Source organism: Felis catus, chromosome B2, assembly GCF_018350175.1.
Source record: "Felis catus isolate Fca126 chromosome B2, F.catus_Fca126_mat1.0, whole genome shotgun sequence".
Lineage (NCBI taxonomy): Eukaryota > Metazoa > Chordata > Mammalia > Carnivora > Felidae > Felis > Felis catus.
In genome coordinates this window covers 29064290-29127500 of record NC_058372.1, presented here as the reverse complement: position 1 = coordinate 29127500, position 63211 = coordinate 29064290, and the positions used below count along the sequence as shown (strand labels likewise).

The window sequence follows — 63211 nt, the reverse complement described above, 5'->3', positions numbered from 1 at the left end:
GCCCAGTGGTGTAAGGTGGTTAGGGTAAAGTCAAGGGCCTGCATCTGCTGTCTTAGGGTTAAATTGCCTATCTCATTTAATTTCCCCCTTATGCCCTTGATAATGGGGTGGGGAGGGCACACATAAAGGATTTTATAAAGGGAGAACCCCACCTGCCTCTTTAGCCTCCCACATGCAGCTGCAGTTTGCCTCCGCGAAGGTCCCTTATCTCTCCCTGCCTAATGTCAACCCTTTCCCTATTTATATCTTCCCTGGAATAGGGCCTGTAACTGCTGTTAGGGTGCAGGGATGATGACTGTTCTGACTTCTTCAAGCCAGGTGTAGGGGTATAGCAAGGGACAGTGTAGGGGTATAGCAGTTAGAGTCTACCAAGGGTTGGTTGAGTGGCCCACAGTATGGTTTTACATGAAGGCTAGCAGGGATGAGGCAGGATAAACGTTAGCAGACACAAAGAGAAAAACACACTGATGGAGGAGCAGGAGCAGTTAAGTAATCAATGGTGGCTCTATTTCCAAGAGTTTGGCCCTAATTTAATTAAAAAAATTAAAAGCATCTAATGCTTGTGAGGTGTTAGAGTTTTGCTGAGTATAAGCAGACAGTCTGCTTTATTTTGAGGTGTAAAACTTTTTCCAGAGCCTGGAGTTTTACTAGAGAAAGAGTCAAAGCAGCCATTTACTATTATTAATTTGCAAAATTTTAGGTAAGCCAAACCTGGGTATTATTTTATAAAGCAGAACTTTTATTACTTTTTGTGCCTTTTTTGTCTTTCAGGAGAAGGCCTTTACTCAATTAGTAAAAGTATCAATCCATACCAACAGATGTTGGGATTCCTGTGACCTTGGCATATGAGTGAAACCTAATTGTTAGTCTTTCCTGGATAGCCTCCAGTTCCTTGATTGCCTGGGAGAGCAAGTTTGTGGTTGAAAGGACTGTTTTTTAAGACATACTTCACAGGCTGATACTACTTGCAGAACTGTCCTTGACAAATTTTTTTTCCAGCAAGCATCCTTTGGGCCATTTCATAAGTTTTGTCCCTCCCTAAATGAAAGGCCTGATGCTTTTAATGATCTTTTAGTTCTACGAGCTTGGTAATAACAATTGCCCTGCTCTGTTTGTAACCATTCCAAGGGCTGGAGACAGTGTCTATGAGTTAGGCCCAAGTTTATTTATTTATTTTTTTGGGGTGGGGGGAGAGTAGGTGGGATTGAGTCTCCTTTAATAATTGATATAGCAGGCAAACAGTTTTCCTGAACTCTGGTATCTACAGCCTACAATATCTAGTAATTTCCACAACTCATAATTGTTTATCTGTCCTGGAGTTAGTAGCAACAGAGTCTCTAATTTAGTTATAATGTCCCTTTTAGCAAGGGAGTAAGGCTCTCTGGCATTATCAGGAAAGAATGAGAAAAAATTAGGTTTTCCTGTATACATCCCAGGGGCTGAGAGGAAAATTTAGTTAGAAGTTTTCCGGAGATGTCTCTAGTCACCATGCTGTGTTTGGATAGTTGGCCTGGAGTGGAAAGGAGGACAGAAAAGTTCGCTCTGGTGTTAAGAAAGAAATCAACCAGTTTTCCTTATATATTTAGAGCTACCCGCGGGTCTGGGTTTCTGATAGATAGTTGGTTTGGGGAGCCACCGTGAAGAGCCCTGGGCCCTAGTCCCTTCCAGGACGTTGGTTATCTGAGCCCTCACAGATAGAGATCCTGAGGGCATTGAGATCTCCAGTGATTGTCTCCACATAAGGAGTATGGCTTATGGGGTTTTCATTTTGGTTGTCCCCTCTGAAGATGTTCTCATTTTAGTGCTCTGAACCACCATATAAATGGCACTTGGTGCCAGGACCTCAGGAAGTCTGGTCTGACATAGTATGTAAGGCCACAACTAAGTCCTCAGACTTTTTTAAGCCTCCTTTTCTAAAATTTTTTTTAAATGTTTATTTATTTTTGAGAGAGACAGAGACCAAATGAGAGTGGGTTAGGGGCAGAGAGAGAGGGAGATACAGGATTCAAAGCAGGCTCCAGGCTCCGAGCTGTCAGCACAGAGCCCGACACGGGGCTTGAACTCACAAGTTGTGAGATCATGACCTGAGCTGAAGTCAGACGCTCAACTGACTGAGCCACCCAGCCGCCCCTAAACGTATTTTGTTGAGTGATTTTATCATGGATGGATATTGTATTTTGTCAAATGCTTTTTCTGTGTCTATGGAAATGATCATATGCTTCTTATCCTTTCTCTTATTAATGTGATGTATCACACTGATTGATTTTTGAATATCAAACTACACTTGCAACCCAGGAATAAATCTTGTTTGATCATGGTGAATGGTTTTTTTAATGTATTGTTGAATTCATTTTACTAGTATTTTGTTGAGGATTTTTGCATCTATATTCATCTAGGATATCAGCCTGTAGTTCTCTTTTTCAGTCGTGTCTTTATCTGGTTTTGGTATCAGGGTAATGCTGGCCTCATAGAATGAATTTGGATGTTTTTCTTCCTTTTGTATTTTTTTCGAATAGTTTGAGAAGAATAGGTATTAACTCTTCTTTAAATATTTGGTAGAATTTGCCTGTGAAGCCATCTGGCCCTGGACTTTTATTAGTTGGGAGTCTTTTGATTACTGATTCAATTTCTTTGCTGGTTATTGGCTTGTTCAAATTTTCTATTTCATCCTGTTTCAATTTGGGTAGTTTATATGTTTCTAGGAAGTTACCCATTTCTTCTAGGCTGTCCAATTTATTGGCATATAGTTTTTCATAGTATTCTCTTATAATTGTTTGTATTTCTGTAGGATTAGTTTTTATTTCTCCTCTTTCATTTGTAACTTTATTTATTTGAGTTGCTTTTCTTTTTTTCTTGATTAGTGTGGCTAGAGGTTTATCAATTTTATTATTATTATTTTTAAAGAACCAGATCCTGGTTTCATTGATCTGTTCTGTTTTTGTTTTTTAAGTTTCTATGTGACTTATTTCTCCTCTAATCTTAAAAAATTTTTATTTATTTATTTTGAGCAAGTGAGAGAGAGCACGAGGTGGGGAGGGACAGAGAGAGAAGGAGAGAATCCCAAGCAAGCTGTGCATTGTCAGCCCCGATGCTGGTCCCATGAACTATGAGATCATGACTAGAGTTGAAATCAAGAGTCAGATGCTCAACTGTCTGAGCCACCCAGGTGCCCCTCTTTTCTAATCTTTATTATTTCCCTCCTGCTGTTTTTAGGTTTTGTTTGCTGTTCTTTTTCTAGGTCCTTTAGGTGTAAGGTTAGGTTTTTCATTTGCGTGTTTTCTTGCTTCTTGAGGTGGACCTAAATTGCTATATACTTTCCTCTTAGGACAGCTTTAGCTGCATCCCAAGGGTTCAAATGATTGTGTTTTCATTTTCATTTGTTTTCATGTTCTTTTCTACTTCTTTTACTTCCTGGTTGACCCACTCATTGTTTAGTAGCATGTTATTTACCCTCTATGTATTTGTGGTCTTTCTAGGCTTTATCTTATGGTTGATAGCGTTGTTGTTTGAAAGAATGCATGGCATAACTTCAATCTTCTTGGGTTTGTTGAGGCTTGTTTGTGGCCTAATATGTGATTTATTCTGGAAAATGTCCCATGTGCACTTGAAAAGAATGTGTATTGTGCAGTTTTAGGATGGAACGGTTTAAGTATATCAGTAAATCCATCTGTTCCAGTATGTCATTCAAAGCTACTGTTTCTTTGTTGATTTTGTTTAGATGATCTGTTCATTGATGTGAGGTGTTCAAGTCCCCTACTATTATTGTATAATTATCAATGAGTTCCTTTATATTTGTTTTAACTGTTTAATGTACTTGGGTGCTTCTATGCTGTGTGTACAAATATTTACAATTGTTATAACTTCTTGTTGTATCGTCCCCTTTATTATGATATAATGTCCTTCTTTGTCTCTTGTTACTGTCTTTGTTTAAAGTCTAATTTGTCCAAAAGAAGTATTGCTATTCTGGCTTTCTTTTGACATACATTTACATGACTGATGTTTCTCCATCCCCTCACTTTCAATCTGCAGGTGTCTTTCTTTTTTTTGTATTTTATTTATTTTTATATTAAAAAAATTTTTTTTAACGTTTATTTATTTTTGGGACAGAGAGAGACAGAGCATAAACGGGGGAGGGGCAGAGAGAGAGGGAGACACAGAATCGGAAACAGGCTCCAGGCTCTGAGCCATCAGCCCAGAGCCTGACACGGGGCTCGAACTCCCGGACCACGAGATCGTGACCTGGCTGAAGTCGGACGCTCAACCGACTGCGCCACCCAGGCGCCCCTATTTTTATATTTTAGTCAACATACAGTGCAATATTGGTTTCTGAAGTAGCATTCAATGATTCATCACTTACATGCAATACCCAGTGCTCATCACAACAGGTGCCCTCCTTAATACCCATCATCCATCTAGCCCATCTCCCGCCCACCTCCCTCCATCAACCCTTAGTTTGTTCTCTGTCATTAAGAGTCTCTTGTGGTTTGTTTTCCTTTCTTCTCTTCCTCCTTATTTCCCATTTGTTCATCTGTTCCACATATGAGTGAAATCATATATTTGTTTTTCTCTGATTGACTTATTTCTCGGCAGTTGTCTTTGGGTCTAAAATGAATCTGTTTGTAAGCAGCATATGGGTAGGTCTTTTTTTTTTTTTTTTTTAATCCATGCTGTCACTCTATGTCTTTTGATTGGAGAGTTTAGTACATTTATGTTCAAAGTAATTATTGATAGATATGTATTTCTTGTCATTTTATTATTTGCTTTGTATTTGTTTCTGAAGATTTTGTCTGATCCTTTATTTTCTTTTTCTCATGGTTTGCTGATTTTCTTAGTGATATATTTGGATTTATTTCTTTTTATTCTTTGCATATTTATTAATGGCTTTTGATATGTGGTTACTGCTAGGTTTTATATAATCTCTTCTGCATATAACAGTCTGTATTAGGTTGATGGTCATTTAAATTTGAGCCCATTCTTTACTCCTTCCCAAGTTTTAGATATATGTCATTATATTTTACATTCCTTTGTTTTATGAGTTCTTTCACTGATTTTTTACAGAAATATTTATTTTCACTGACTTTGTGTTTCCTTTCCTTTATACTCTCAGTTTTGGTCTCTTTTTCCCAAAGAGTCCTCTTTAATATTTCTTGCAGGGCTGGCTTAATGGTCATGAGCTCCTTTAGGTTTTGTTTGTCTGAGAAACAATTGCTCCTTCTATTCTGAATGATAGCCTTCCTTGCTGGACAGAATATTATTGGCTGCAGATTTTTCCTAATCAGCATTTTGAATATATCATGCCATTCCCTTCTGGCCTGCAATGTTTCTGCTGAAAAATCTCCTGATACACTTAAGGGATTTCCATTGTAAGTTCCTGCCTTCTTTTGTCTTGCTGCTTTTAGAACTTTTTTTTTTTTTTTTGGTCACTATATTTTGACAATTTTTTTGTTAAAAAATGTTTTATTTATTTTTGAGAGAGTGCAAGTGGGGTAGGGGCACAGAGAGAGGGAGACAGAGGATCTAAAGCAGGCTCTGTGCTGACAGCAGTGAGCCCAATACAGGGCTAACTCACAAACCATGAGATCACGACCTAAGTCAAAGTTGGACACTCAACTGACTGAACCACCCAGGTGCCCCTATATTTTGCCAATTTAGTTACAATATGTTTGGTGTAGCTCTGCTTTGTTGATTTTGATGAGGGTTCTCTGTGCTTCCTGGGTTTGGATGTCTGTTTTCTTTCCTAGATTAGGAAAGTTTTTAGCTACTATTTCTTCAAATAGTTTTTCTGCCCTCTTTTCCCTCTCTTCTTCTTTTGGGACTCCTATAATGTGAATGTTGTTATGTATGATTGAGTCGCTCATTTCCTTAAATCTATTCTCATTTTGCATAATCTTGTTTTCTTTTGTTCAGCTTGATTACTTTCCATTTCTAGGTCATGAATTAATTCCTCTGTTTCTTTCAGCCTGCTGTTCATTCCATCAAGTGTTCTTCTCATTTAATTTAATGAGTCTTATACCTCTATGTTATTCCTTATCTCTATGTTAAGGGTCTCATTCATGTCTTTCACTCTTTTCTTAAGTCCAATGAGTATCCTCATGATCAAGGCTTTAAATTCTCCATTATGCATGTTACTAATATCTCTTTTGCTTAGATCTCTGGCCATGGTCTTGTCCTGTTATTTCATTTGGGATACATTTCTCTGTCCTGTCATTTTGTCTAAGTTTCTGTGCCTGTTTCTCTGTGTTAGGAAAGTCAGCTGTGTCTCTTGTTCTTGGGGGTAATGGCCTTATGAAGAAGAGTTCTGTAGTGCTCTATAGTGTAGTGTCCCCTCTTCCCCAGAGCTTGGCACTTCCAGGAGTGTCTCCAATGTTGTTGTGTGTGCTCTGCTGTTTTGTCCTGGCTGCTTAATCCTTCAGGCCAGTCATCTGCAGAGCCTTTCTTTGCCTATTGTGGGCAATTTTTTGCCCCTGGCCTGAATATGGCACATTTTAACTAGGTATGCTCTGGCCTCTTTGTGAAATGAGATCTGTCACCACTGCCACAGGAACCAAGGCTCCAGAAAATTCACATGTGGGGAGATGTGGTCTGAGCAGGGCCAGTGTTCTGAGGTGGGGGGTGGGGGGGGTGTCACTGTGCTGGGACTGATACAAGTGTGACTGGGAAGGGTAGTTCCACTGGAGCTAGGGGACAAGGCTAGATGTAAGCAAGTTAGATAGCAAGTGTTGGTGCTGCACTGGTTCCCGCAGGTGGCCCTTGCTTATGCTAGGGTGTGTGGGGGGGGGCGGGGGGGGGGAGGATGGCATTGGCAGTTCCTTTGTTCCCAGAGGGATCTCCCTGTGAATGCTCTCTGGGATGTGCTCGTTGAGCAAATACCTCCCCACTGTGTATTCCAGACACCTTTCAGATCACTGTTTCCACACTGTATGTCTGAGGGCTGTTTGCCCTGCCTTTTCTCCAAGGGCAGCACAATGTCTTCTGGGCCTATCCCAGCAAGCCTGCTGACCTTTAAAACTCCAGGTTTTAAGCTCCTTTCATTGCAAAAACTCATGAAATTCAGCCTCTCTCAGTTTCCAAACCACCTGCTTGGGTATTCGTTTTCCCTGTGTGCTGGTCTGTTTCTCACCCTTCTCCATGACTGTGGCCACAGGCAGTTCTCTCCAAAACTGCATCTCTGCACTTCCTACCTTCTTCAATGTAGCCTCTTCTCTACCTTTAGTTGTAGAGTTTGTGCTGCCAGTCTTGAGGTCAATTTCTGGGGTATTTAGGATGATTTGTTAGTTATCTAGTTGTATTCATGGGATGAGATGAGCCTAAGGTCCTCCTACTCTGCTGCCATCTTTAATAGCTATGTTTTAAATTAGAGATACACAGCTATTTATTTATGGTTGAATTTGGATTTGCATAACAAATACTGTGGTAGTGAGATGCCTCCTATGGTCCCTGCCTCCTGAGATTCATGCCCTTTTGTAATCCTTTCCTCTAGAGTATGGGCCAGACTTAATCATGCAATTCTGGTGAACAGAATATGACAAAAGTGATGGCATATTGCAAAAGACTGTGAACCCATGGTGAGCATCCTCTGTTGACCCTCCCTCTATCTCCAATGAAAGCCAATTGCCATGTTGTAAATTGTCATATGGGGAGGCCCACATGCCAAGGAACTAATGTGACCTGTCAATAGCCAGGAGGGACCTGAGGCTTCCTAACAGCCATATGGATGATCTTGAAACCATATCCTCCCCTAGTGAATCCCTTAGACGGCTGTAGCCCCAGCTGATATCTTGATTACAGACTTCTGAGGGACTCTGAGCCAGAAGATCCAGCTGAGCTATGCCCAGATTCCTGTTCCTTAGAAATTGATATAAAATTGACTTCAGAAGATGGCAGCGTAGGAGGACGCTGGATTCACTGCGTCCTGCTGATCACTTAGATTCCACCTACACCTGCCTAAATAACCCAGAAAACCGCCAGAAGACTAGCAGAACAGATTCTCCGGAGCCAAGCGCAGATGAGAGGCCCACGGAAGAGGGTAGGAAGGGCGGAGAGGCGGTGCGCACTACACGGACTGGCGGGAGGGAGCCGGGGTGAAGGGGCGGCCTGCCAGCCAAGCAGAGCCCCCGAGTCTGACTTGCAAAAGCAGAGGGGCTGGACGGAGTGTGTTTGGACAGCCAGCGGGACTTAACATCTGGAAGGTTATAAGTTAGCAGCTCTGCTCGGAGAGCGGGAAGGCTGGAGGACAACAGGAGGGAGAGTTGCTAAGCCCCGGGATGACAGAACTCAGTTAGGCAGGGAACAAAGGGGCTCGCCAGTGCCATCTCCCTTGCCCATCCCCCAGCCAAAATCCCAAAGGGAACCACTTCCTGCCAGGGAACTTACTTGCACCGCCCAAACACCCAACACTGTGCTTCTGTGGAGCCACCCCTCCGGTGGCAGGTCTGACTCCCTCCCACTGCTGCAGGGCCCCTCCCGAAGCAGTTCACCAAAGGAGAAGCAGGAGAAGCGAGCTGAGCCTGCCCCTCCCGCCCCCGTGCACCTTGCCTATCCACCCCAGCTAATACGCCAGATCCCCAGCACCACAAGCCTGGAAGTGTGCAAGTAGCCCAGATGGGCTACGCCACCCCACAGTGAATCCCGCCCCTAGGAGAGGGAAAGAGAAGGCACACACCAGTCTGACTATGGCCCCAGCGGTGGGCTGGGGGAAGACATCAGGTCTGACTGCGGCCCCACCCACCAACGCAAGTTATTCAAGACAGCACAGGGGAAGTGCCCTGCAGTTCCACACCACTCCAGGAACTATCCAAAATGACCAAACGGAAGAATTCCCCTCAAAAGAATCTCCAGGAAATAACAACAGCTAATGAATTGATCAAAAAGGATTTAAACAATATAACAGAAAGTGAATTTAGAATAATAGTCATAAAATTAATCGCTGGGCTTGAAAACAGCATAGAGGACAGCAGAGAATCTATTGCTACAGAGATGAAGGGACTAAGGAACAGTCAGGAGGAGCTAAAAAATGTGATAAACGAGATGCAAAATAAAATGGAAATGACCACGGCTCGGATTGAAGAGGCAGAGGAGAGAATAGGTGAACTAGAAGATAATATTATGGAAAAAGAAGCTGAGAAAAAGAGAGATTAAAAAATCCAGTGGTATGAGGGGAAAATTAGAGAACTAAGTGATGCACTAAAGAGAAATAATCTACACATAATTGGTATTCCAGAGGAGGAAGAGAGAGGGAAAGGTGCTGAAGGTGTACTTGAAGAAATAATAGCTGAGAACTTCCCTGATCTGGGGAAGGAAAAAGGCATTGAAATCCAAGAGGCACAGAGAACTCCCTTCAGATGTAACTTGAATCGATCTTCTGCACGACATATCATAGTGAAACTGGCAAAATGCAAGGATAAAGAGAAAATTCTGAAAGCAGTGAGGGATAAACGTGCTCTAACTTATAAAGGGAGACCTATAAGACTTGTGACCGATCTCTCTTCTGAAGCTTGGCAGGTCAGAAAGGAATGGCAGGAGATCTTCAATGTGATGAACAGGAAAATACGCAGCCGAGAATCCTTTATCCAGCAAGTCCGTCATTTAGAATAGAAGGAGATAAAGGTCCTCCCAAACAAAGAAAAACTGAAGGAATTCGTCACCACAAACCAGCCCTACAAGAGATCCTGAGGGGGATCCTGTGAGACAAAGTACCAGAGACATTGCTACAAGCATAAAACATACAGACATCACAATGACTCTAAACCCGTATCTTTCTTTCTTTCTTTTTTTTTTTTTATAAATTTTTAAACGTTTATTTATTTTTGAGAGACAGAGAGAGACACAGCATGAGCAGGGGAGGGGCAGAGAGCAGAGAGAGAGGGAGACACAGAATCTAAAGCAGGCTCCAAGCTCTGAGATGTCAGCACAGAGCCCGACGTGGGGCTCAAACTCATGGACCGTGAGATCATGACCAGAGCCGCAGTCGAATGCTCAACCGACTGAGCCACCCCGGTGCCCCTAAACCCATATCTTTCTATAACACTGAATGTAAATGGACTAAATGCGCCAACCAAAAGACATAGGGTATCAGAATGGATAAAAAACAAGACCCATCTATTTGCTGTCTACAAGAGACTCATTTTAGACTTGAGGACACCTTCAGATGGAGAGTGAGGGGATAAAGAACTATTTATTATGCTACTGGAAGTCAAAAGAAAGCTGGAGTAGCAATACTTATATCAGACAAACTAGACTTTAAATTAAAGGTTGTAACAAGAGATGAAGAAGGGCATTATATAATAATTACAGGGTCTATCCATCAGGAAGAGCTAACAATTATAAATGTCTATGTGCTGAATACGGGAGCCCCCAAATATATAAAACAATTACTCACAAACATAAGCAACCTTATTGATAAGAATGTGGTAATTGCAGGGGACTTTAACACTCCACTCACAGAAATGGATAGATCATCTAGACACACGGTCAATAAAGAAACAAGGGCCCTGAATGATACATTGGATCAGATGGACTTGACAGATATATTTAGAACTCTGCATCCCAAAGCAACAGAATAGACTTTCTTCTCTAGTGCACATGGAACATTCTCCAAGATAGATCACGTACTGGGTCACAAAACAGCCCTTCATAAGTATACAAGAATTGAGATCATACCATGCATGCTTTCAGACCACAATGCTATGAAGCTTGAAATCAACCACAGGAAAAAGTCAGGAAAACCTCCAAAGGAATGGGGGTTAAAGAACACCCTACTAAAGAATGAGTGGGTCAACCAGACAATTAGAGAAGAAATTAAAATATATATGCAAACAAACGAAAATGAAAATACAAATATCCAAACGCTTTGGGATGCAGCGAAGGCAGTCCTGAGAGGAAAATACATTGCAATCCAGGCCCATCTCAAGAAACAAGAAAAATCCCAAATACAAAATCTAACAGCACACCTAAAGGAAATAGAAGCAGAACAGCAAAGACAGCCTAAACCCAGCAGAAGAAGAGAAATAATAAAGATCAGAGAAGAAATAAACAATATAGAATCTAAAATAACTGTAGAACAGATCAACAAAACCAAGAGTTGGTTTTTTGAAAAAATAAACAAAATTGATAAACCTCTAGCCAGGCTTCTCAAAAAGAAAAGGGAGATGACCCAAATAGATAAAATCATGAATGAAAATGGAATTATTACAACCAATCCCTCAGAGATACAAGCAATTATCAGCGAATACTATGAAAAATTATATGCCAACAAACTGGACAACCTGGAAGAAATGTACAAATTCCTAAACACACACACCCTTCCAAAACTCAATCAGGAGGAAATAGAAAGCTTGAACAGACCCATAACCAGCGAAGAAATTGAATCAGTTATCAAAAACCTCCCAACAAATAAGAGTCCAGGAGCAGATGGCTTCCCAGGGCAGTTCTACCAGACGTTTAAAGCAGAAATAATACCTATCCTTCTCAAGCTATTCCAAGAAATGGAAAGGGAAGGAAAACTTCCAGACTCATTCTATGAAGCCAGTATGACTTTGATTCCTAAACCAGACAGAGACCCAGTAAAAAAAGAGAACTACAGGCCAATATCCCTGATGAATATGGATGCAAAAATTCTCAAGAAGATACTAGCAAATCGAATTCAACAGCATATAAAAAGAATTATTGACCAGGATCAAGTGGGGTTCATTCCTGGGATGCAGGGCTGGTTCAACATTCGCAAATCAATCAACGTGATACATCACATTAATAAAAGAAAAGATAAGAACCATATGATCCTGTCAATCAATGCAGAAAAGGCATTTGACAAAATTCAGCAACATTTCTTAATAAAAACCCTCCAGAAAGTCGGGATAGAAGGAACATACTTAAAGATCATAAAAGCCATTTATGAAAAGCCCACAGCTAACATCATCCTCAATGAGGAAAAACTGAGAGCTTTTTCCCTGATCAGGAACACGACAGGGATGTCCACTCTCATTGCTGTTGTTTACCATAGTGTTGGAAGTGCTAGCATCAGCAATCAGACAACAAAAGGAAATCAAAGGCATCAAAATTGGCAAAAATGAAGTCAAACTTTCACTTTTTGCAGATGACATGATATTATACATGGAAAATCCGATAAACTCCCCCAAAAGTCTGCTAGAACTGATACATTAATTCAGCAAAGTTTCAGGATACAAAATCAATGTACAGAAATCAGTTGCATTCTTATACACTAACAATGAAGCAACAGAAAGACAAATAAAGAAACTGATCCCATTCACAATTGCACCAAGAAGCATAAAATACCTGGGGATAAATCTAACCAAAGATGTAAAAGATCTGTATGCTGAAAACTATGGAAAGCTTATGAAGGAAATTGAAGAAGATATAAAGAAATGGAAAAACATTCCATGCTCATGGATTAGAAGAATAAATATTGTCAAAATGTCAATACTACCCAAAGCTATCTACACATTTAATGCAATCCCAATCAGAACTGCACCAGCATTCTTCTCGAAACTAGAACAAGCAATCCTAAAATTCATATGGAACCACAAAAGGCCCTGAATAGCCAAAGTAATTTTGAAGAAGAAGACCAAAGCAGGAGGCATCACAATCCCAGACTTTAGCCTCTACTACAAAGCTGTCATCATCAAGACAGCATGGTATTGGCACAAAAACAGACACATAGACCAATGGAATAGAATAGAAACCCCAGAACTAGACCCACAAACGTATGGCCAACTCATCTTTGACAAAGCAGGAAAGAACATCCAATGGAAAAAAGACAGTCTCTTTAACAAATGGTGCTGGGAGAACTGGACAGCAACATGCAGAAGATTGAAACTAGACCACTTTCTTACACCATTCACAAAAATAAACTCAAAATGGATAAAGGACCTGAATGTGAGACAGGAAACCATCAAAACGCTAGAGGAGAAAGCAGGAAAAGACCTCTCTGACCTCAGTCATAGCAATTTCTTATTTGACACATCCCCAAAGGCAAGGGGATTAAAAGCAAAAATGAACTACTGGGACCTTATGAAGATAAAAAGCTTCTGCACAGCAAAGGAAACAACCAACAAAACTAAAAGGCAACCGATGGAATGGGAAAAGATATTTGCAAATGACATATCGAACAAAGGGCTAGTATCCAAAATCTATAAAGAACTCACCAAACTCCACACCCGAAAATCAAATAACCCAGTGAAGAAATGGGCAGAAAGCATGAATAGACACTTCTCTAAAGAAGACATCTGGATGGCCAACAGGCACATGAAAAGATGCTCAACATCGCTCCTCATCAGGGAAATACAAATCAAACCCACACTCAGATACCACCTCATGCCAGTCAGAGTGGTGAAAATGAACAAATCAGGAGACTATAGATGCTGGCGAGGATGTGGAGAAACGGGAACCCTCTTGCACTGTTGGTGGGAATGCAAATTGGTGCAGCCACTCTGGAAAACAGTGTGGAGGTTCCTCAGAAAATTAAAAATAGACCTCCCCTATGACCCAGCAGTAGCACTGCTAGGAATTTACCCAAGGGATACAGGAGTACTGATGCATAGGGGCACTTGTACCCCAATGTTTATAGCAGCACTCTCAACAATAGCCAAATTATGGAAAGAGCCTAAATGTCCATCAACTGATGAATGGATAAAGAAATTGTGGTTTATATACACAATGGAGTACTACGTGGCAATGAGAAAGAATGAAATATGGCCCTTTGTAGCAACGTGGATGGAACTGGAGAGTGTTATGCTAAGTGAAATAAGCCATACAGAGAAAGACAGATACCATATGTTTTCACTCTTATGTGGATCCTGAGAAACTTAACAGAAACCCATGGGGGAGGGAGAGAAAAAAAAAAAGAGGTTAGAGTAGGAGAGAGCCAAAGCATAAGAGACTGTTAAAAACTGAGAACAAACTGAGGGTTGATGGGGGGGGGGGGGGAAGGGAGGGGAGTGGGGGTGATGGGTAGTGAGGAGGGCACCTTTTGGGATGAGCACTGAGTGTTGTATGGAAACCAATTTGACAATAAATTTCATATATTGAAAAAAAAAACTGACTTCAGTGAGCAAAACAGCACCCCCAAGTGAGGGCCAGAGACACACCAACCCCTGCCTCTGGGTCCACCGCCGCACTCCCCCCCCCCAACCCCCCCCACACCCTGCAGGTGCATCTCCACTAGGGCAAGTCCACCTGAGAATCAGTGCAGTCCGCCCACCTCCCAGCAAACCAGCACAATATCTTTAACTACAACAAAGAGTGCTACAAAGCTTCAGCTCTACGGTGAATAGGATCTAGCTTCCCCCACCCAACCCCACCACCCCCAGGATACAGAACAAGCAATTTATATTTTTATTTATTTTAAAAGAAGTTTAGTTATTTATTTTTGGATCTAGCTTCTTTTGACAAACAGACAAGACCACAAAACACAGCCTCCCCCCCAACCCTTTTTTGAATTTACAACATGATAAGATGGAGAAATTCACCCCAAAAGAAAAAACAGGAAGAAGGAATGGTCAGAGGTTTAATCAATACAGATATAAGTAAGATGTCTGAACTAGAATTTAAAACAATTATAGGGGGCCTGGGTGGCTCAGTCAGTTAAGTGTCCAATTCAATTTTGGCTCAGGTCATAATCTTAAGGTTTATGGGTTCAAGCCCAGTGTTGGGCTTTACACTGTCAGTGTGAAGCCTGCTTGGGATTCTCCTGCTCTCCTTCCCTCTCTGCCCCTCCTCCACTTGTGTTTATGCATGCTCTCTCTCAAAAATAAATAAATAAACTGAAAAAAAAAATAAAACAACAATTATAAGGATACTAGCCGGGTTTGAAAAAAGCATAGAAGTCACAAAAGACTCCCTTACTGCAGGGATAAAATAACTAAAGCTGAAATAAAATGCTGTAACTGTGAGCAAACCAAAACCAAAAATAAAAGGTCCAAATCATCAAGAAAGAAGTCACACTTTCACTATTTGCAGACAACATGATACTCTACGTAGAAAACCTGAAAGATTCTGCCAAAAAATTGCTATAACTAATACATGAATTCAGCAAAATTGCAGGATAAAAAATCAATGTACACAAATCGGTTGCATTTCTATACACCAATAACGAAGCAGCAGAAAGAGAAATCAAGGAATTGATCCCATTTACAACTGCACCAAAAACCAGAAGATACTTAGGAATAAACCTAATCAAAGAGGTAAAAGATCTGGACCCTAAAAAGTACAGAAAACATATGAAGAAAATTGAAGAGGACACAAAGAAATGGAAAACATTCCATGCTCATGGACTGGAAGAACAAACATTATTAAAATGTCTGTAATACCCAGGGGCGCCTGGGTGGCTCAGTTGGTTGAGCGTCTGACTCTTGATTTTGGCTTGGGTCATGATCCTAGGGTCGTAGGATCCCATGAGCTCAGCATGGAGCCTGCGTGGGATTCTCTCTCTCTCTCTCTCTCTCTCTCTCTCTCTCTCTCTCTCTCTCTCTTTCCCCCAACCCTGTCTGTAAAAAAAAAAAAAAAAAAAAAAAAAAAAAGTCTCTACTACCCAAAGCAATCTACACACTTTTTTAAAATAATTTTTTGGAAGTCTATTTATTTTTGAAAGAGAGAGAGAGAGAGAGAGCAAGCGAGGGAGGGGTAGAGAGAGAGGGAGACACAGGATCCAAAGCAGGCTCCAAGCTCTGAGCTGTCAGCACAGAGCCTGACGCAGGGCTCGAACTCACGAACCGTGAGATCATGACCTGAGCTGAAGTCAATGCTCAACCGACTGAGCCACCCAGGTGCCCCACAATCTACACATTTAATGCAATCACTATCAAAATGACACCAGCATTCTTCACAGAGCTAGAACAAACAATCCTAAAATTTGCATGGAAACACAAAAGGCCCCAAATAGCCAAAGCAATCCTGAAAAAGAAAAGCAATGCTGAAAGCATCATAATTCCAGACTTCAAGCTATATTACAAAGCTGTAGTCATCAAGGCAGTATGGGTCAAAAACAGACACATGGATCAATGGAACAGAATAGAAAACCCAGAAATAGACCCACAACTATATGGTCGACTCATATTCAACTAAGCAGAAAAGAATATCCAATGGCATAAAGACTGTCTCTTCAAAATGGTGGTGGAAAAACTGGATTGCAAAATGCAGATGAAACTGAACCACTTTCTTACACCATACACAAAAATAAATTCAAAATGGATGAAAGACCTAATCATGAGATGGAAACCATCAAAATCCTAGAGGAGAACACAGGCAGCAACTTCTTCAAACTTGGCCATTGCAACTTCTTACTTGACACGTTGCCAGAGACAAGGGACACAAAAGCAAACATGAACTATTGGGACTTCATCAAGATAAAAAGCTGCACAGCAAAGGAAACAATCAACAAAACTAAAAGGCAACTTACAGAATGGAAGATCTTTGCAAAAGACCTATCTCATAAAGGGTTAGCCTCCAAAATCTATAAAGAACTTACTAAACACCCAAAAAACAAACAATCCAGTTAAGAAATGGGCAGAAGACATGAATAGACATTTTTCCAAAGTAGACATCCATATGGCCAGTAGACACATGAAAAGATGCTCAACATCACTCATCACTAGAGAAATACAAATCAAAACCACGATGAGATACCACATCACACCTGTCAGAATGGCTAAAAGTAACAACACAAGAAACAACAGGTGTTGGTGAGGATGTAGAGAAAGGGGAACCCTCTTGCACTTGGAATCCCTCTTGGTGGGAATGCAAACTGGTGCAGCCACTCTGGAGAACAGTATGTAGGCTTCCCAAAAAGTTAAAAATAGAACTACCCTACAATCCAGCAATTGCACTACTCAGTATTTACCAAAAGGATACAAAAATCCTGATTTGAAGGAGTACATGTACCCTGATGTTTATAGCAGCATTATCAACAATAGCCAAAAAAGAGCCCAAATGTCCATTTGATGAATGGATAAAGATGTGAGATACACACACACACACACACACACACACACACACACACAGCTGTCAAAAGAAATGAAATCTTGACATTTGCAATGATGTGGATGGAGCTACAGTGTATTATGATAAGTGAAATAAGTCCGTCAGAGAAAGATATCATTTGATTTCATTCATGTGGAATTTAAGAAACAAAACAGACAAACATATGGGAAGGGATTAAAAAAGAGAGGGACACAAACCATTAGAAACTCTGTCAAAAATTTTTTTTTAACGTTTATTTTTGAGAGACTGAGCACAAGTGGGGGAAGGACAGAGAGAGAGGGAGACACAGAATCTGAAGCAGGCTCCAGGCTCTGAACTGTCAGCACACAGCCTGATGCAGGGCTTGAACTCACAAACTGTGAGATCATGACCTGGGTTGAAGTTGGACACTTAATTGATTGAGCCACCCAAGCCACCCATAGAGACTTTTAATGATAGAGAACTGATGGCTGATGGAGGGAGTTGGGTTGGGGATGGGTAAATGTGTGATGGGTATTAAAGAGGGCACTTGTTATGATGAACCCTGGGTGTTGTATGTAAGTAATGAATCATTGAATTCTACTCCTGAAACCAATATTACACTATGTGTTAAGCAACTAGAATTTAAATTAAAAAAAATTAGTAAACATGAAAAAGGACACAGTTTTGGAAGGAGGAATAGGACCATGACCTCTAGTTAGAGGAATCTATTCTGATGAAAACACAAAACAGATGAACAAACCACAAACACCTAAGTGAACCATATTCCACATGGTTTCATCTATTTCCCAACTGGAACATGATTTCCACAGTCTCCCCACACGAGGGATATCACTTAATGAACTTAGCCATAAAATCAAAACTCAAAGTTCCCTCATTATCCCACTATGGGCATGTTCAGTCATGTGCAATCAACAAAACACTCCAAACAAACTTAGCCAAAAATCAGACCCAGTGTAGAAGAATGAATAAGATCAGATATGAGACTCACGGATGCAGCCAAGGAACAAGAACTGAAGATGAAAAGCGCCCAGGTCTACAGGAGGTGCATTTTCAGGCTACATGTTTATGTTGGTTGTTACAGTTGACCCAGGTAGACACTATCTCCAGAAATAAACTGTTACAAAGTAACTGAGAAAGTTACTTGCACACTATTTACTATTTTTCATGCAAGTAACCTATTGACATACGGAGTCAATGGGAAAACTGAGTCAAGGATGAAGGCAAAATAAAGATGTGGTAGATTGCTACACTGGTGGTCCCAGGGAACAAATGAACCTTCTGGTATGCATGCTCCTTCCCTGTTGAATCTGGGCTTGGTTACTTGCTTTGTCAAGGGGACATCAATCAGCAAGTGTGATGAGAACAGAGGCTTGATAAGTACTTGCACCTTGGAGCTTGACCTCTTAACTGCTTTCGGTGGAAGCCAGAGGGCATGTAAGAGGTCCAACCTCCTTGAGAGACCTATGCTGTGAGAACATCAAAACCAGCTATGTAATAGGCCACACAGAAAAGCAAGGAGGTGGCAGACATGCATATGAATCTTCTGGGGTCTTCTAGACCAGGTACCACAGACAGCAGCTAAATGCAGCTGAGTCACTCCAGCTGATGCCATATGGAATAGAAGAAACTAGCCAGTTAAGCTCTCAGAAAGCACAGTCCACAAAATCATTGTTTGAAGCCACATCATGCAGTGAATTTTATGCAGCAATAAATAAGTACAACACAGGATTTATAAGAGCAAGAGAAGAAAGAAAATTGTATTCTGGGAATCGTGAATTTTGTTTGTATATGTTTGAGGGAAATTGATTAGCTGGCACCCAGCAAGAGGTCAGTCTGAAATTCTGTCTTTGAGTAAGTTCCCTAGGGACATCAAATAAAACAATTTTTGTTGTTTACTCATTCTCAAGAAAATCCTGAGGGTTTATCTATGGGGCACAGTTGTGTACTGTCCACCAATGTCCTTTCGTTATCACCTTTGACCTTGTTCAGGTTTGTACCACTTCTCATATTAGAATTTTATAGAAGAAAACCAAGAGATTGGGAAAGATCAGCTTGGAGTGAGCCTGGAGGATCTGAAGCCATTCGGACCCCCTAAACTTTTTTTCCTTGTCTAAAAACGACATCAGTGGCATCAGCAGTCTGTTTAGCCCTTTAGTCAACAGTGAGGGCTACCTAAATAAAAAATATTCTATGAAGGCTCAAGCTCTTGCCAACAACCCTGGATCCTGAGTTCCAAATGTGGCATTGCACTAAGGAAGCAGGGATGAAGGAGCACTGGGGTCAGTATCCTGGAAATGGAAGCTGCTCAGTGGGCAAGTGGTTTATAGAAATCAGGATCTCCCCAAATTGTAGGAATATGAACATGGTAAAGACAGAGAGGTTAGCCAGTGACAGAGAAATACAAACTGAAACAGAGGAAAATAGAATGAAGAGCTGAAATACTCACAGAATCACACAAAGTGAGACACCAATATACTTTATTTATTTTGAAGATAAGATGAATCCATCACTGGTGGCTGGAGCTCTCATGCTGCACTTTCTCCTCACAGAGGTGGGCTAGAATGGGGTGGGCTGTGTTTGGCAGGGTTTGTGGAGATTTGGGATCTGTGTAGATGAGAATTTGGGTTTTATAAGACTGTGGCACCTCTCCCAGCAACGTAGAATCCACCTGTGTAACCTCATCAGATCTATGCCCCCCATCACTCCTATCTTCCTGGAGTATCCTCAGTTTTCCTCTACAAACCTCTCACCTGCATGGCTCCCCAGCTGGGCCTCAGGCCGGTCTCCCCAGAGCAGATGATCAGGATCATTGAGGAAACGTTGGCTGCGCTGGCATGTTAGGCAGGTCTGTACTGTCCAGCGCTGTCCCCTGCATCCTGGGGTTTAAGCAGGGGTGGGGTGGGGAAAGAGTGCCCAGATTTAGGAGAAGAAAAGCTCTCCTTCATCCAATTTTGCCTCCACTGTTTTTCGGTACGAATTCCAACCCTCCCCAACTTTGAATACAAATTTGAGATGTCTTACCCCTGCTTAAAGTCCATCAATTTTTTTGTATCCTTTAAGATAAAGTCCAAAGTCCTTAGAAGTCTCTTTAAGATCTGCCCTGTTTCCTTCTCCAGCCTCATGCTTTAACCTTGCCCACCTCAAACTCCAGGCTCCTAAACTCTGGTCTCCTTGACAGCACCACAAGCTCTCTTGTCTCAGAGTCCTCACACATGCCTAGACTTTCCATCTCTTCACTCCTTTTGCTTATCATGAACCTCATCATTACTGGTATAAGTAATGTTACCTCCCCAATTAAAGCATTTTTCTACACTATTTTAATTGTTTCTTAGTCTATTCTATCAGACTATAATTTCAATGAGAATAATGTATCTCATACAATACTTGATACACCTTAGAAAGAAAAATCAATATTTGTTGAATGAATGAATGAATGAATGAAAACAGTGATGTGAATCCTGTCCTCCACAATGCAAAATAACACCTCTATTATTATGTATGGGTGGGTTACCTCTTATAGCAACATCATTTCCCTATTGTCCAGATCTTAGTTTGTCCCAGAGGAGTTACCAATTTAACCCGAAGCTGGAAAATGTCGGCTGCTGCAAATCCCACGCTAGACGCCCATCTAAAGCGAGGAAGGGGATCCCCTCCCCAACCCAACTGCACCTCAATCACCCCACGTTAGTAGGAGCACTCACGTCTCTGACGCTGGGTGCAGGTGAGGCCAGGGATAAGAAGGGAAGAGCAGCCACGACAGAGGGTCCTCTTCACTGAGGGGTCCCTGTGGGCGGAGGGGGATGGTGATCCGAGCGCCTGCGCTCATTCTCCCCATTCTTCCCACGTCCCGCCCGCCACTAGGCTCTCGGAGCGTCTCACCGCCGCAAGACCAGCCGCTTTGCGATGGTCCTCTCCGTGTGGCAGTAAAACCTCGCCAGCGCCTGGTTCTTGGGGTCCTGCGCAAGGACACAGTGGGCGGCCTAGGGGAGGGAAACCGTCACTCGGTGGCCGGCCAAACCCAGTCGCCTCCCCAAACGCCCCGACGGACTTGCCTGGTACAGGAAGTTTAGCCTCTGGAAGGCCTCTCGGTCCTTTACTGGGCCAGCCATCGACGCTGCACTAGCGCCTCACAAGCAAGCGTCCGCAGGTCCTGCCCCTCCGATTGCTCCGTCTCGGGCGCCTGCACAAGGCCTCCTGGGAAGTGTAGTTCCTGGGCCTCTCTCAGGGAGATCCTTACTCTGGCGCCACCCTGTGGCCTCACAGACCCAGCTGTTTGTAAACCCATACTCATCCATGCAATCCAAGCCCAGGGCGCCTTTCTGAGTTTTGGCTTTCTTCTAGTCTCCTCAAGCCCACGATCAACTGTACTAGGTAGGAAAGGCTAGTGGAACAGGAGATTATCTTAAACTAGGAAATATTTTCAGGACAGAATACTGGTCTCTTTATGTAGATAGGCTGGGGAGATGGTTATATGCAATTTATACCTGCTAGAACTTCTTCCCTACTCTCCACAAGCCAAAGGTAGATAGATGCCTGGAAGATCTACAGACTGAAGAAACAGAAGTTATACATTCAAAAAAAGCACTGGTACTGGTGGGAGTGAAATTGGAAAGGATCATGAGAGTGGTGGAGGGAGGGAAGTACAGCTTATTCCCATTCCTTTCCACTTACCCAAAAAACACTTCGTGTTATGCAGTGCTAGACACATAGTAGGTGATCCTAGCTAACTCCTAGTCTTAGATACTGGAGCACAGAAATTTTGACAGCATCTCCTGTCTCTGAAACTCTCCTCTCCCCCAGACTCCTATCCAAGGCATATATTTAACATCCCTTACTCTGACCTCAGTCTCCTGTTTGTTCTGTTTGACATCCTGTGTTTACCTTTGTCTCATAGATAATGACCAACATTTCCTGAAGTCAAGAGTAGAGGAATGTGGGGTGGAAGGGCATAACATGAATGAACCCTGAGACAGGGAGAGGGCAGAATTAAGTAAGGAGAGAATGAGGCCCCTCTCTCCCTTCTCAAACCCCATCGGGCCAGGCAGAGAACCAGCCCTTCAGCTCAGAAGAAATGGCCCAAACTTCCTCTGGGACTAATTTCCCAAAGTTCCCTAAATTCAAATGAGGAGTATGTTTAAAATGTAGAGGCCCAGCCCTACCCCAGACTTTGATCAATCACTGAGGATAGCCCCAAGAACATGCACTTTTAACATCAGTGATTCTTACATAACACAAGGCCATTGTCAAATTACCACACAACACAGAGATCACTTCAGTGGATCCTTTGTTCCATGTTATGTTTTACCAACCAAAGCATCTTGCCACAAAGAACCACAGTCAAGGCACAAAGGTAAGAGGAGAGTCTGGACAAAGTCCTGTTGAGGTGGTAGGAGGAAGTGAAACACTCTCAATAAACTGCAGTTTCTTGTCCCAATCTTCTGTGAATCCCTGATCACCCAAGTAGCAGATATTCCAAATCATTTTAGTTTGGTTTGGCATGCATCGCTTTAACCTTTTTTGACAACATATGTACCCTACAAGTTGTTTATTTTGGCCTAATGTTAAAATGATTTACATTCTCTGATAGGGGAAATGGCAAAAGGTGAAGGATGGCAACAAATATGCAAGAGACTGGCTCTTGTGAACACTAGTTCCAGGCCATATGAACATAGGCTAAAGGAGGTTGCCTATGTGACACTTTGCTCTACATACCCTGTCTTCTACCCTGTCCTCAGGGTGAGGAAGACTCCATTTTCCTTCTCCCTTTTTGGCTTGGACACCTTAGCCAAGTAACAAGGCTGACAACTTGGGAGCAGATACTTAGTAACATTCTTTAAGGCCAGGGCTTTGGATAGAAATACCTTTCTCTTTCCTCTAATACTTGACTGTCCTTTCCAGGTCCCCTTGGGAAAGCAGTGAAAAGGTAGACATGTCTTGAGGGGTCTCTGGCACCTCACCTCTGCAGGAGAAAGGTGACTGACCGATTCTTGGAGACAACCAACTCTAAGGAGACAGGCAATAAGCCAGCTTTGCTGAAGGCTGAGGCAGGGACTTGGGTTCTCCTCTCATTTCTTCTCACCCTCTCCTCCCCACATTCCTACCTCTGGCCAATCCTACTCATAATGGCAACTTACTCTGGGAGTAGAAGACCAAAGAAACCCTGTTAGGAATCTGTTCCTTTAGCCCCTTTCCCAACTTCCTTTCTAATCTTCTTGATGCCCAATCTCTGCTCTCAAAAACAAAAAACAAACAAACAAAAAAACTCCTTAACTTCTAGACCCACAAGAGCAACTATCATTCATCTTTATTTTAGTCTAGAGGTACACAGACCCCTCTGATCTTTCTCAACAAATAAGAACCCCTTAAAAGAACGTACAGGGGTTTCTGTTTCCTCTTCTGGTTTTGAGCAAGTCAGACCCTCTCACAGACTTTTTGTTTCTGGAAAAGCCTCTCCTTCCTTCCTAACCTATCCATGTGCAATAGAAAACCTGATGGACTTCAGGGGAGATAACCCCTGGGAACTAATTCCCCACCCTGACGGTTAGGAGAGAGACAGCTGTGTGCTCATCCCAGACCAGTCCTACATACTCCTCCATATAAACCATTCTAGAAACCAAGGTGCTTCTCCTAAACAGTGCAGGACTGGAACCAGGCAGACACGAAGACGTTCCAGCAGGTCACAGGAAGGAAGGCCCATAGCTCTTGACCCTGACTCACCCCAATTATTCCCACATCCCTACCTGTCACTCCCAATCTGTTGGGGGCCTGATTGTAAGTGGTGCAGCATTCTTCCGACCAGCACGGATGCCTGGATAGAAGAGGGGCCAAAGTTTCTCAGTAAAAGTATCAGTAAAGGTGTAGATATGAGAGCGGTCTGTGACATTGTAAAAAGACAGTGTGCCGGCCTCATAGTCTAGGAATATGCCTACCCGTTTGGGTTTCACCTTGATGTGCAAAGGGGTAAAAGGCGTGGTGGTGGCTGCATATTTGTCCCCGTTCCACAGCCGCACCCGCCAGTAGCCAGTCTCAGGGAGTGGAGTCAGCTCGCCCTTTCGGCTTACGGAGTCCCGGCACACGCCCACTGCCCAGTGGGTCTTATCACCCACCTCCACCTCCCAGTAGTGTCGGCCTGAGGTGAAGCCCTCAGTAGCCAGGACACAAGGATAGAAGGTGAATCGCCGTGGTGTGTCAGGGAGATCCCGGAGTCTTGTCTCCACAAACTTGACGCTCTTACGATCTTCGGACAGGACTAGGTTAGGGTGAGCAGTCTCTGGGTCCAGGGTCACATCCGCTGGCGGGAGAAGCCAGAGTGGGGAGCTAGATGAGGATGGGAATAGCTAAATGCCCCTGCCTCACTCTCCCAGCCTGCCTTTACAAACTTGTTTCCTTAAAGGTCCCCAGAACACCATGGTTTGATTAACTTTCTCAATCCATGCTGTCACCTAAGGGAGAGGAGGGAACAACAGCTTCCCTTCTTACCCTGGCCCTAAAGTAAACAGATAATAATCTCAATTCTGCAAGGGCTGATGCTTTAGGCTCCTGCCTTATCCCTTTTTCATCCCCCTGTGACATCATCTCACTGAGTGATGAAGCACAAGTCACAGTCCAAGGGCCAGAAAGGACAGAAAATGTTAAGAAAGATACACAGCAAGACAGCAGTATGGTCCAGGGATAGGGTGACCATGTATCTGGTTTCCTGGAACAGTCCTGGTTTGTGACTATTTTCTCTGATTAATGGCACTCCCTCTCGTTCTCAAAAAGGGACAAGTTTAGGCATATTATTTAACTTCTATGGGTCCCTATTTAGAAAAGTGTGGGCCTAAGAGTAGATGACACCTAAGCTCTGTCACTCACAGTGAGATTGAAAGCCAGGTAAAGGGCTGGGTGTGGCCATGGGCACAAAATGACAGATGGTACAACTGAAGCCCAGATAAAGTGGGACTTAAAGACTTTCTTCTCTGCTGATTTCCTCTGCTAGTTTATTTTTGGGAACAACTCACCAATTAGCTGTTTAAGGATTTTCCTTAGGGCAAAGTACTGTCGGGGGAAATTGCTGAAGTTCTTTTCCAGCTCTATGGACACTGAAGTCACCTCCATGGTCTTCACCTTCTCACATCTAGGAGGGATAGGGAGATAGGGGAAGAAAGGGCAGGGTCAGGGGAAGCTCCAGCTGAGTGAGTATGCAGATATTGTCATATTTAGGGAGAAACTAAAATTCTCCATCCTCCCATTTTCTCCCTCCTCCCTGAAGACAAGTACTTACTGCTTTCTTTTGCCAATCTATGGAGAGCCATAGGGTCCCCTGGACAGAGTCTTATTTTAAGAATGAGTCTCAGAACTTTCTGGGGGTATTGCTATATTTCATGCAAATGGGTAATCACCCTCCCCACTCTCCCAAACCCTTCCTTTGTCTGTCTTGTTTGGACACATTTCCACCCATGGACAAAGGTAGCATCTGGTTCTACATTACCTTGGTTTCTTCCTTACCAAGTTAGTCCTGATGCTCAATGGGGAAATGGTGATGTACTCTTACTCCCAATGATTTGCTCTCTAACAGCCTTCATGGACGCAATGAACCTTCTCCCACATCCTATCCAGACACTGTGTGACTTTCCCATCATTCTCCCCTACTCCTTACTGTACCCTTGGTTTCTAAGCCAAGACCTAACTCACTCAAAGAGATGCAAGAATCACTTACTTTTCCAGGGTACTTTTGACATCCTAGAGGGAAGGAGAAAAGAAAGCAATATTGGTCCTGGTAGTCAAGGGTCCTAAAGGCAAAAGGTTCCCCCTCCTCCCCAAAATTCTAGATCTATAAAATAGGAATAGGGCAATCTGAGGGTCAAAATGCAAAGGGAAGAGCTCCAGAGGGATCAGAGTACATCTTTCCCAATCTGATCTCTGTTTTCAACTTTTGGATAGCATCAAGCTTGGTAATTTATATCACTTCCAAATGGTTTCTTGTGTGTTTGTCTTGCTCCTCAAGGACACTGGGAGCTCAATGCAAGGGACAGGGATTGTGTCTGCTCTATACTCTGTCCCCCAAGTACCAACCACACACCTGTCTCCTTGAGGATCAGTACAGACTGGTGGCATTGGAATGAATCACTTTCCTGTTGTTGTTGTTGTTATCCCCATCTGGTACTGGTTAATAAACATTGATAATTGTGTGCCAATCCTGATTTTTGAATACTTGGGGTCCAGAAGACAAAGAAGACAAATCTTTGCCCCCCAAGGATTTCCCAGTTTAATGTGGAAGGCAGAACACACATACATGAAAGGACACAAGAATAAGTACCAAGCAATACATAACATGCAGATAAATGTACAATGAAGCCTCACTGATTCAAATGCTGGTAATCTCATCTCTAAAAAGAGATATGTTTCCTACAACCTTGCTAACACCATTCATCTGCTTAAAAGAACAAATTATTTCAAACATTTTAGAGTCATTATTTACATAGCAAAAGTTAATATATTATTTATACATAATTTCAAGTGTCCTTCAAACTAGGTTTCTATTTTTTTGTTTGTTTGTTTTTAGCACTAGGTAAATCAAGTTCCAGGACCTAAAAGTAATGGCAACTGCATTCACATAATTTTTAATGTATAGTTTTTTCACTGATTCAGACTAGATTTCCCTCCTTTCAAAGGAGTGAATTTTTTCTTTGGTACAAATTAAGCACATATTGTTCACAAGACATAAGAACACAGAAATGATTAGAAGGGGATGGGAGAAATCAGAAGAAGACTTTCTGTAGAAAAAGATCCTTTGAGTATGTCTGGAAGAAAGAACTGGATTAGAGAAGCAGAGCAGGAGGGTGAGCATCCCAGGTTGACAGAATGGCCTGTGCAAAGCTATACTGCACTTGACCTGAGAGGCTATACAGGGGCAAAGGTCGAACCTTAAGCATCTCGAAGCCCGACTGTAAGCACTTGCCCTCCACCTCAGCAGCCAAGTGGGCCAGGTCCCGGCGCCTGTCTCCAAGGTGAGCAGCATTTTCTCGGAGGCGCTGTAGAATGTCCTGTTCCTCCTCCTCCAGGCGTGAAAGCAACATCTGCTGTTCTTCATCCAGCCGCCTATGAAGCTCTTCAAATTCCTTTAAGATCTGTTGTCGGCGACACTCCACTAGTCTCTAAGAAAATAGGGAAAGCATTATACTTAACAGGGCCAGTGGGGCATAAGGGAGCCTTTCCCTACCCACCATGTGTATGAATTAAAAGATTTCCAGTGTCATTGCAAATACTCTAACAGAACACTCATGTTTCTCTCCATTGAAATCTCCTCTAAGTAATGGCTCCATCCCCATTATCACCCCTACTGGTGACTTGGGAGTGAAGACTACTGGGGAGATTAAAAAAAAATCAGTGTTTAAAAAAATTTTAATTTTAGGGGTGCCTGAGTGGCTCAGTTAAGCGTCCAACTCTTGACTTCAGCTCAGGTCATGATCTCATGGTTCATGAGTTCAAGCCCCACATAAGGCTCTGTGGCGGCAACACAGAGCCTGCTTGGGATTCTGTCCCCTGCTCTCTGTCCCTCCCCTGCTTGCTCTCTTTCTCTCAAATAAAAATAAACTTTAAAAAAATTATTTGAAAAAATATTTAATTTTCTTTATTAAATTAACTTCTAAAAAAGCTATACTTCTGGTTTGGTGAAAAAAATGCAAGATATAAGAACTCAATAATATAGAGACATCTATTATTATGGATACAAGATATTTTTGCTAGTTCCAATGCTAAAGTTATAGCTAATGAAATGTATCAAGAAAAGGAAAATAATAAATACTGGGAAGTTGGAGACCAGATGATCATCATTTGTATATTGCTAGACATCTACCCACTAAAAACCAGAGACCAACTGGAAAAGTATCAGAATCAGTAAGATTTTAGTTATGAGTTGTTACCAAATATATACAGTTGACTGTTGAACAACATGAGTTTGAACTGTGAGAGTCCACTTATACACAGAATTTTTTGGTTCAATATGGTATAGTACCATAAAGGTATTTTCTTTTCCTTACGATTTTCTCAGTAAGTTTCCTTTCTCTAGCTCACTTTATTGTGAGAATATAGTATACAATACAAACATATAAAATAGGTATTAATCACTTTTTATGTCATCACTAATGCTTCTGGTCAACAGTAGGCTATTAAGAATTAAGTTTTTGGGGAGTTGAAAGTTATATGCTGATTTTTGACTGGACTGGGGTTGGCACCCCTAACTTTGTTGTTCAAGGGTCAACTGTATATAGATTTCAGGGAATAACATGTTAATAGTTTCAAGTCACTTCAGACAACTGACAGTTCCCATCTCAGGAATAGGTTCCAGAAATTTGTTAGTGAATTATATATTGAAATTTGACGTTTTTCTCTCAGCTACCACACAGACTTAAACCTTTAACATTCCTGAAATTTGATAATATGGGACTAAAACACCAGCCATAATACTTTCTGAGGGTTATTAGCAAGCACATCCTTCCTTCTCTACCTCCACTGCAACAAGTGATCTGCTCAGACGTATTCTCCAAGTGTCATATGACTGATGGGGAGAAATAAACCCAACAGGGAAGCAAGAGAGAAGCAGAGATTGGGACTCTGGAAGTAAAATGCAGATAGAAACTGAAAGGTACGGCTGAGGGTGAATACAGAGGGGCTGCAAAGCCTTACAAGCCTGGTGTTTCTGGATTTCAAGCTAATTCTCAGCAGAGGCTGGCTAGCTCCAGTTCTAGAGTTGCTGCTTCCCATTCTACTGCTGCCTTCTCAGGTACACACTGGAACAAAATATATTCTTAACACATTTACTCTGTGAAAATTAATAAAAGGAAACCTGGCTAAAATGGTCAGGTTGCCAGCAGGGGGAGCACTCATGCCCCACCACTGGTCAATTGTTATCCCAACAGGTAGAGATGTACCTTATAGGTCCATACTACCTTACTACACCAGCAGGAAGAAGAAAGGTTTTCTTTTTGCAGTCAACAAGCCCAGCCAATGATAGACTGTCACAACCTAGCCAATAAAAAGTCACTATACTCTAAACTCCGAGTTTACTCCAAGGATTTTCTTCCCAATCCCTGCCTTTCCTATATAAAACAGTAGTCCTCTCCTTTGTTCTCTGGACTTGCCTATGGTTTTGCCTTAACTTGCTTGTCCTGAATTGCAGTTCTCTGCTATTCCTGAATAAACTCAATTATGCTGATAAAATAACTGAATTTTATTTCTAAGGTTACCAACCCTTGAAATACAACCTTTTTTCCTGTGTGTGTGTGTGTGTGTCTGTGTGTGTGTCGTGTCTGTGTGTCTACATGTGTGTCTATGTTGAGAGGTGATGTATGGGTAGAATTTAGGATTAATAACTATATTTAATAGGAAGCCAAAGGGGTCTCTCTTATATAATCCCATCATTCTTCTCTTTTTTTTTCCCACTCTATAGTTGTATGGCAGTGGTTCTTAATGAAGGTGTTACTTCCCACTAGGGATATTTTAGAAACAAGGGGCATCTTTTTGTTTGCCATAATAGGGGGTACTCTGGTGGGCTGCTAGCACTTCAATGTGTGAGATGACCCTGCAACATGCACAGTCCTGCATCATTTTCTATGTTCCGCTGGATATTCAAAAACATAGGCCTAGACTTAAATGCCATTTTATACATAAACAGAGTAATTCTTACCCAATTTTAATATACCTTTTTCAGAAACAGCTGAATAAAACTAAGACTGTATTTTGTTTTTGTTAGAACTTTATCAAAAGTTACTTATCATTTTGAAAAATTATGTCACTAAGAGCTAAGCTGCTTGTGGTGCTTGTCAACATTACTACGCAATTACCTGAGTCTGAATTTGTATTTGTTGCATTGTTGATGGTGTCACAGAGAGATGCAAGGATAAAACTATATTGTGGTGTCTTTCAGGATAGTAATGCCCAAATATTTACATACCAGATTTTATTATAAATCACTTTCCTCTATGTTGTGTGTGTGTGTGTGTGTGTGTGTGTGTGTGTGTGTGTTTGGGCATAATAATCTCTTTTTAAAATTATGCAGATAAGTTATTTTATCTATAATTTCCACTTCAGCATGGTTAATTACAAATTATTTATTTTTAAAAGGGGCATTGGGTCTGATTCTGGAAATAGGGATGAGGGAGAGGTTTCGGAGAATTCAAATGGTTACAAAAGGAATGTTGGTGGTAGTTTCAGAGACCACTGAATTTTTAAAAATACCACAGTTCTGTTCAAGCATTTAAAAGGTTTTTAAAAATTTTTATTCCCCTCTTTATCCTTTACCTTTAAGAAGGTGATCAACAGGAACAGGAAAGTTAATGACTGGGAATAAGCTTCGTTTTCACATATTTTAAGTTTCTCAGGAGCCCTCCAAAAGAACAAAGAACTTTTTTTTAAAGTTCACCTTTGCAATCAAAATTAATTAATATTTTAAAAGTTCAAAATCTTGTTTTATTCAAATATATAAAGGACTAAGGTAATACTTAGTAATACTTAATAATACTTGCTTTCTGTCAAAATGTTGTCATTGTTAAAAAATTAGTGTTCCTACTATTTTCAAAGTTGTGTTTAATCTTTGGTGATCCCTAAATCTCAACTCCAAAAGCGAATTATTTCTTCTGGAAGATTTTAATGAGGTCAAATTTCTATGTTGTCTTCTTATGAATTTGCAACTGTGCTTTTTGTGCCATGTCATTATCTGTTTTCTCTACTTGACTGTAAGCTTAAGCAGGACAGGGACTGTGTGTTTGCTCATCATTGTTCCCCAGTGTCAAACACAGAATTTGGCCTATGCTGGAAACTTAATACATATTTATAGATTCATGCAGAGCTAATATCCCTGATTTTGTCCCATACTGGCTATGTGATCTTGGACTAGAACTTATCCAAGTAGTTTCCTCCTGTGATAACTAGGGGTAATAATACTCACTTTACAAGAGATCTAAGTTCACCCTTGCTAAAGATGACCTTCAGGACTTCCTTCCCTTTGTCTGACAGCTCATCTAGGTCCCACTAAAACTTAACACAACCCTGTACATTTGGAATGTCATGGACACCCAATGAATTAACACACAGGACTCAATAAACAGTTATTACTGCCACTATTAGGAATTGTTCACTGTCCAATAAAATAAGACAGTTACCAAAATATCATGCTACAACTATGGTAATACATGAAAGAGAAGTAAAATTATATGAAAATTAAGAAAATCAATTTCTGAAGGGTCAAGAAAGGCTACATAGGAAGTGGCTTTTATCCTGCCTGAAGGACAGATAGGATCCTACAGATGTAGGGTAGACAGGGGAACAGTCTAGGAATGAACCAACATCATCTAGCATACCTGAGCTTACTTAAGAGAATGTAGTCCTAAAAGTCACTGGGCATTTTTGTGAACTCTTGGTCAGTTGCTTCTTTCTTCCACCCCAGTGAGCCTTCCAAATTCTCCTCTCCTCAATCCCTCTAAGAAACTCCTATCCCTGCTCTCTCCCTGCCTCTCTTCCTGTTTTACAAGAAAAAAGACCAATGCGCATGAACTCCCTCAACTTGTCAGATGTAAAATATTCTGTCCATCCTTCCTTCACCTCTTACATCCTTCTCTACAATACTTAATTCATGACAAATACTTTAATGCAATGTTTAATGACAAAGAAGCCTAACAAAATACCATTGTTTTTAAGAGAAAAGCAGTTTTCCAATGAATCAGAACTGGTGGATTAAATAATGTATGGTTAATTGCCTGCAAAGCAGCCCAAATGGAATCACCTGCCTTTACCTTGAGCTCTCCAGGCTTCTTCTCCTCAGAGGACTTGCAGCGGGTGATCTCCTGCAATTTCTGCTCCAGGGGCTCCAGGCACTTCTGCAGTTTTTCCTGAGGGTGGGAAGTGGGAGAGGTGGGATTTTGGGGTGGCTGGCATATCCTACATTCAGAGGTTAACCCATTAGTTTGAAACCATTTGTTTGCTTCCTGTCTATCTCACCACCTCTTGATCCCACTTCTTTCTCTGTCATTTGGGGTGTCAACTTTTGGTCCCTCCTCCTGCAACCAGTCTGTCCCCATCATCTCCCTTGCTCACCAAGAACTTTCCTCTCACTGAATCTCACAGTTGTCCAGCTGTCACCAACTCCGTGTCCTTCCCCAATCCTGTCATTTTGTTACTCAAGTGACTGCCTATTATGGTCAAAGTGACTTTCTGTATTCTGATAGTCTTCTTTAAACTTGTCCTCTCATCCAACTCTAACCACCTGCAAATAAATCCGTATTACTTACACTGTAGACTACTTTAAATCTTGCTTCCAAGATTTTATTAACATAATTAAGCAAAATACTTGATACAGTGCTAACATATTAAAATCTTTAGTTCCTATTACTTGAACATTTACCCTGTGTCCCAGCAGTACTTAGATCAGATGCCACATTATCCATTATCTGGGAAGATGCAAACATCTTAGTCTGGTGGGGATCAGTGTAAACTGATGTTATCTATTCCCAATACCAATGGGAAAATAAGGAACATTTTGAGCAGGGGGATAGAATGCAACCAGACTAGGGGCACCTGGGTGGCTCAGTTGGTTGAGTGTCCAACTTCGGCTCAGGTCATGCTCTCATGGTCTGTGGGTTTGAGCCCTGCATCAGGCTCTGTGCTGACAGCTCAGAGCCTGGAGCCTGCTTCCGATCCTATGTCTCCCTCTCTCTCTGCCTCTCCCCAACTCTCACTTTGTCTCACTCTGTCTCTCGAAAATAAATAAATGTAAAAAAAAAAATGAAACCAGACTACTTTTCAGTTTTTCCTAAGTTTGATAATCTCCAAGTGGTTTCATTCATTTATATAATACATTACAACACCACACATATCCCCATGCTTGGGGATAACTGATTAGATGTACTCTGTACCCTCTGTGTTTGTAGCTCTGAGGGGACTAGAGAGTAAAGACCAGTTATGGTCTTGCTGTTAGGAGCTTAGGATCCTTTACCTAGGGAGTCTCCCATCTTCTGTGCTCCTCCCTCATGCCCCATGTTGGCATCATGTGTGTGGTTCCCCACCTTGTACTCCTGTGTGGCATCATCCAGTGGCACGACGGTGTGGGCCCGGTGGGTGTGGGAAATTGCACATATCAAGCATACAGCCTCCTGGTCCTCATAGCAGAAAAGGCTGAGGGCCTCATGGTGCTGGGGGCAGAGGCTCTCATCTCGGATCTTCCGCTTGACAGCCTGGAGCTGCTTGGCAATTTCCACCATGCTGCCTAGCTGTCGATTAGGCCGGAGACTGCGGTAGCGAGATGTTTTTCGACAGACAGGACAAGGGAAGTCCCTCTCTAGGTCCTCCCACCAGCGGGTGATGCAAGCTTTGCAGAAGTTGTGCCCACACTCAATGATGACAGGCTCCTTCAGATACTCCAGGCAGACAGAGCAACTCGCCTCCACCTGTAAGTTCTCCAGAGCTGCAGCTGTGGAGGCTGCAGAGGCTCCAGCCTCTAACAGACTTGTTTCTGCCATTATTTAACTTAGGGATGAAAAGGGGGCAGAGAAAGAAAAATATTAGTTGGAGGTTTAATTTTTTTGTGTCCCTGGACTGGCATTTACTCCCATGATAAATCCTAACTGCAGTTAGCCCCATCTTGGTATTTTACATTTTCTCTTCCACTAGATACAACCTCTTTTGTTTCTCTATTTCCAAACCTTGTGACTCCCAACCATCAATCTAATTTTTTTTCCTGTTCAGCAAACTGACACCCAACCACCAATCTCTTTTGTCTTTTACCTCTGCTTTCTCTTATTAGAGGCTTCTTTCAGCTCTAGCCCAGCACACTTCTTCTGATCCAGGCTCAGTACACATGTATCTTAAAAGCAGACCATTGTATCCCTACTAGATATAGTTTTCTAATAGTGAGAAAGGATCTTGGGAAAGTGAAACATGCCATAAAAGTCCAAGTATTAAGATTTCTTAAGTATATTTTAAAGTTTAATGTTACAGAAGAGTTTTATTACAATAGCCCCCTGGAGCATAGGCTTCTCTGCCATTGTCCTCTGTTTCAAGGGTAATAAAAGGAATATTAGGCAAGGGTAACAACCTCTTCTTTTCAGGAAAACTTGAAATTATTCTTCCCTTTATTAGAGTAGTCTAGGGGAAGTGTGTCTTCTTCTTGGAATGACATTATTCACCCAACATCTCATTTATTTGAGTGCACTTAGACATTTAGGACTGCTGAAAAGTGATTAATACGTGGCAACTACACTAAAGAGTATATACTTCTTGAAAGTATATACTTCTTGAAAAGAAGGCTGACAAGTCTATCCTAAATATTCAGCAGTGACTGGAGTTTTGAAATAGCTACTGATAACTAATACCTTGGATGTACTGTGCCTCCAACTAGTAGGTTCTGGAGTGGCTGGGAATTAGAGAAAGAGGCAATTAAAGTCTCCCTCAAGTTAAGGCTCAAAATGTTGGAAATGCATCAAAGAGATTTATAAAGCTGGTCCCCCACTCCTTCCTTGAAAATCACCACTTTTATCGATGAAACCATGGATTTCTCTATCCACCCTCCCTTCCAACAGAAGAAAGGAAATTTAGTAGGTCTAAGTGCTAAGAAAGAAGTGGCCATGTGGTGAATAGGGTTAACAATGATTACTGTATATATTGTTGTTGGCACACATGAAAAGTGTTTAATTTGGAGTTGGAGCTGATACCTTATTTGGACCTGAATTCTTTCCTCAACTAGGAGAGAAGTTGAGTTAGATGATTTTTCTTTACCGAAGAGAATCCAACTAGTGAACCTGTCCCTTTTTTTTCTAGAAATTAGGTGGTCTCCTCACCTGGGGTAAGTTGAACTGTATGCAGAGTTAGGGACCAGGATGGATCTAGACTGGCAAAGAAGTGGTGTGAAAGAGAAATGGGGAAAAGGTTAGGGATGCATAGAGAGGACTTGGAGTTACAGCCATAGTGAGGCCTCGGGTGCCTCCAGGTTGGTAATTTCTTTCCCTCTATTCCTTGTGTCTCAGTAGAAGGGTAAACTTGAGGGACGTCCTCATTTTGTTTCTACCACTGTCCGGGGTCCCACCTTGCGACCCTCTCCTGAGCGTCGTCCACAACTCATGCCCACCCTCGTCTCCATCTTCTCTCGCCAGATCTGGCGTAGGGGGATTGGAGAAGGGGAGAGGAAACGTCGTGGTTGACAGGGAGGGAGGAATGCGTGTCCAGGTGAGGAGAAGGTGTGACGTGAAGGTGGGATGCCCGCCGCTATGACGCAGCCGAGGCCCGCGGTGACGGCGTCAGAGTTTCACCCGGGGAGGCGAGCGGCAGCGGGACGGGGGAACGGCGGGGTAGCCAAGCAACGCCGGACGCGCTGACGTCGCCGGGGCGGCAAAACGTCCGCCCGGGCCCGAGGCGGGCGGAGGCAGCTGTGGTTACGTGCGGGGGGCCGGTGACGCAGTCGCGGGGCGCTGGGACGCGGCGTGCCGAGCCGGCCGGCGGGGGCAGGCCCCAGGGCCCGGGCGCGGCAGCGGGACAGCACCTACCTTCCCGGCTTCAGGTCCGGGAGTGCGGGGCGCGGAGCCGCCGGAGCGCTGCCTCCCTCCTTCCTCCTCCCCCCGCCCCCGCCCCGCAGCGCGACACACAATACTCGCCGGAAGCGGAAGCCGCGCCGAGAGGCTCGTGTCAGTGGAAGCCTTGGTGTCGGCTGGCGGCCGCCGCAAGGCCTAGTAGTGCCTGCGGAGAAGGAGAAGGAGGGGGTCAGAGGTGAGAAACAGCTGGAGGAATCAAGAGAGAGAAGGGACCCGGAGGGGCAGGTGGCCGAAATGCGGTCGTTCAGGTGACCCGAGGAATCCTCAGGAGAAAGAGGGCCGCGCATGCGCCTGGTTGAGCGCTGAAGCCCCATTGCCCGCAGGGCGCCGATGGGTGCCAGAGACCGCTGCAGTCCCACTCGGGCTGCGGGCCCCGGCTCTGGCCACGCTTGCTGGTCCCGGGTGGGACTGGGAGCCGCTGGGGGCAGGGCAAGGGAGGTTGCGGACTTTGAGCTACACTTATCCTCTCTTCAGGCCAGTCCAGGGAGAAGGTGGCTAGCTGAGGCGGCGGCCAGTTACGTGGCGGGCCTGCAAGTTTCAGCTGTCACGTCACTTCCGACTGGTTGAGTTTTAGCCTTTTAACATTACAGGATTAGGTAAATTGTCCCTGCCGTGGGCTTCAAATGCTCCTCGCATTCCTAGGCGGGCTTTAAAGACATTGTTTACCTCCCCCAGTGGAGTGGGAGCCCCGGGAGAGCTGCCATTCTGCTGCTCACCTTTCTATCCTAAGCTCTTCGCTCGTTGCCTGGCCTCTAGCAAGCGTGCGGTAAACACCTGTTAAGTGGGTGCGAGCCAATTTCACTTTTCGGGCTATGACTTGAGATCTTCCCAAAGAGCAGGTGATGCTTGTGTGGGAACTCCAGACTTTTGCATTATAGCCTTCCTGCTTTCCTCTTCTGTTACTGGAAGCTTTGCACGCCTGTGACTTTGGAGGAAGACTCTGCTGATAGAGGTATGATGAGACTGGGGAGGAGGTCCTGAATAGAGGTGATGGAGCTGGGGAGGACCTAGTGCAGGGTAGAGGTGTGATGAGGCTGGGGAGGAGTTAGTGCTAGGAGTGTCTGACATTGTTCATAGAAAAGGCAGCTTGTCCCGCCTCTTCTCCCCCAACACTTGGTATGAAGAATGCTGACTGAAAGAGATGGGCAAATTTTGGTGTACCCTATAGGAGGAAATGGCCCAACGGCCTATCTTGTTCCTATGTAAGTTGTGATATTGTCTACACAGTGCAAGATTTAACCTTTTACTCTAGGGGGCCAGAGACGATTTACTTGCAGAAAATATCAAATGTAGGGATTTAGGGTCATGCATACTACATATAATTGGTCTACTTCCCCCACCCCCCTTTTTTTTTCCTGGTAGCCAATGATTTGAAGAGGATTAAACTTGGGAAATTAACATTTACTTTTTTTTCTCCTTGCTGTTTGACCATTAGGAATTTTAGTGGCGGTAAAATTTAGTTTACACAACGCCTCAATTCTAAGATAGGGTAGTTTGAAAGCCACTAACTGGGGAGTTAGCCTCTTTAGCTTCACCTTGGAGGGTGGCTGGTGGTGGTGAAGTTTGGTTTTGGTTTTGATTTGTTCATTTGTAACTTTTAAGGTGTTGCTAGCACTCCATTCTGGTTTTCTGTTTGTAGGTGATCAGGGATGTGGTTAGACTAAGGACATTCCCAGGAGGAAGTGCATTTCAAAGGTCTATGAAGAATGTGTTTGCCTGGAGAGTAATAGATAATTAACAAGACTTTATGCTGAATATGGAAGGAAAGGCTGGAGAATGTTTAGGTAAAAGTATAAAATTATGTAGGGCATGTAATGTGACACAGAACATAGGGGTTGGCAAATCTTTCCTGTAAAGAACCAGATAAGCTGTACTTTTGGCCTTGAGGCTCATACTTTCCTCTGTCTTTGTAGTGTGAAAACAGCATTAAACAATACCAAACAAATGACCATTGCTGTGTTCCAGTAAAACTTTTGGTATGGACACTGAAAATTTAATTTCATATGTCATAAAATATATGTATTTTTTGATGGGAGCGGGGGAGCACATGTGAGGAAAGGGAAGAGGGAGAGGGAGGGAGAGGGAAAGGGAAAGGGAAAGGGAGAGGGAGAGGGAGGGAGGGAGGGAGGGAGGGAGGGAGAGAGAGAGAGAGAGAGAGAGAGAGAGAGAGAGAGAGAGAATCTTAAGCAGGCTCCATGCCCATCGTGCAGCCTGACATGGGGCTCGATATCATGACTGGGAGGTCATGACCTGAGCTAAAATCAAGAATCAGACTCTTAACTGACTGATCCACCCAGGTGCCCCTACTTTTCTTTTGATTTTACCCACAGTCATTTAAAAATGTGAAAACCATTCTTAGCTTTCAGGCCATATAGACAGGTAGCAGACCGTAGTTTATTGACCCCTGACATAGAACAATAATGAAGTGTACCCAGTATTTTTCAAGGGGGATTTGGGAAAGAGGGTGAACACAATGCTATGATTTTATTTCCATCGGTCTATGTAATAATCCACAAAATAATAATGAAGGAAGCCTCAATCTTCCTCCACATTTGTTATTATGAGTTGTGAAACTTGGGGCTGAGATTTATGAATGTAGTAGGATGCAAACACATTCTTTAGTCAAAGAAGTGTCTATTCCTTGTTCAGAATTGAAAGGGATTGTAGTTCAGGAGATGTGGAATAACACTGATTTGTAATGTTGATTTATACCAAGGGATTTCTACCACAGGAGTATGAAAAAATTAATTATAGTAATGAGATAAAGGGTAATTAAAATTAAAAATACATACATTTTAATACTGTTTTTATATCTGGAAAGGAGAAAAGATATCTTGAAGCCACTGGGTTTTATAGAGGAAATGAGTATAGTAGTAGCGCATGTAGAAAACTGGTTGAGGTCAGATATGGTAGGTTGGGGAGGGAGAGGGTTCACCTGTTCAGACATTTGAGATTCTTAGAAAAGGCAAAGCATCTAATTTTCCCCGACCACTTTTTTTTTCAATTTCTCAAATTATGGAAAAATCACAAACAAATAGAGAGTGTTTTGTTTACATTTTATACTTCATAGTGGCTGTTTTTTCTTTCCAGTTCAGTGATACAGAGAGCTATCTCATTTTTTTTCAAGTTTGTGTTGTTACTTAATTGTGTATATGTATCATTGTGTATATGTATCATATGTATCATTTATTCAACCATTTTATTAAGAGTAAAGATTTAGGGGGTTCCTGAGTGGCTCAGTCAGTTGTGTCTGACTTCAGCTCAGGCCATGATGTCACAGTTTTGTGGGTTTGAGCCCTGTGTCGGGCTCTGTGCTGACAGGTCAGAGCCTGGAGCCTACTTTGGATTCTGTGTCTCCCTCTCTCTCTGCTCCTCTCCTGCTTGCACTCTGTCTCTCTCTCAAAAATAAACATTAAAAAATTTTTTTAAAAAAAGAAAGAATGAAATATGGCCTTTTGTAGCAACGTGGATGGAACTGGAGAGTGTTATGCTAAGTGAAATAAGTCATACAAGAGAAAGACAGATACCATATGTTTTCACTCTTGTGTGGATCCTGAGAAACTTAACAGAAGTCCATGGGGGAGGGGAAGAAAAAAAAAAAAAGAGGTTACAGAGGGAGAGAGCCAAAGCATAAGAGACTAAAACTGAGAACAAACTGAGGGTTGATGGGGGGGTGGGAGGGAAGGGGAGGGTGGGTGATGGGTATTGAGGAGGGTACCTTTTGGGATGAGCACTGAGTGTTGTATGGAAACCAATTTTACAATAAATTTCATATTAAAAACAAACAAAAAAAGAGTAGACATTTACTTTCTTTCCAAGTCTTATTAAATAAAGGCTGTAGTGAAAATCTTATCTTGTTTTCCTCTGTTTTATTTAGATGTATAAATAGACATATAACATTGTATTAGTTTAAGGTGTACAATGTATAATGATTTGATATATTTGCACATACATCATGCCATGTTTTAGTAGGACACATTTCTGGAAGTTGGGCTGCTAGGTCCAAATGCATGGGAATATAAAATTTTAATAGAGTCCTCTAGTTTCCTTCCCATAAAGTTGCACCTGTGTATACCCACACCAGCATATTATGAAATAGTCTGTTTCTCTACAATGGAGCCAGTGCTGAAAGTTTCATATTTAAAAATTTTTGCTAATGTTTTTCATTTAAGATTTGAATGATTGTATAACAGATTTTATTCTGCAGGTGCCATACATTTTTCAACTTTTTATTGGCAGATGGGAATTTATTTAGTTTCCTTTTTTTGCCTTAGTTTCCTTTTTTTTTTTTTTTTTTTTTTTTTTTTTTTTGCTGTTACACTAACAGTGTTATGGTAAATATTCTCTGAAGATATGTCCTTATAGATTTATATGTGCTAATAGATTTATTACTGAGAAAAGTTTCTGGGGTTGTTTTAATTAAAAAAATTTTTTTTTAATGTTTATTTTTGAGAGAGCATGAGCGGGGGAGGGCAGAAAGAGGGAGACACAGAATCTGAAGTAGGCTCCACGCTCTGAGCTGTCAGCACAGAGCCTGACGTGGAGCTTGAGATCAGAGATCAAGACCTGAGCCGAAGGCAGAAACTTAACCAACTGAGCCACCCAAGTGCCCCTGGAGTTTTAATTTTAATGGATATTGGGGTATTGTTTTTTCACAAGGGTGTTATTCCTTACATTTCCCTGGCAGCAATGTATGCGGTGGCCTCCTTTCCACATCCCCAGTAGACATAAGTATGATCTGTGTTTGTATGTTTTTCTAGTCAGTAAAGAAATGTCTTAGTTACTTGAATTGCATATCCTCTTCCTTAGTAATTTTGGGTATCTTTTTGTTATTGTTTGTTTGTCAGTGGGATTTTTCTTTGTATTTCCAATCTTTGCCCATTTTTCCTGTATGATTCTTTGTCTTTTTTATTCAATTGCTACATATATATAAAATATATGCATGACATGTTGTCTTTATTACAATATCCATCCTGACCTCCAAATTCTTATTTACTTTCCTAGATTTTAAAAAAGCTTTTATTGAAATACCAGTTAACATACAGTATAATATTAGGTTCAGGTGTATGACATAGTGATTTGACATTTCCATACGTCATCCAGTGCTTATTACAAGTGCACTCCTTAATCCCTATGACCTATTTAACCCATTTCCCCCCAGCTGCCTCCCCACTGGTAACCATCAGTTTGTTCTCTGTAGTTAAGAGTCTGTTTCTTGATTTGTCTCTCTGTCTCTCCCCCCACTCTCCCCTGCCCTATGTTCGTTTGTTTTGTTTCTTAAGGTCCACATAGGAGTGAAATCATACAGTATCTGTCTTTCTCTGACTGACTTACTTCACTTAGCATAATACTCTCTGGCTCTATCCATGTTCTTGCAGATGGCAGGATTTCATTCTTTTTTTATGGCTGAGTAATATTCCAGTGTGTGTGTGTGTGTGTGTGTGTGTGTGTGTGTGTACACACATCTTTATCCATTCATCAGTTGGTGGACATTTGGGTTCTTTCCATAATTTGGCTATTGTAGATAATGCTGCTATAAACATTGGGGTACATATGTCCCTTTGCTTAGTAATTTTAAATGGTTATTTAAAAAATTTTTTTTAATTTATTATTTTTTTTTAATTTACATCCAAGTTAGCATATAGTGCAACAATGATTTCTGGAGTAGATTCCTTAATGCCCCTTACTCATTTAGCCCATCCCCTCTCCCATAACCCCTCCAGTAACCCTCTGTTTGTTCTCCATATTTAAGAGTCTTATGTTTTGTCCCCCTCCCTGTTATATTATTTTTGCTTCCCTTCCCTTGTGCTCATCTGTTCTGTGTCTTAAAGTTCTCATATGAGTGAAGTCATATGATATTAGTCTTTCTCTGACTGACTAATTTTGCTTAGCATAATACCCTCTAGTTCCATCCATGTAGTTGCAAATGGCAAGATTTCATTCTTTTTGATTGCTGAGTAATACTCCATTGTATATATATACCACATCTTCTTTATCCATTCATCCATCACTGGACATTTGGGCTCTTTCCATACTTTGGCTATTGTTGATGCTGCTATAAACATTGGGGTGCATGTGCCCCTTCAAAACAGCATACCTGTACCCTTGGATAAATACCTAGTAATGCAATTGCTGGGTTGTAGAGGTTTTTTTTTTTTAGGTTTTTATTTGTTTTGAGAGATTGAGAACGAGCAGGGGAGAGGCAGAGAAAAAAGGGGACAGAGGATCTGAAGCAGGCTCTGTGCTGACCGCAGAGTCCAATGTGGGGCTCGAACTCATGAACCGTGAGATCATGACCTGAGCTGAAGTTGGATGCTTAACCAACTGAGCCACCCAGGTGCCCCAACTTCGATTAGTATTTTTGTGTTCTTTGGGTAAATACATACTAGTGCAGTTGCTGGATCGTAGAATAGTTATATTTTTAACTTTTTGAGGAAACTCCACATTGTTTTCCAGAGTGACTGCACCAGTTTGCATTCTCACCAACAGTGCAAGAGAGTTCCCATTTCTCCACATCCTTGCCAATACCTGTTGTTTCTTGTGTTGTTGATTTTAACCATTTTGTAGTTATGATTTGTGTTTCCCTGATGATGAGTGATGTTGAGCATCTTCTCATGTATCTCATAGCCATCTGGATGTCTCCCTTGGAAAAATGTCTATTCATGTCTTCTGCCCATTTTTTAATTGGATTATTCATTTTGGGGGGGGGGCCTTGAGTTTTATAAGTCTTCATATATTTTGGATACTAACCCTTCATCAGGTATGTTGTTTGCAATGTCTTCTATTCCGTGGGTTGCCTTTTAGTTTTGTTGACTGTTTCCTTTGCTGTATAGAAGCTTTTTATCTTGATGAGGTCCTAATGGTTCATTTTTGCTTTTGCTTCTCTTGCCTCGGGACATGTGTCTAGTAAGAAGTTGCTACAGCCAAGGTTAAGGAAGTTACTGCCTGTGTTCTCCTCTAGGATTTTAATGGTTTCATGTCTCACATTTAGGTCTTTAATCCATTTTGAATTTATTTTTGTGTATGGTGAAAGAGAGCGGTCCAGTTTCATTTTTTGCATGTTGCTGTCCAGTTTTCCCAGCACCATTTGTTGAAGAGACTTTATCCCAATGGACTTTCCAGCTTTGTTGAAGATTAATTGACCCTATAGTTGTGGGTTCATTTCTGCAGTTCCTATTCTGTTGAGGTATATTTCCTATAACCCTACTTTGTTGAGGGTTTTTATCTTGAATGGATGTTGTACTTTGTCTCATGCTTTTCCTGCATCTATTGAAATGATCATGTAGCTCTTATCCTTTCTTTTATTAATGTGGTGCATCATGTTGATTGATTTCAGAATATTGAACCCTTGCAGCCTAGGAATAATCCCACTTGATCATGGTGAATGATTCTTTTAATGTATTGTTGGATTTGGTTTGCTAGTATTTAATTGAGAATTTTTGAATCCATGTTTATCAGGGATAATGACCTGTAGTTCTCTTTTTTAGTGGAGTCTTTGTTTTTGGTGTTAGGGTAATGCTGGCCTTATAGAACGAATTTGGAAGTTTTCCCTTTTTCCCCTAATTTTTGGAATAGTTTGGAATAGTTGAGGTATTAACTGTTCTTTAAACGTTTGGTAGAATCCATCTGTGAAGCCATCTGGCCCTGGACTTTTGTTTGTTGGGAGATTTTTTTATTACTAATTCAGTTTCTTTGCTGGCAGTCGTTCTGTTCAAGTTTTCTACTTCTTCCTGTTTCAGTTTTGGTAGTTCATATGTTCTTAGAAGGTTATCTGTTTCTTCCAGGTTATCCAGTTTGTTGGTATATAGTTTTTCATAATATTCTCTTAATAATTGTTTGTATTTCTTTGGTGTTTGAGCCTTAGTATTTTTGATCTGTAAATAGTATATAACATGAGAGTGTCCTAAAGATGATTTTCTTCAAAGGAATTGTTTAAAGTTAGATTTATGATATGAAAGTTTTATTTGTAGTTTGGTATTAATTTCTAAGATACTTGTCACCTCATGTATTTACATATACTTTATTTCATTTAGAGTTAACTGCAGCATCCAAAATGCATGATGATGAAATTGCAATTTGTCTGTGTCTGCATTATTTCTGGAAAACAGGTTTGAATGCAAAGGCAGAACCAAAGAAGTCTAGAATGAGAGCCTCAACAAGTAGTTTATTTTATTACTTATTTATTTATTTATTTATTTATTTGGATGTATGTTTTCATTTTTTTTAATATGAAATTTATTGTCAAATTGATTTCCATACAACACCCAGTGCTCATTCCAACAGGTGCCCTCCTCAATGTCCAGCACCCACTTTCCCCTCCCTCCCACCCCCACATCAACCCTCAGTTTATTCTCAGTTTTTAAGAGTCTCTTATGGTTTGGCTTGCTCCCTCTCTAACTTTTTTTTTTCCTTCCCCTCTCCCATGGTCTTCTGTTAAGTTTCTCAGGATCCACATAAGAGTGAAAACATATGGTATCTGTCTTTCTCTGTGTGACTTATTTCACTTAGCAAACACTCTCCAGTTCCAAGGGCTAGTATCCAAAATCTATAAAGAACTCACCAAACTCCACACCCGAAAAACAAATTATCCAGTGAAGAAATGGGCAGAAAACATGAATAGACACTTCTCTAAAGAAGACATCCAGATGGCCAACAGGCACATGAAAAGATGCTCAACATCACTCCTCATCAGGGAAATACAAATCAAAACCACACTGAGATATCACCTCACACCAGTCAGAGTGGCTAAAATGAACAAATGAGGAGACTATAGATGCTGGAGAGGATGTGGAGAAACGGGAACCCTCTTGCACTGTTGGTGGGAATGCAAACTGGTGCAGCCACTCTGGAAAACAGTGTGGAGGTTCCTCAGAAAGTTAAAAGAATTACCCTACAAGGCTGCAGTAGCATTACTGAGAATTTATCCCAAGGATACAGGAGTGCTGATTTGTAAGGGCACAATTACAAATTGTCTAATGTGGGGTTCTTTATAGATTTTGGATACTAACCCTTTATCCAATATGTCATTTGCAAATATCTCCTCCCATTCTGTCAGTGGCTGTTTAGTTTCATTGATTGTTTTCTTTGTCGTGCGGAAGCTTTTTGTCTTGATGAGGTCCCAGTAGTTCATTTTTGCTTTTATTTCCCTTCCCTTGGAGACATTTCAAGTAAGAATTTGCTGTGGTCGAGGTCTAAGAGGTTGCTGCATATTTTCTCCCATAGGATTTTGATGGTTTCCTAGTTCACATTCTTTAATCCATTTTGAATTTGTTTTTGTGTATGCTGTAAGAAAGTGGTCCAGTTTCATTCTTCTGCACGTCGCTGTCCAGTTCTCCCAGCACCATTTACTAAGGAGACTGTCTTTTTTCCATTGGATATTCTTTACTGCTTTGTCAAAGATTAGTTGGCCATACATTTGTGCGTCCATTTCTGGGTTCTCCATTCTATTCCATTCATCTGTGTGTCTGTTTTTTGTGCCAGTACCATACTGTCTTGATGATTACAGCTTTGTAATAACAGCTTGAAGTCCAAGATTGTGATGCCTCCAGCTTTGGTTTTCTTGTTCAACATTACTTTGGCTATTCAGGGTCTTTTTTGGTTCCATACAAATTTTAGGATTGTTTGTTCTAGCTCTGTGAAGAATGTGGTGCTATTTTGATTGAGATTATATCGAATGTGTAGTTTGCTTTGGGTAGTAGAGACATTTTGACAATATTTGTTCTTCTGATCCATGATCATGGAATATTTTTTCATTTCTTCGTGTCTTTGTTTGTTTACTAAGCTTTCTATAGTTTTCAGCGAACAGATCTTGGTATTTTACGATTTTGGTGCAATAGTAAATGGGATCAATTCCCTGATATCTCTTTCTATTGTTTCATTATTGGTGTATAGAAATGCAGTTGATTTCTATACATTGATTTTATATCGTGCGACTTTGCTGAATTCGTGTATCAGCTCTAGCAGTGTTTTGGTGGAATCTTTTGGGTTTTCCACGTAGAGTATTGCATCATCTGCGAAGAGTGAAAGTTTGACTTCTTTGCCAATTCGGATGCCTTTTATTTCTTTTTGATATCTGACTGCTGCAGCTAGGACTTCCAACACTATGATAAAAAACAATGGTGAGCGTGAACATCCCTGTTGTGTTCCTGATCTCAGGGGGAAAGCTCTCAGTTTTACCCCATTAAGGATGATATTAGCTGTGAAACTTTTATGTATGGCTTTTATGATGTTGTTATGTTTCTTCTATCCCAATTTTCTTGACGCTTTTTGTTAATAAAGGATGCTGTATTTTGTCAAATGCTTTTTCTGCGTCTGTTGACGGGATCATATGGTTCTTATCCTTTTTTCTATTAATGTGATGTATCATGTTGATTGATTTGCCAATATTGAACCAGCTCTGCAGCCCAGGAATGAATCTCACATGATCATGGTGAATAATTCTTTTAATGTACTGTTGAATTCGATCTGCTAGTATCTTGTTGAGAATTTTTGCCTCCAGGTTCGTCAGGGATATTGGCCTGTAATTCTCCTTTTTAGTGGAGTCTTGGTCTGGTTTGGGAATCAAAGTAATGCTGGCTTCATAGAATGAGTCCATTTCTATTTTTTGGAACAGTTTGAGCAGAGTAGGAATTAACTCTGCTTTAAATGTCTCCAGATTTCCCCTGGGAAGCCATCTGACCCAGGACTCTTATTTGTTGGGAGATTTTTGATAACCAATTCAATTTCTTCACTGGTTTGGGTCTGTTCAGATTTTCTATTTCTTTCTGTTTGAGTTTTGGTGGTGTGGGGGTGTCTAGGAATTTGCTCATTTCTTCCAGATTGTCCAGTTTGTTGGCATATAATTTTTCATAGTAATCTCTAATAATTGTTTGTGTTTCTGTTGGTTGTACTCTTTCCTCTGTCATTTGTGATTTTATCTATTTGGGTCCTCTCTCTTTTCCTTTTGAGAAGTTTGACTAGGGTTTTATTAATTTTGTTTATTTTTTTAAACACCAGCTCTTAGACTCATTGATCTTTTCTACTGGTTTTTTGGATTCTGTATTGTTTATTTCTGCTCTAATCTTTATTATTTCCTTTCTTCTGCTGGCTTTGGGCGTTATTTGCTGCTCCTTTTCTAGCTCTTTTAGATCTAAGGTCAGGTTGTGTATTTGGGGCCTTTCTTGCTTCTTGAGTTAGGCCTGAAGTGCAGTGTATTTTCCTCTTAGGACTGCCTTTGCTGCATCCCAGAGGGTTTGGGCTGTCATGTTTTCATGTTCATTTGTTTCCATATATTTTAAAATTTCTTCTTTAATTTCCTAGTTGGCCCATTCATTCTTTAGTAGGATGTTCTTTCACCTCCATGTATTTGGGGGCTTTCCAGTTTTTTTCTTGTGGTTGATTTCAAGCTTTATAGTGTTGTGATCTGAAAATATGCATGGTATAATCTCAGTCCTTTTATATTTGTTGAGGGCTGTTTTGTGACCCAGTATGTGGTCTATTTTGGAGAATGTTCCATGTGCACTTGAGAAGAATGTGTATGCTGCTGCTTTAAGATTAAAAGTTCTGAATATATCTGTTAAGTCCACCTGGTCCAATGCGTCAGTCAGAGCTGTTGTTTCCTTATTGATTTTTTGCCTAGATGATCTGTTTATTGTTGTAAGCAGAACATTAAAGTCACCTACAATTGCAGTATTATTATCAATAAGTTTGCTTATGTTTGTGAATAATTGACTTGTATATTTAGCTGCTCTCATGTTGGGGGCATAAACATTTACAACTGTTAGCTGTTCTTGATGGATAGACCCCTTAATTATGACATAATGCCCTTTATCTCTTGTTAGTGTCTGTTTTAAAATCCAGTTTGTCTGATACAAGTATGGCTACTCTGGCTTTCTTTTGACATCCAGTAGCATGATGATGGTTCTCCATCCCCTCACTTTCAATCTACAGGTTTCCTCAGGTCTAAAATGAGTCTCTTGTAGGCAGCATATAGATGGATCTTGTTTTTTTATCCATTCTTATATCCTGTGTCTTTTGATTGCAGCATTTAGTCTGTTTACATTCAGTGTTTATTGAAAGATATGGATTCAGTGTCATTGTGTTATCTGTAGGTTTTGTGTTCATGGTGATGTCTCTTGTCCTTTGTAGTCTTTGTGGCTTTCCACTTAGAGTCCCCTTAGGATCTTCTGCAGGGCTGGTTTAGTGGTCATAAACTCCTTTAGTTTTTGTTTATCTGGAAAAGGCTTTATCTCTCCTATTCTGAATGTCAGCCTTGCTGGATAGAGGATTCTTGGCTGCATATTTTTCCTATTCAGCACACTGAAGATTTCCTGCCACTCCCTTCTGGCCTGCCAATTTTCAGTGGATAGGTCTGCTACTCCCCTTATGTGTCTACCCTTGTAGGTTAAGGCCCGTTTGTTCCTAGCTGCTTTCAGAATTCTCCCTTTATCTTTGTATTTTGCCAGTTTTACTATATGTCGTGGTGTTGACCTGTTTTTGTTGATTTTGAAGGGAGTTTGTTCTCTGTGCCTCTTGGGCTTGCATGCCTGTTTCCTGCCTCCCCCACCCCCCAGATTAGGAAGTTCTCATCTATAATTTGTTCAAATAAACCTTCTGCCCCTTTCTTTCTCTCTTCTTCTGGAACTCCTGTGATAGGATATTGTTTTGTTTCACTGAATCACTTAGCTCTCTAATTGTCCCCTCATGGTCTAGTAATTTCCTTTCCCTCTTTTTTCAGTGTCATCATTTTCCATAATTTTATCTTTGATTTCACCTATTCTGTCCTCTGCCTCTTCCATCCTCATTGTCACTGTATCTAGTTTATTTTGCATCTCATTTATAGCATTCCATAATTCATTGTGACTATTTCTTAGGTCTTTGATCTCTATAGCAGTAGATTCTCTGCTGTCTTCTACGCTGTTTTTGAGCCCAGCTTTTAGTCTATGACTATAATTCTAAATTCTTGTTCAGATAATTTGTTTATATCTGTTTTGTGCAACTCTCTGGCTGTGGTTTCTTCCTGAATATTCTTTTGGGGGGGAATTCTTCCGTTTCATCTTTTTGGCTAGGTTTCTTTCCTTTGTGTGTTTTTCTAGCTTGCTATGTGTCCTACACCTGCGAGTGCTACTATGTTAATAAGGGGCCATTTCAGGAAGTATTTTTGGAGCATGTTGCATGCATGGTTGTTGCATATTTGGCTGCTCTATCCCACTGCCTGTAGTGGTGGATTGTTTGGACCTTCAACCAGGTGTGCTTTGATTTGTTCGTTGAAGTAACCATATAAAACCATACATATATTTGGGTTCTTCCACGTTTGGAGCATAAATGTTTACCCTTGTTATATCTTCTTGGTGCTAGACCTCTTAATTATGATATAATGCCCTTCATCTCTTATTAGTCTTTATTTTAAAACCTAGATTGTTGATATAAGTATGGCTATTCCAGCTTTCTTTTGGCGACCGTTAGCATGATAGATGGTTCTCCATCCCCTTACTTTCAATCTGAAGGTGCCTTTAGGTCTAAAGTGGGTCTCTTGTAAACAATATATAGATGGAATTTGTTTTCTTATCCATTCTGTTACCTTATCTTTTTTGATTGGATCATTTAGTCCATTGACGTTTAGAGTGAGTACTGAAATATATGAATTTATTGACATTATGTTGCCTGTAGAATTGGAGTTTCTGGTGGTGTTCTCTGGTCTTTTCTAGTCTTTGTTGCTTTTGGTCTTTTGTTTTTTGTGGGTTTTTTTTTTTTCGTCTTTTCTCCCTTCAGAGAGTCCCCCTTAAAATTTCTTGTAGGGCTGGTTTAGTGGTCATGAACTTCTTTAATTTTTGTTTGAGAAACTTTTAATCTCTCCTTCTGTTTTGAATGACAGCCTTGCTGGATAAAGAATTCTTGGCTGCATATTTTTCTGATTCAGCACCTTGAATATATCCTGCCACTCCTTTCTGGCCTGCCAAATTTGTTGTGGATAGGTCTGCTGCAAACCTGATGTGTCTTCCCTTGTAGGTTAAGGACTTTTTTTTTTTTTCCCTTGCTGCTTTCATGATTCTTTCCTTGCCTGAGTATTTTGTGAATTTGACTATGATATGCCTTGTTGGTGGTCAGTTTTTGTTGAATCTTAGGGGAGTCCTCTGTGCTTCCTGGGTTTTGATATCTGTGTCTTTCCCCAGATTAGGAAAGTTTTCCACTGTGATTTGCTCACATAAACCTTCTACCCCTTTTTTTCTCTCTTCCTCTTCTGGGACCCCTATGATTCTGATGTTGTTCCTTTTTAATGAGTCACTGATTTCTCTAATTCTTAAATCATGCTCTTTTGCCTTAGTTTCCCTTTTTTTTGTGCTTCAGTGTTCTCTATAAGTTTGTCCTCTATATCACTGATTCTCTGTTCTGCTTCATCCATCCTTGCCACCATAGCATCTGTTCGAGATTGCAGCTCAGTTATAGCATTTTTTATTTTATCCTGAATAGCTTTTACTTTTTTTTAAATCTCCACAGAAAAGGATTCTAATCTATTTTTTACCCCAGCTACTATTCATATTACTGTGTTTCTAAATTCTGGTTTAGACATCTTGCTTGTATCTGTGTTAAGTCCCTGGCTGTCATTTCTTCCTGTTCTTTCTTTTGGGCTTAATTCCTTTGTTTTGTCATTTTGAAGGAAGAAAAGGAATTAATAAGGTAAAATGTTAAAATTAAAAAATTTAGGGGCGCCTGGGTGGCTCAGTCAGTTAAGCGTCCGACTTCGGCTCAGGTCATGATCTCCCGGTCCGTGGGTTCGAGCCCCGTGTCGGGCTCTGTGCTGACAGCTCAGAGCCTGGAGCCTGTTTCAGATTCTGTGTCTCCCTCTTTCTCTGACCTTCCCCTGTTCACGCTCTGTCTCTCTCTGTCTCAAAAAAAAATGTTAAAAAAAATTTAAAAAAAATTAAAAAATTTCAAACAACACAAAAAATCAAAGGCTGCTAGATCTTAGGTGTCTTTTGGTCTGGTTGTTGAAAGTAGCTTGATAGGCTAGAGAAAAAAGGGAAAATAAGAAAAAAAAGAAAGAAACATTTGAAAATTTGAAAAAATGAATACACCCACATAGAATAAAATGAAATTATGGAAGTAAAATCGTATTTAAGAAATTCACAAAAAAGTAATAAAATAGTAAAAATTAAAAATCTTTTTAATAAAAATGGAAAATGAAAGTAAATTTTTTCTCCTTCTGTATTCAAGAATAAGAAAAAGAAAAAAAAATTGAATAGATGGACCAGCAAACAGACTGAAATATGATTGAAATTACATCAGTTTCCCCTAGAAGTCAAACTATGAAGTACTTTATAGTCCTTAAACTAAGCAGGCGGAGAGACTTGCGGTGTTTCTGAAGAGTGAGATTGGCCCAGTTGGGCAGGGTTGAGTGTAATGGCTCCACTCTCCTCTAGATGGTGCTGCTTAGCTTACTGGGGTGGATTGTTGTAGAGGGTGTAGGCATGTATGTGCATGTGCAGGAGGGGTGAAAATGGTGTCACCCAGCTACCCAGTCTCTCCTATCAGAAATCTGTGCTCTCCCGACTGACAGTCTAGCACCCCTCTTTGTCTCTGGTTTCTGTCCATTCCCCACTTTTACACTATCCGTGACCAAGCCATCCCGCTGCCAGGTAGCACCTCCCTCCTGAGTTTTATCCTAGATGCAGCTGTGTTTCCCAACCCCTCACTTTGTGGCTCAGAATGGATCAAAGGGGGAGGGTCTCACTGAGTAATGGCCAGGTGCCCACCTGCCCCCAGGAACGTTCACAGGACCATGCTGCTGCTGATGCTCAGAGACCACAGTTGGGTGCCCCGCCCCAGAAAAAGTTCACATGATCGTGTAGCAGCAGCATTTCAGGAATTATGGTAAATCCCATACACATCTGGCACCAGGCTTCTCCCTTAATGTCCTTGTTCCAGCACCAGTGAATATGGTTGTTCTCCAGGGTCTGCTGGGACCTTTGGCTGGGACCTCCACAGCCTCTACCAAATATCCTCCCAGCAGGGGAACTGCCTCTCCCCGTGTGGCCTGAGGACCCCTTGGACCTTGCTGTCTGCTCCTGGGGATTTGCCCTTTCCACCAGAGCACTGCTAGGTATTGAGCTGCAGAGTTTCAGACTCTGCACTGCCCCCGTTTATAGAGTCTTAATGGAATTTAAACCCTCTCCTTTCTCCTTTCTCCCTTTTTTGTCCAGTCCCTTGTGTGCTCTTTCTTTTCTCTCCAGCTGCTTTGCAGGGGGAGGCAGGGGGATGCTTTCCCGTATTCCCCCTGTCTCTGTTCTCTCTCCACAAGCAAAAAAGCTCCTTGCCATCCCCGGCTTCTCTCTCCCCCCAGTTCACCTCTCCACACCATGTTTCTGCCAAGTTCTGTGGTTTAGGTTGTGCAGATTGTTGTGCTAATCCTCAAAACAGTTTTCTAGGGGTGCAAGATGGTTTAGTGTTGATATGGCTGCATTTCAGGATTGAGAGATGCAAAAAAAACCTTACATGCTGTTCTGCCATCTTCACCCCACCCCCTGCCTTTTAATTTTTTTTTTTTTTTTAATTTCTGAGAGAGAGAGACAGAGCCTGAGTGGGGGACGGGTTGTGAGAGGGAGACACAGAACTTGAAGCAGACTCGTCTTCGCACTGTTAGCACAGAGCCTGATGCGGGTTTTGAACCCACCTACTGTGATGAGATCATGACCTGAGTTGAAGTCAGATGCTTAACCACCGAGTCACTCAGGTGCCTCCCAGCTAGTATTATTTAATCATGGTTCTAAATTTTAGTTTAGACATCATACTTCTATTTGTATTGATTAAATCCCTGGCTGTCCTTTCTCCATATTCTTTCTTGTAGGGTGAATTCCTCCTTTTCATTTTGGAGGAAGAAAAAATTAATAAAGTAAAGAGTTGAAATTAAAATATTAAAACAAAGCCAAATCAAGTAAAAGAATCTAGATTCTAGATGTGTTTCAGTCTGCTTGTTGAGAGAAGCTTGATAGAAAAGAGGAAAAGAAGAAAAGAAAAAAGTTTTAAAAAATTTAAAAATTAAAAAAATTTTAAATAATAAAATAGGACAAAATAAAATAAATATAAAAATTTGCTTCTCTGTAACCAAGAACGAAAAAGAAGAGAAAGAAAAAATTAACATAAAAACAGAAGCAATGAAATCTAACCAATGAACAAGCAAACAAAATGAAACCCAAATGAAGCTAGCTCCAGTTTCCCTAGAACTGAAATTTTGTAGTACACAAAAGTCTGTATTTGTGTTGGTCTCCTAAGGAATGTGCCTGGATGGCACAGATGGGTGGGGTTTGGTTTGACAGTTCTGTTTTCCACTTGGTGCTGCTTAGCTCCCTGGGGTCAATTAGTATGGGTGTGCTAGAGGTGAAAATGTCTTTGCCCTGCTCTCTAGTCACCAGTTCAGGAATTTCGAGCTTTCACAGATGCACAGTCAAGCACCCCTTCTTTGTCTCAGGTTTCCATCTGCTCCTTGTCTTTACCCTGTAATTGCCTAAGCTGTCTGCCTGCCAGGCGGTGCCTCCCTCCTGAGTTTTATCTCGAATGGGCCTGTGTTTCAAAACTACGTACTTCAGAGATGAACCCCCCCACCACCACATTTGGCTGGGACCTACACTGATTCTCTGGGGGAAGGTCTGACTGAGCAATGGCCAGGTACCAACTCTTCCCCGAAAATGTTCTCATGATCCTGCAGCAACAGAGGCTGACAGTTCATAGTAAATCACAACCCACAGATGGCACACAACAGGTTTTGCTGCACTTAGCTGGCATCTTTGTCCCAATATCCGGTAATGTGGCAGCCCTCCGAGGTCTGTTTGGACTTTTGCCTGCTGGGAGGCCGTATTGCTTTTACCAAATGCACTCAACCAGGGGAACCTCTTCTCCCTGTATGGCACAGGGAATTCTCAGACCTCACTGCCTGCTCCCAGGGATTTCACTCTGCTTCCTTGCTGGAGTACCGCCAGGCACTGAGCTCTGAAACTTCAGACTCTGTGCTCCACTGTTTATAGAAACTGGAGGTGTTGAAACTCTCTCCTTTCTCCCCATCAATGATTTTGAGGAACAGGTTTCTTGTCCAGTCCCCTGTTAGTGTTTTCACTCTCTTTCTCTCCAGCTACTTTCAGGGGCAGTATTTTTATTGTGCGATCCTGATGTACTACACTCTGTACTCTTTTCTCTTTCTCTGTCCCCTCTCTGAAAACAGCTCCCTACCCTCTGGAGCACCACAGCTTTTTTCCTAGTTCACCTCTCCACACCATGTGCCTGCCAAGTTCTCTTGCTCAAATTATGCAGATTGTTGCATTAGTCCTCAGGTCAATTTCCTAGATGTTCAAAATGGTTTGATGTTGATCTAGCTGTGTTTCAGAGATGAGACAAGCTCAGGGTCCCCATTCTACTCTGCCCTGTGCTACTTCATTATTATTGTGTGGAAATGTAACATTTTCTGTATGTTGATTTTATATCCTACAACTTTACTGAACTCACGTACTCAGATAGTTAGGTTTTTCTATATATGGTATCATGTCATCTGCAAATAGTGACAGTTTTACTTCTTCCTTACCAATTTGTATACCTCTTATTTCTTTTTCTTGTCTAAATGCTGTGGCTAGGTCTTCCAGTAGTTGTTGAATAAAGGTTCTTTGTTCCTGATCTTAGGTGAAAAGCTCTCAGTTTTTCACCATTCAGTATGTTAGATGTGGGTTTGTCACATATGGAATTTATTATATTGAGGTATGTTCCCTCTGTACCCACCTCGTTGACATTGGGGTGAATTCCTCCATCTTGTCATATTGTCAAGGTAAAAAAGAAAAAAAAAAGGAACCTAGATTCTAGGTGTGTTTTAGTCTGCTTGTTAAAAAAAAGCCAAGTCTAAAAAAAACCACAATTTTAAAATATTTAAAAACTGCCTTTTCTGATTCCCAAGGGACAAAACAAACAAAACAAAAAAAGAAGAGAAGCTAGATCTATTTTCCCTAGAGCTGAAGCTTTGCAGCACTCTATGATCTTTTTGGTGTGTGTGAATGGTTTGTGCTGGTCGTCTGGTTGTGGGCCTGCTATGCTGATTCTCAGGCAGTCTTGCTCTAGTGGAGATGGCCCCTGTAGGGTGCAGGTGGCCTCAGTGTCCACTTGGTGGTGGTCTTTTGCTCATTGAAGTAGGTCAGTGCTGTTGGGCTGGGTGAAAATGTCCTTGCCCTGTTCTCATGACCCAGAAGCAGAAAGCTGGTGCCCACCACTCTTCAGAAAGCCCTCACAGAAGAGCAAACAATCACCTCTCTTATTTCCCCAGCTTCTGCCAAATCCCTGCCTTCACCCTGCATTGGTCAGAGCTGTCTGCCTGCAAGACTGCACACCACTCCTGTGTTTCACCCCACTCCTGTCTTTTAGCTCAGATTCACAGCAGGGTTTCACTCCATATTTTAGAAATCTGTGCAGCATGGACCCACACTAATTCTGTGGGGGAGTGCCTTGCTGAGCTATGGCTGGCACTGGCTTCTCCCAGAAATCGGTTATGTTACCATGCAGCAGCTCAGAATTTATGGTAAAGCACAGCAGAAAGTCAGCACCAAGGCTTGTTGCCCTCAGCCAGCATTCCTGTTCTTATGTTAATGAATGGGGCAGCTCATTGGTGCCTGCTAGGTCTTTTGCCTCTGGAAATGCCTCTCCCAAATGCACTCCACACAGGGGAACTGCTTCCCCGTGCAACCCAGGGGACCTTCAGAACACGCTGTCTGCTCCCAGGTCTCCCCTCTCCTTCCCCATGGGAGTATGGGAGCACCACCAAGCCTGCCAGGCATGATCTTGGTGATGGCATGGATCTCCAAAACTTCAGACGGCATTCAGCTGTTTATAAAAACTTGTGGCTGTCTGCCCGTCTCATTTCCCCATTTAGTGGTTTTGGGGAAGAGTTTTTCTTATGCAATTACATGCTCGCACTTTCTCTCTCTCTGTCTCTCTCTCTCTCCTGTCTTCATGATCAGGGCTCCCTTTATCCCAGTACCTGCAGCTTTTCTCTCCCCTAAATAAAATTTCTGTAGCTCCTATCTTCCATGATGTGGCAGTTTTTTCACCTCTAATTGTGCATTTTTGCTATCTTAATCCTTATCGACTTCTTGGGTGTTCAGAATCATTTGGTATTTATCTAGCTGTGTTTGAGACATGAGGCAAACTTACGGTCTCCCTACTCTGCCATCTTAACTCCTCTCATTGATAATGATTTATTGCTTAGATATCTAAGTTTTCCAAATATTTCTCTTACTATGGTAGATATATGGTTTGCAACTGTCAGAACCATTAATAGAGACTGCAGTGATATACACTACTTACAATCGTGTTAAAGCCTTTGTTTCCATGTAAAATGCTTTGCTTAATTGCACAGTAGATAATAACTATCTTTTTTTCTTGAGAGAGAATGCATGCATGTGCACGCAGTTTGGGGAGGGGCAGAAGATGAGGGAGAAAGAATTTTTTTAAGTTTATTCCTTTTTGAGTGGGGTTAGGGACCAAATGAGAGGGAGAGAGAGGATCCCAAGCAGGCTCCATGCTGATCGCATGGAGCCTGATGTGCGGCTCTATCCCATGAACTGTGAGATCATAACCTGAGCTGAAATCAAGAGTTGGATGCTCAACCAAGTGAGCCACTCAGGCTCCCCAGAGAGGGAGAATCTTCAGTAGGCTCCATGCCCAATGCAGAGCCTGATGTGGGACTTGGTTGATTTCAGGACTGTGAGATCATGACCTATACCAAAATCAAGAGCTGGACGCCTGATTGAGTCACCCAGGCACCCAGATAATACTAACATCTGATTGTTCTTTTTGAATGTTTGTTCCTTTTATCAACACTGTAAATATTATTATAGGAATTTTACTATTTCAAAGACTTTACTGTGTGAAGCTAATTTATAGCATTCTTCAAACATGTATTTATTTATTTACTTGTTTGTTTGTTTATTTATAATGTTTATTTTTTGAGATGGAGAGAGACACAGAGTGTGAGTGGGGGCAGGACAGAGGCAGAAGGAGACACAGAATCTGAAGCAGGCTCCAGGCTCTGAGCTGTCAGCACAGAGCCTGATGTGGGGTTTGAACCCACAAACCATGAGATCATAACCTGAGCCAAAGTCGGATGCTTAACCGACTGAGCCACCCAGGTGCCCCCAAACCTTTTTTTAGTATTGCTAATGATTTTCATTGAATTGTGAGCACTGACAGAATGTGCTTAGCACTTTAAACTTTCATACAGCTTTTGAACATGATTTGCATCTAATATCATTGACGCAGAATGAACAAACATTTTAGAATGTCTCCAGACCAGTGCGGGGGCGGGGGGGGGCTGTCTGAGAAGTAATCAAATACAGGGACATAAGATATACAGTCTGGGAAGAATGGGGCCCATGTGCTGAGGACAGCCACCCCACCCTGAGTCCCCTGGGCAGTGCCGTGTCACACACTTTTCTTAGGCCCACCCTGGGTGAAAGTACTCTCAGGACACCACAGGGCTCTGGGTTTGTGGATTAGTACCTATAAATATTTATCTAGAAATATTTAGTTATAGGCTTCATTAGAGGGTAGAGAGTCTTTGAAAAAGGCTCTTACTTTGGGGGAAAATGTCAGAATGGGTTCCCACCCCCTTGTTGTGGGCCCTGGTCTCACCAGTGTTGGCTCCTTCTACCCCCAGATAGGGAACACTCCCTGTCTGACCCTGGTAGGAAGCCAAACCATGAGGAGTTATGGCATCTTGGTCTTTGGAGTACATGCTTTTTAAGAAGCCCTTGCCTTAGCCCTCCCTGTTTTGTCTTCTCTACCCTCCCAGAATACATGTGATCCACCCCCTCCCCCAAACTGCAACATCACCCTGAGGTGCTCTGTGCCCTGGGCTTCTGCCCTGCAAATATCACCCTGACCTGGAAGTGTGCCGGGGAGCACCAGACCCAAGACAGAGAGCTTGTGGAGACCAGGCCGAAGGGGATGGAACCATCCAGAAGTGGTGGCCATTGTGTTGCTTTCTTGAGATGAGCAGAGATACACATGCCATGTGCAGCATGAGGGGCTGCCTGAGCCCATCACCATGAGATAGGGTAAGGAAGGAGATTAGGAGTGGAGCCACATATCAGGGTAACAGGAGCCCTTCTAGAGGCTTTCAGCAGAGGCAGGGCACAGAGACACCCCTCACTTTTCCTTTCCTCCTCAGATCCATTTTCCCAGCCCACCATGCTCATTAAGCAGCATCTGCTGACTGGGTTCTCCTTGGTGCTCTCGTCGTTGGGATTGTTTGAACAGCAGTTTAGATTGTTGGAAGTATAGTTGCTAGAGGCGTGCTCTAGAACAACAAGAACTCTTTGGGGAAGAGGTCTAGGTTTCTTTATTCCGATCTAGAACTCTCTAACCCCAGGATACATTGGAAACTCCTGTTCCTATTAATTCTGAAGGAAATATGGAGACATCCTTCTGTGCAGCAAAACCTGGTGTGTGTGTGTGGGAGGTGGGGGGAGGCTCATGGCTGGTGGGAGGGCAGCTAGAAGAAGGTGGGAGGCTGGAGACTGCTGGACCCCCAAAGCCCCAAAACCAGGTGGGTAATGCATGTGGTTGCCTCTGCATTCCAGGATCTCAATCTAACTTCATATCTCCTGCTCCTTCATTTAGGAGGGTTCCAGAGCAGACATGGATGAGATCCAGAAAGTACCTGAGTTCCTGGGACGTAGGTCTCTTTCTGGTGGGATGAAAATTCCCATGTCCTTCTCACTCAAGATCCTAAATATTTTAAAAAGATGAAGTGGGAGTGAACCTGGCCCTAATTGAATTGGCAAATGTGAAGGGAGGGTGTTATGTGTGTGTGTGTGTGTGTGTGTGTGTGTGTGTGTGTGTGTCTGTTTGGGTGGGTTCACAATCCCATTGAAATGTGTATGGGTATTTGTGTGTGGAGGTTTGTATAGATGTGTGTGAGCATATACAAGCATGTACGTGTGTTTGTATGTATATGTGTATCTGTGTGTGTTTGAGCATTGCTCTAATGTCATAGACTCTAAGTCTAAAGTTCTCTTTAAGAGCAGACACAGAATTAAAAAGAGAGATGGCTAATGTCCAGGAAAAAGACAAGAGCCCCGAATAAGGGTCCTTGCCCCGTATTTATTCAGATCAGAAGGCTTGCAAACGTGATGGGCATGCACAAAGAGACAAAATAAACTAGGAACATTAACTTGTGGATGTGAAGGAGGGAAAGGGGATTTTGAAGATATTCAGTGTTTGGGGTTTGGGTCAATATAAAACAAATTCCAGGCACCGGGCAGATGGGTAGATGGTTGTTAAGAGCAGACAGGAGGTGCCGTTCCTATTTATCTTTGCCAGCCTAGGGGATGAGACAGACAGGGGGAATAACCTCAGGGTTGACAAGACTCCTATTCTTTTGTTAACCATCTCTGCTCTGGGCTGGTTTGCCTGCAGCTCTGTGGTCCAAAGTCCAGTTCACCAATTTACCTGCCCTGGCCCTATTTTCCTATGAAAGCAGCTTTCTGCTGTAGTACTAAACTTGGGGTGCTTTCACCCTGAATATCTAATCTTGTTATTCCTATGTATTGGGCACCTTTGTGCTGATTCTATTTCAGGCCTTGCCTCTATTTTGGGGGGTTCAGCACCCCCTCCCTATTTTGGGGTGCCTTTGCACCTCCCTATTCTTGGCACCTTTGTGCCTCCCTATTCTTGGAGTGCCAATCTGGTTACCCAAACTTGGGTGTGAGCATTTTATGACTTTGTGTTTCTTTGTGCTTTGTTAACCCATTGGTGTAGGCCCGGGGAGTCCTAAGCTTATCCCCCACACTCTGAGAATTCTTCACACTCTTGTGTCCACCCTGGCCATTTCATGGTTGCCTTACCCCCACCCTATGGGTTAGAAGTGGCAGAACAGCTTTCCATCTGCAGCACATGAGAGGGGCTCAGGGTGATGAGTGATGGGGAGAACTGGTACTTGTCATAGTAGGAAGAAGAAAACAGGAGCTAAATTGGTGGGACTCTTACCTCCTGGGTTGTACTTAATAAAAGTGTCACACACTGTTTTAAGGGATGTCATGAATTGAATAATTTAAAACCTCCTAATAGCCCTACAAGATGGGGAAAGTTATCGACCCCATTTTATAGGCAAGGAAAGCGAGGGCACTCAGAGGTTGAGTGACTCAGGTGGCTGAGCCATGATTCTACAAAGTGGTCAGGCTGCTGAGCCCAAGTACTGTTTTTGTTTTTTTGTTTTTTGTTTTTGGCTTCTGCACACTGCTCATCCGCCTCATTAAGGGTCACCTTAATAGCCTCATTCTGTGGTTCTGCTAGCTTCTTCTCTAGCACTGAGTCTTATCGGGAGTATGTGTTTTTCACTGTACCTACTGATAAGTCCATGGGGTTTGAAGTGACAGGAGAGTTGGTTCTACATTAGCTGATGGAGTGTGTTTGCTGGAGGTGGCAGGAATGGAGGGTTACATCTAGGCCGTAGGCAATCAGTGGTGTCTGCATCTGAGCTGTGAGGTGTGCTGTCCACAATGCTGAGGGGGGAAGACCAGCCATGGGAGGGCAGAGTTTCTCCATCACTGTTTTATTCACAGATCGAAAGTACAGCCCTGTTTGAAAGTACAGCCCTCTGAGAGACACTGGCATGATCACTCATGTCCTTCCAATCCCTGCTGCCCTTAACTTCTCTGTTTCTAAGTGACTCTCTGGTAATACCTGCTCTCCAAGGTGAGAGGTGAGGCAAAGTCTAGCCTCACCCCTGCTCATGGCACTTCCTCCCACCCTGCCTACTGCTCCCTCCTGGGGCCTCCTCAATGGAGTGAGAGGAAAGAATTTGACGTTCATGTTGTAAAGAGAAAGGATGTCTGTCTTCAAGAAAGGGAAGAGCTACCTTAGGGGGAGAATGGAGTTATTCCTCGTGGGCTGGTGGGCTGGGGGCCTCAGTGTCTTGCTGGATGTAGGCGGGATGCTGACCTCAGTTTCTGTCTGTCCAACATAGCTGCTTGCCTCAGCAAAGTTTGCAAGTTGAGAAGACAGTAGAGAGTCAGCCGGCAAGCTGGAAGTCATGATCCAATTTTCAGATCCAGCATCACCACTGCCACATCTTATTGGTTAGAAGATGATTCCAGGTCTTGCCCACACAAATTGGGAGGAGATTCCACAAGGCCATGTGGACCAGGAGGTGGAGACCATTGGGCCTTATTATAATCTGTATGGGGATGTTCCAGGTGACAGATGACAGAAATGGAGGGTAGCACAGTCTCTGAACTGGATGTGTTCATACACGGGTTGCACAAGCTTTTTTTTTTTTTTTTTAATGTTTATTTATTTTTGACAGAGAGAGACAGAGCATGAGCGGGGAAGGGGCAGAGAGAGAGGGAGACACAGAATCCGAAGCAGGCTCCAGGCTCTCAGCTGTCAGCACAGAGCCTGATGCAGGGCTCGAACTCACAGACTGCGAGATCATGACCTGAGCCGAAGTCGGACACTCAACTGACTCAGCCACCCAGGCGCCCAAGACTGCACAATCTTTGACCAAGATGATTATAACTCCAGGTTCCATGTTGGACAAGATGATCTGCAGAGCTGAGCTGTGTTATCAAAGCAAGGTCCTAGATACAAGATTCACACTGTGATTTGGAAAGGCCTGTCTCAACTTTGTTGCACCTGGCAGTCGTCCTCTGTAATCATTTCCCCCTTCACTTTTCAGACCTTCTAAACTCTAGGAAAGCACCATCACTAAACTGAACCATTTTTTTTTTCCTTTCCTGTGTTATGCTGCCAGAGAAATCCTCGTCTCCCACTATTTCTTCCACCCTACCTCATATGGGATCCCACAAAGTCACTTCTTATGATTCTATTTTGTTCATTTCTTTCCCTTCATCCAGGTTATTTCTTCGTGATTTTCTCTTGTATTGGTGAGTCAGTTACATTAGGAAATTAGTATTCTCTAACTAAACCTTTCCACTAATTTTTGGGTCAAATGGGCAAAGATTCTCTTTCCAAATGTCAGCTCTGTCCTACACAGGGATAAGCCATGGTAGGAGGGTTCCTAGAAAGTCAGGTATTGCCACAGAAGCTCATCAGCAGGAGACATTTAGGTCACAAAGGTATGTACCTACATCTTCTTTATGTCCCTAGCATGTGGCACAACACCTGGGCCACAGTAGGCACTCAATAAGCTTCTGTCTGGATTCTGTTTCCCCAGAACTTGTTATACTAGTTGCATTTACTAGGTTATTCACCCCAGTGTGAATTCCTTCATGTTTCTCTCACTGAGGCCTACCAGACTGCTAGACAGCTACTGCCTAATATGCCTAATACATTTCTGAAAAAAGTGGGACTATCTTTGGTAATTCAAAATTTATTTCATTTGACTGATACATGCACAACGTTTGAAAACTTTATGTAACATAAAAGGGTATATAGAGTGAGCAGTAAATTTCCTCCTCCATGCCATCCATAATTCTAATTCTCTCCCTAGACATAATGGTTGTTACCAGTTTCCACAGTTACATAGAGATTCCATTTTAGCACGTGGTATTTTACCAAATATACCATCTGCATCATTTCTCAGTTACCAATATATTCTGAGGCTGCCCCACTGTTAGCATACAAATCTGGTTGAAGATTTGCTATTGATATTAAGATACTGATAATGACAATTCTGTCATTTGTGATTTAAAAAAAAATTTAAGTAAAGCAGAAATGATCCTTATTCCATAGGGATAGAATTTCAGAGGAGTACAGGGTCACTCAGATTAAAAATAGATTTCATTCACTTTCCTCCCATGAGGTGACTTTTGTCTGTGTGACTATTTTCTGGCCATTATGGTGAAGCAGAATGAGGTAGTACGTGTTGCCCTTAAAGGAGAGAAACATCCTTTTTCTGCTTGCCCTGTTCATGGACCATGGACATGGTCTTAAGTACCCTGGCTCATGCTAATAAGGGCAGCTCACCACTATGAGGGAGGAGGACTTCCAGGAGTGGGTGGCCATGGTGGTCTGTTCTGCAGATTAGCAGAGAGTTTTATACAGGGTGCACCAGGGTGGGCAAGAATAGGAAATTGGTCCCATATGACAAGAATATGGGGGAAAAATTAAAGACAGGGGTAGAGATGACCCAGTCCCACCTCTGCTGGAACAGAAAAGCAGATCAGTTTGGGGAGAGGTCCCCCACTGATGGATAGCAGTGGGACAATTTTCCCACCTCTTCACATTATGCTAATAGGAACACAGACACATTCAGACATTTTTAGCAGATAGAAATGTTCAGGGCTCTTGATGTCAAAAAGGTGGAAGTGTGAGCAAATCTTGCATCACTCAGTCCCCTACAAGGCAGCTGGCTCACACTGTGAAAGAAAATAATGAACAAATTCAGGTCAATCATGTAAGTGTTTATATCTCAACAGCCCATCACTTGCTTATAATGTCCGCCTCAAAGAATCCTCGTAACCCACTCATGTCCTCTCTGCCCCAACCCCTCCCCATTTCAGGCCCTCCGGGGTCTCACCTTTAGGAATTCTGAGAGACACACCAGAACTCTGGGCACTGTTACTATTTGGCATAAAACAAACACGATGTGGTCAGAACCCATAGGAGATTAAAGGAGGAGCTATGAGGTGGATTAGCTATCCCATGGGGTCCCATCTACACTACCCAAGGTCTCAAGGATCACTCCCTCCATACTCTTTGCCTGTGACTAG

At 42.1% G+C, this 63211-nt stretch overlaps 3 protein-coding genes across 7 annotated transcripts; 1 reads left to right on the top strand and 2 right to left on the bottom strand.

Annotated features, from left to right (window-relative positions):
* Positions 1-19434: 19434 nt before the first annotated feature.
* Positions 19435-22100, bottom strand: RPP21 (ribonuclease P/MRP subunit p21). The gene is made up of 5 exons (XM_003985866.6): positions 21027-22100; positions 20854-20954; positions 20676-20758; positions 19725-19850; positions 19435-19578 (listed from the first exon to the last, which is right to left on the bottom strand). The coding sequence occupies exons 1-5, from the start codon at positions 21081-21083 to the stop codon at positions 19481-19483; spliced, it is 465 nt and encodes a 154-aa protein (XP_003985915.2). The 5' UTR covers positions 21084-22100; the 3' UTR covers positions 19435-19480.
* Positions 22101-22241: 141 nt separating this feature from the next.
* Positions 22242-35579, bottom strand: LOC102901769 (E3 ubiquitin-protein ligase TRIM39). 5 transcript variants are annotated; one of them, XM_023253734.2, is made up of 7 exons: positions 35487-35579; positions 33015-33474; positions 31746-31841; positions 26880-27110; positions 25673-25695; positions 24975-25090; positions 22242-24265 (listed from the first exon to the last, which is right to left on the bottom strand). In XM_023253734.2, the coding sequence occupies exons 2-7, from the start codon at positions 33465-33467 to the stop codon at positions 23718-23720; spliced, it is 1467 nt and encodes a 488-aa protein (XP_023109502.1). In that variant the 5' UTR covers positions 33468-33474; positions 35487-35579; the 3' UTR covers positions 22242-23717. The 5 variants fall into 5 exon arrangements, with proteins under 5 accessions (XP_023109502.1, XP_019685726.1, XP_006931576.1 ...); XM_019830167.3 differs by lacking the exon at positions 35487-35579 and having other exon boundaries at positions 22242-23782; positions 24081-24265; positions 33015-35435; XM_006931514.5 differs by lacking the exon at positions 35487-35579 and adding an exon at positions 33733-35432.
* Positions 34824-52086, top strand: LOC111560434. The gene is made up of 4 exons (XM_045058644.1): positions 34824-34872; positions 35220-35706; positions 36410-36483; positions 52070-52086. The coding sequence occupies exons 1-4, from the start codon at positions 34824-34826 to the stop codon at positions 52084-52086; spliced, it is 627 nt and encodes a 208-aa protein (XP_044914579.1).
* Positions 52087-63211: the final 11125 nt, after the last annotated feature.

Excerpts from the sequence above, each read along its gene's own strand:
- LOC111560434 (XM_045058644.1), top strand. The coding sequence starts at position 34,824 with ATGGATCTAGACTGGCAAAGAAGTGGTGTGAAAGAGAAATGGGGAAAA. Across the intron at positions 34,873-35,219 it reads GAAAGAGAAATGGGGAAAAG|CCGAGGCCCGCGGTGACGGC; the intron begins GTTAGGGATGCA and ends GCTATGACGCAG. Across the intron at positions 35,707-36,409 it reads GGAGAAGGAGGGGGTCAGAG|CCTTCCTGCTTTCCTCTTCT; the intron begins GTGAGAAACAGC and ends TTTGCATTATAG.
- RPP21 (XM_003985866.6), bottom strand. The coding sequence starts at position 21,083 with ATGGCTGGCCCAGTAAAGGACCGAGAGGCCTTCCAGAGGCTAAACTTC. Across the intron at positions 20,955-21,026 it reads GGCTAAACTTCCTGTACCAG|GCCGCCCACTGTGTCCTTGC; the intron begins GCAAGTCCGTCG and ends TCCCTCCCCTAG. Across the intron at positions 20,759-20,853 it reads AAGCGGCTGGTCTTGCGGCG|GGACCCCTCAGTGAAGAGGA; the intron begins GTGAGACGCTCC and ends CTCCGCCCACAG.
- LOC102901769 (XM_023253734.2), bottom strand. The coding sequence starts at position 33,467 with ATGGCAGAAACAAGTCTGTTAGAGGCTGGAGCCTCTGCAGCCTCCACA. Across the intron at positions 31,842-33,014 it reads ATGCCACACAGGAGTACAAG|GAAAAACTGCAGAAGTGCCT; the intron begins GTGGGGAACCAC and ends TCCCACCCTCAG. Across the intron at positions 24,266-24,974 it reads AATCCTTAAACAGCTAATTG|CGGATGTGACCCTGGACCCA; the intron begins GTGAGTTGTTCC and ends TTCTCCCGCCAG.